The 72,089-nt window shown below is 33.7% G+C and overlaps 1 protein-coding gene and 1 pseudogene across 1 annotated transcript; both read left to right on the top strand.

Moving 5' to 3' along the window:
- The first annotated feature begins 3,094 nt into the window (after positions 1-3,094).
- LOC110712705 lies at positions 3,095-7,940 on the top strand. Its single transcript, XM_021891160.1, has 2 exons — positions 3,095-3,739; positions 6,672-7,940. Exons 1-2 carry the CDS (start codon positions 3,095-3,097, stop codon positions 7,938-7,940), a joined length of 1,914 nt encoding a protein of 637 aa, XP_021746852.1.
- Positions 7,941-37,827: 29,887 nt separating this feature from the next.
- LOC110712738 lies at positions 37,828-63,256 on the top strand (annotated as a pseudogene).
- Positions 63,257-72,089: the final 8,833 nt, after the last annotated feature.

Below are 72,089 nucleotides of genomic sequence, written 5' to 3'. Positions count from 1 at the left end.
CAGGAGGATATTCACTCGAATCGACGAACCATTGAGTGTGGTGTATGATCGTTTGAGCAAAAAGGGTATTCTTCGGGCAAAAATCTATGTGTATTCATTACCACCACATGGGACCGATATGAGACAATATTGCAGTTATTGTCATCTATATGGGCATAGAAAAGATACTTGTTACGACCTTAAATGTGCAATCCAGGATCTTATTGATCGTGGGATCATCACTCCGGCCCATCCTAAGTATAGCGCACCAAAGACAAGCCCGGCACAGCCACAGGCCTCTCAAGCTGATTTGTTCCTTCAACTACTCGAAGAAGGTCGTATCAAGCCACTACATCGTCGAGCAGGAGCTGATCCTGTTGGACCAAATCTCAACAAATATTGTCACTATCATCAGTTACATGGCCATGATACTAATGAATGTCACGCCCTCCGTTGGTGTATAAAGCGCACAACTGGAATTTCCTGCCTGAATAAGAAAGTGTCCATAAATGCCCTTTCCCTTTGGACACACGAAGAAGATCCCACTCATTTGATTGCTCGTCACTACTCGGACTACGAGAAAGACTGTTGAAAACCATGAAGCCTAAGAAATCTCTACATGGGAAAGGAAGCATCTACAATAACATGGTGACCTCTATCTTACCCTCCATCAAGAAGGATGAATGAAAGGGGTAGTATGAGCACTGTAAACAAAGAATTTTTTTCTTTCTCCTTATATTTTCTTTTAGTACAAAGAACTACGTACAGCTTGATCCCCCAAAGCCCTATTTCATGATCATACACAAAAATTGTACTTGCACGCACATTGTTATTGGGGTACGTAGGCAACTCTGATCGAGTGCAACTGTTTTAAAAAAATCTCCTTCTTCCGTTTTGAACTACAACGGGTCTGATTCTCCAAAAAAAAAAGAAGAAAAAATGTGAAAATACAAAAAATCTATCTGGAGATACGTAGGCAGCCTTATGGCGCGACCCAAAATAATTAAAAGAGTTTTTTTTTTTTGGGAATGAACACCCCACTAACTTATCTAACTTAAAAAACGTCTTTTAAATGTTTACTAAAATCTTTTTTCCGCATGCATTTTTGCATTTATCGTTTACTTTTTTTTTTAATTATTTTCAAAAAAAAGGAGTAAATCCTAATCTTTGGCATGTAATGTTTAGGTATCCTTTGCCAACCAATGACCAACCAAACTCGAAAATCTACTCTACCCCCGAATTCCATTCAAGAAATCCAAGATCCAATACCACAAACACTTACCAGAGGACTTCAATTGGAGCTGGCTTAGGATGGAACGGTGAAGGCATGAGGCACACAATCCCAATAATTGATAAGCGAAATCGTCAGGGTTTGGGTTTCGACGAGAAAATGGGTTCTAAATTTATGAAAAAGAAATCTCTCACATTGAATGGGCAATTTGTGTTGCAAAACAACACCGAGCCGTTTTATGAGTTTCCTGAACCTTGGTGTGACTTGGATAAAGAGAAAATTCACCCTGGGTTAGAGATTTTCTTTGCAGAAGCAAGGAATGAAGAATTTATTAAGAAATGGTTTGATAAGAAACCGGTATTTAAGAAAGATGTTGATTGGGCTGACTATCTAAAGCAAGGAGTTCTAAAAGGCTTGTTTTCATCAATTTCTGATTATGAAGCTAGATTCGATCCTATTACACTTATCACTCGAATAAGAACAGAAGTTGAAAACGATATCCGGCCAGAAACTCAAGAACAATTCCTTCTTTTCTCCGAACTATATCCCTTTCGATCCTCTACCTCAGACGGTTATGAAACCGATAGCTCATCATCTAGTCAATCATCTATTCATACACTTCCTGATATCTCATATCATGAAGATATCAATGAAGTTAATTGTAAACATATTTGTGTACAAGAAATTGATCTTGATCATGATGCATTTTCTAATAATGAATTTTTCAAGGAACCTAAATCATGCGTGACACCCATGGAAGAGTCTATAACTGTAAACATAGGTACTAATAATGATGTAAAAGAAGTCAAGATATGACCTTCCCTTTCCCTCGATGAACAAAATGAATTCATTATTTTACTTAAAGAATATGTTGATGTGTTTGCATGGTCTTATGCTGATATGCCTGGTGTCGATCGTAATATTTCTAAACATCGTATACCACTCTACCCTGATAGCAAGGCAAAGCAACAAAAGCTTCGTAGAATGAAACCAGAAGTTAGACTCAAAGTTAAAGGAGAAATTCAAAAGCAGCTTGATGCCAACTTCATCAAACTAATCAAGCATTCGGAATGGCTAGCGAATGTGGTGGTAGTGCCCAAAAAAGATGGAAGGGTCAGAGTATGCATTGATTTTAGGGATTTGAATTCAGCATCGTTGAAAGACTATTTTCCATTGCCCCACATTGATGTTTTGGTTGATAATACTGCTGGACATGCCTTGTTCTCATTCATGGACGGATTCTTGGCATATAATCAGATACTTATGTCAGAAGAGGACATGTCCAAAACTTCTTTTATTACCCCATGGGGAACCTTTTGTTATAGAGCAATGCCTTTCGGATTAAAGAATGCTGGGGAAACCTATCAACGGGTTGCAACGACGATTTTGCATGACCTCATCCACGATATTGTGGAAGTTTATGTTGATGACATGATTTTCAAAAGTCATGAACGTGAGACGCACCTTGATGCTTTAAAATCATTCTTCAATAGAATTAGGAAATACAATCTGAGATTGAATCCTCAGAAATGTGTATTTGGAGTAACTTCGGGAAAACTTCTAGGCTTCGTCGTAAGTCAAGAAGGAATTAAGGTCGATTCTGACAAGGTAAAGGCCATACAAGAGCTTCCTCCGCCAAGGACAGAAAAGGAGATTCGGGGATTTCTTGGTAGAATTCAATATATTAGTAGGTTCATATCGCAATTGACAACCTAGTGTGAACCTATATTCAAGTTACTTAAGAAAAATGTTCCTACAAAATGGAATGACGAATGTCAAGCCTCACTTGATTCAATGAAAGAATACCTCTCCAATCCTCCAATTTTAATGCCGCCAAAACCAGGGCAGCCCTTGATATTATATCTAACTATCACGGAAACGACCATGGGAGCTCTTTTGGCACAGTATCAAGAGGGTACAAGGAAGGAAATAGCTATCTACTACCTCAGTAAAAAGTTCCTTGACTATGAAACTAGATACACTCCTTTGGAAAGAGCTTGCATTGCCCTTATTTACGCAACAAAGAAGCTTCGACATTATTTGCAAGCACATACTACTTATCTGGTTTCGAAGTTAGATCCAATCAAGTACATTTTTGAGAAGCCAATCTTGACTGAAAGAATAGGATGGCATGCGATATTGTTAGAATTTGACATTCAGTGTGTGAATCAAAAGTCTGTCAAAGGGAGGGCTATATCTGAAGCTTTGGCTGATGAACCTATATCGGGTGGTGAATTTGATGATGATTTTCCAGATGAACATATTTTCTGTCTTAGTACATCACAATGGAAGATGTATTTTGATGGAGCCTTTAACAGGAGGGGCAATGGTGCAGGAGTATTATTGATCGATCCTTATAGAGTACATATTCCCTTCGCTATGAAGCTTAGTTTCCCAACGACAAATAACACGGCTGAATATGAAGCCTACATCTATGGTATCAAAGTAGCATTAGCAGCTGGTGCAAAAAATCTCACGGTGTACGGTGATTCTTATCTCATAATTTCCCAGACTATTGGAGCTTGGAAAGTTCGGGACGAAAGGTTGCAAATGTACACGGAATATCTTCAACAATTTATCCCATTCTTTGAAGAAATAGAGTTCAAACATCTCTGTAATCCCCCGTATTTTTAAATATTTTATAAATGAAAATTTATTTTATTTATAATATTTATTTTTTATTTTTCATAATTTAATTTCAAAAGTTTCAAATTATTAATATTGGTCAAAAATTATTTTAGCACAAACTATTTTATGAACCTATGTTCTACAATTCATGATCATACAAACAAAGCCTAGTCCATTTCATTTATCTAATTGGCCCAATAATTTTATGAGGCCCAATCTTCTTACTTACCCTACAACATTCTCTCCTATAAATACCCCATCAATCCCCAAAAATTTCCCACACAAAAAGGTTAGTCTTATTTTCTCTCTCCTTTGATTTACTAATTTGTATAATTATAATTATTGATTTATGGATTTTGATTTTATTGTTTGAAAGTAATTTAATTAGTATCAATTGTATTTTGATGACTAAACTTTATAATTTCAGATTTTATAAGTATCATAATTTTCAGATTTTGTAAATTTTATAACCTAGGGTTTTTAATTATTGAAAATCATGATTTTAGGGTTTTTATGAACAATTGATTTAGGGCTTTTATAGTAATGATGTTTTGAAATTTTGGTGATTATAACTACTGATTAGTTTAACTTAATTCCAGACTATTTTGAACACATAGATTCGTGTTTTAATTTTTAGATTTTCGTTCGTTAATATTAATCCCGTTTTAATCCCGATCAGATTCTGAACTCATCCGATATTGATGAAAAAGTAGTGTTTTCCATGTGGAAACAACGTTTTAAGAAAGACTCACTACCTTTGGTAATGAACACCACCTCTCGTGGCCAAATTCAGCTTCTAAATATGATTTTCGGGCAGTTTTTGATTTTAACGAAGTTTTTTTTATACTTAAAATATTATCCTTGAGTTTGATTAATAAAATTAATTATGTTTAAAGTTAATTAAGCATAAATATATGTTTTTATTGAAGTTTTAAGTGTTGGAAATAGTTTCTAAGTACTACTTTTGATGTTTTACAAAAAGGGTTTAATCACCCATTAAAAAGGGAGATTTTTAGGGGTTTTTATATAATTTTCAGATTTTTATTAGACTTTGAACTTGCTGTAATTTCATGTATAAGAGTGTATTTTAAGGTTTTTATGAAGAAAATTTAAAGAACTATATATAAACCTTTAATTTTAACTAAAGGGAAGGTTTTAAAGTGTTGTTTGATTTGGATTTTGAAGGTTTTAAAGTAAGTTAGTATTGCTGTAAATTTGATTGATCGGGTATTGATTGAGATGTTATTATTTGGCTTAGGAGAGGAGTTTATTGAAGGTGATTTATAGTTAGTAAAGTGGCATACCAATTCGTTTTCTCAAGGTACGTACAAGTTACGAAACCTTTCTTTTAGGTGCATGTTTAAGGACGACGGATCGAGAACTTAGTATCATGTATAGGGATGACTGAGTTAAATTGTTTGGTTATACATTGTGAATTTCGTATGACGTGCACTATTTTATATTGCAAGTATTATTTGTGCTCTAATTATGCAAGGTGCGCTTAGAGGCAAAGGTATATGATTGGTGTAATGATTAATTTATTACTCATTCATGATTATGCAAGCAGGATGAGTAAAGGAAGAATTTAAGTCTTCTAAGACGAGGTTAAGGTTTTGGGGTGCCTTATGCACTCAAGGTGTTTATACACCGAGGTAGTAAAGGAATAAATAATAAATGTAGCTTGCCACTAATAAATCAAGAATTGAAATTGAAAAGTTGTTTTACTTGATTGAATTGATATTGGATTGATTGTATTGTTATGCATATGAGTCATCACCAAGTCTAAACCTGTAAATCACGTAAAGTGCAAGATGGAAGAGCAATAAAACTCTGGATTGGTGCACTTCTGGAGTAATGACAATCAGGGGTTGGGGTACATGGGGTATTAGCCGTGTACTTTTCTCGAGGCCGTATGATCTACGAGTCTCTTATTTCAAATATTTTTCAAAACTAGGAGTTAGGTGAGATCTCATACTAACTACGGTCACAGAGTCGCGCCCGTGGTCGTTGGATGTTTATTGATGTTTCCAAAAGGAGGCATGGGGTTTTTCTTTTATTGATGTTCCAAATGGAGCATGGTAATCTAATGAATAAAAATAATGATTTACCTTTTATTAATTAATGGAGTCTTAGTAATATAAATAGTTGAGTCGTGTGTTGAGTCTATAATTTAATGATGCATGATGATTGATTATTAGTAGCATGTTATGGATTTCTTAATTTATTTTGCAGCTTGTATGTACTCAGCTTTGCTGATTGCGTGCTTTGTGTGTCTTTCTTTGGTCATGGCCTTCGCCTTTCAATGACCATGTGACGATCCAATTTTTACACTTGTAATATTGGGGAGCAGAATTACCACAGGTTCTTACACATGCAGCATTCATCAGGGTTGTGGGATCTTGAGTAGAGAGTTGGTTGTTTGCATTTTATTTCTTTTGCAAGTTTGAATTTATTTTAATTCGATTTTATTCGACACTATTTCTTTTGGGTTTGAATTTATTTGAACACTGAATTTAATCACTTACTACTTTTATTGGGGTTTTGAATAAGGGCCTTAATGGTTCCAAGTTGTATGACTTAATTTGGTTTCATTCGTTGGTTTTGAAACTTATTTATAGCTGATTTAGTTTTTCCGCTGCTATTTTCTGATAAAGTCTTAACGTTTGAACACGTGGCGGTAGCACGCCAGTAATTCTCTTGAATATTGTTCAGGGTCCTCACAGGTTTAAAGAGAGAATTATTGGGGTGTTACAATCTCCCTCGCAAACAAAACAGTTTCACCGATGCTTTGGCAAATCTGGCGGTAAATTTAACTTGGGACGATGATGTGTAGGTACAGTCAGTAACAATTGTAGAAAAAGAAATTCCAGTGGTTAATTTTGAACCAACAATTTCTGTATTAACCCAAGAAGATGATGAGGATGCTTGGTATACTGATGTTAAGAACTATTTAATTGATGGAGAATATCCTGAAGGAAGTCACAAGAAGGATCAATTGGCTTTTCGAAGGCTAGCTTCTCATTTCACAATATTGAAAGGTTTGTTGTATCATAAAAGTTTCGATGGAAATTTGCAATTATGCATCGATGGGGAGCAGACACAAAGGATCATGGAAGAGGTACATGGGGGAGAATGTGGGCCTCATATGAATGGACGAATGCTTGCTCGGAAGATTTTGCGAGCAGGGTATTATTGGACCATCTTGGAAAGTGATTGCATCCATTTCGTACGAACATGCAAGAAATGTCAGCTATTTGCAAACCTTAATCATATGCCGCCAGTTAGCCTGAATAATTTTACTTTGCCATGGCCTTTTTCCAGCTGGGGCATAGATATCATTGGGAAAATACATCCGAAAGCTTCGAACGGGCATCAATATATATTGGTTGTTGTTGATTATTTTTCGAAATGGGTGGAGGCATCATCATATTCGAAACTAGGAGCAAAACAAGTTTCAAAATTTGTAATCAATAACATTATATGTCGGTATGGGGTACCTTTTGAAATTATTTCAGACAATGGTTCACAATTTGAAGGCCATCTCAAAGAAACCCTTGAGAAGTACAAAATTAGACATCATCAATCATCACCATATCGTCCTCAAACCAATGGAGCTTTTAAAGCAGCTAACAAAACCATCAAGACGATAATCGCCAAGATGACAGATAGGGCTCGAGAATGGCCTGATAAGCTTCCCTATGCACTTTGGGGATACAGAATTTCCATTCGAACACCAACTGGGACTACTCCATATTCTTTGGTATATGGAATGGATCCACTTCTTCCAATCGAAACGGAGATTCAATCGCTTTGCGTAATGAATGAGAGCGAGATATCGGAAGAAAAATGGTTTAAAGAAACATACGATGAACTTTCTTTGGCAAGTGAACGAAGGTTACAAGTCCTTCACAACATGCAAATTTATCAAAGACGCATTCCTCGGTCTTTTATAAAAAGGTCAGGGAAAGGAATATCCAAGAAGGAGATTTGGTGCTTAAAGAAAATCAAGCACCGATTCATGATCCACGTGGAAAGTTCAAGCCAAACTGGTCTGGTCTTTTCCTGGTCAAACATCTTACACCAGCAGAAGCAGTTAAATTGATGGATCTTGATGAAAATGAATTTGTTCATTTCACCAACCTTGATCACTTAAAAAAGTATTATGCTTAATTGGTACAGTGTTGTATTTGTGGAATTCGCAAAAAAAAAAAAAAAAAAAAAAAAAAGAAAACATGAATCTCCTACTAGCTTTAGATAGTTATGTGTATCATGTTAAAGTTTAGATTTCATTCATGTTTGCATTGCATGCTTAATGGACATGTAGAAATATTCATTATTATTAAAAGATCATGATCAAGTCAATACTTAACAAAATATGATTACAACGAACAAACTTTTTTTTATTAACACAAACTCTCTTGCTTTTTAGTGAGATTACATCCACTTTTAACTATGAAAACAACGACCACATACACCATACCCTAAAGACCAATGCCTTCAGATACGATTTCTTCTTTTGGGAATTGAAAATACATGAACAAGGGAAACACAAGTACAAATTCTGAAGTACAAATAATGAAATCCCTTTAAGGATTTATTCAAGCATCGTCCTCGAGGTCCTCCAACAACCATGTTGTATAGGACGCGGTTGGAACATAATCTTCGAGGACTGAAAGTGCTAGAAGCATTCGTGCAAATTGCCATACACGAGATGACGCCCTAAGAGCTTCCACACTACCAATTTCATAAGTGGTACAAGGTACCACTGGGAGCTCATGGAGCTCTAGGAGTCGTTGGAGTTAGCCCGCTTGTCTCAAGCATCTCCAAGGAAGATAGAATGTGACGCGACACAATCCTAGAAGTTGAACACCTATGCGCCTGCTAGTGCTAATTGTTATGGAATTTATGTTGAGAAATGAAATGATCCGTTCCACATCAGTTGCGGCAAAGAAGTCTATCCATCCACCATGGTTGCAACATTGACGAAATATAGGAAAAAAGCCTCTCTCCCGGATATGTCGGGTTTGGTAAGGAGTTCGAAAAGGTGGTCTAGGCAGTTTGAATTTCTTGCATAACCAAAGTTAAAGCACAATTGGACACCCTTTAACAAAACCACCTGGATTTTGGTTCAGATGGTCAAGCCCCATCATAAGTTCCCCTAGGATAAGAGGCCCTAAACGGTTCCCTGACTCAATCTGTGACAACAAAGAAAGGCAACTAACATGACAGGAAAATAATGATTCCTTGAGTAAAACAACGCTGAGCAATAAAAGGATGCAAGCTCTTTCTTGGCCTTTTTGAAATCCTCATTGTTGGCAAATTCCCTAAGAGATAAAGAGAAGGGTTCAAGGAAGTTCTCTAAAATTAAAATGTCAAGCAGGCGATAATTGCTTTCCATATATTTAATGGTATACCTAGCAAATCCCTCATAACCGCATTAGTTGCCCTTGGGTCAGCAGGTGTAATCACACGGCCGTCTTTATAAAGACCAAGTAAACCCTCCATTTCTTCTAGAAGAGGAGTCATTTCTGTCTCTCCAAAGCGAAAAACATGGCGTTCTTCATCCCAAAATTCAACAGCAGCATGAATCATATCATACCGAGGTTGAATAACTAGGAGAGGGGTGATGGTTCTGGTGAAGACACTTGTATAAGGGGAAAGGCGAGGTGGAGAAATATTTTCTACCACCCCTTTTAGCTGGAGCTTTCTAGCTCCACTGATTTCATTGAATTCTTGAAACATGGCATTCATTTTTTCTTAGAAATTTGAGGAGAGAATAAATAAGACTTAAGAAGCTTGAAAGAAGAAGAAGGGAGTTGATTGGTGTAGAAAAGAATGAATGCCACCTTTTTTTATAGGGGTGGTGGTGGTAACGGAGCCAGGGATAAAAGGCCGAAGGAGTTTACTTTTCCGAAAACTCATTACAAACCACCTGCTGTTTCTGCATCCGAAATCCATAAACTGTGGTTTTTTTTTCAAGAATGATTGTTATTTTTCTTCAAGCTCGTGCAAATTGGAGTTTTAACCTTCTGCAAGGTTAAGCCAGTTTTTCAACTGCACCCAAGCCAATATTTGTGTTGCAACTGAGTGAGAATTTCACTCTATTTTTTTTAGCAAGTTTTTCAACTGTACCCAAGCCAACATTTGTGTTGCAACTGAGTGAGGATTTCACTCTGTTTTTTTAGCCAGTTTTTCAACTGCACCCAAGCAAACATTTGTGTAGCAACTGAGTGGGGATTTCACTCTATTTTTCAGCTAGTTTTTCAACTGCACTCAAGCCAACATTTGTGTTGCAATCGAGTGGGAATTTCACTCTATTTTTCAGCCAGTTTTTCAACTGCACTCAAGCCAATGTTTAAATGAAAATCAATTGGGGTTTTCCCTTTTTTTTTAGAAACATACATCAAAATTTTGTGTCTTTTCTCAAACATTGATTATCGTTTTATTTAAACTCAACCAATGTGGGGCAATTTGTAGACACCAAATTTTGATCCTTCCTTTTTAATTATCACTATTAATTATCTTTTATTACTATAATTACTGTTTTTTTTTTTGCAAATAATAATTATTATTTTGCTAATTATTTTTATAAACTTAATGACGCTTGTTTTATTATTTAAAACGAAAGAAACGAGTAATAATAATGATTTTTATTCGTAATTTCCAAAATACATGTTACAATTTGTACTTCTAAATTACTAAATTACAAATTATTGAAGTACAGCTAACACCACATGCATTTTTACCCTGCTCCACCGAAGTAATTTTTGGGTTTTTTACTTGTGGATTAACAAGTAAATTAATACAGCCATTAGGAGGACCACTAGCCCCACAATGTACATGAAATACACCCTTATTATCCTCATGTCTTCCTCAAATGTAAAGACAGGCTGATCTTCTTGGTTTTCTTGAAACATGGTGGTTGAGTTTAATAGTGGTTTTTGTTTAATTTTTTCGGGTAAGGAGGAAGATGGAAGAAGATGAGAATTAAGTGGTGAGTGGAGATTTTGGATAAGGGTAATTTCTTTTTATAGTAAAAAGTAAGTATTTTAGACCGTATTTTTGTACGTATATGTATAATAATCGTATAGTATAAAGAACAATATTTTTTGTCTCGCCAAGGGAATATGTCATTTTCCTTATAAACAAGTATCGTTTAACCCTTTAGAGTATAGTAAGGGCCTGTTCTGATTGACTGAACTCAGCTGAACTGAACTGAACTGAACTAAACTGAACTGAGCTGAACTGAACTGAACTGAACTGAACTAAACTAAACTGAACTTATTAGATAGTGATTTTTAACTACGGATTAGTGATCTTTGATTATTTATTGATTATTATTTACTATACATATGTGTATATATAAATGTACATATTAAAATATTTACGAAAAATGTACTATATAATTATAAATTTATGGAAAATATATTATAAACTTGAAACCTCTAAACATTTTAAACACATATACTATTTAATTTTAAAAAAAATAGTATTATGACAAAAGAACACAAAACACTTAAATGTATCTAACCCATTTAAACAAATTTAAAAAAATATATTTAAAAAAAAAAGAAAAAGAAAAAAAACACGAAAATCTAACAGAGGCAACGGCCCAACAGTCCAGCACCCTAACCCATTTTCTTTAATGTTTTAATTAATACATGTATCTAACTAGTATCTAACCCCAAATTATTATTATTATTATTATTATTATTGTTATTATTGTTATTGTTATTGTTATTATTATTATTATTATTATTTATTGATGATTATTATTATTATTATTTATTACTTATTGATTATTATTATTATTTTTTTATTATTATTGTTATTATTATTGTTAATATTATTATTATTATTATTATTATTTATATTATTATTATTATTATTATTATTATTATTATTATTATTATTATTATTATTATTATTAGTATTATTATTATTATCATTATCATTATCATTATTATTGTTGTTGTTGTTGTTGTTGTTGTTGTTGTTGTTGTTGTTGTTGTTGTTTTTGTTGTTATTGTTGTTGTTGTTGTTGTTGTTGTAATAAGAGCTTAAAAGAATGAAATTTGGCTTTATATCATTAGCAATATCATTAGCAATATCATTAGACATAAATTAAGAGCTGAACTGAACTGAACTGAATTTCAACGGAAGAGAACAGGCCCTAAGTATATTAATATGTTCACTTAGACTGTTAGAGTGCTTTTTTTATTTTATCTATTTTTTTTTTTTTTTGTGATTTGTGCACTCCCCTATTATATGACTAGTTTACCTATAAAGTCCATTACTCTAAAAGACGCATGCCCAACCAATATAGGGAAATGACAAACATTCCCACACCTAAATGGGTACTATATGTTGTAGTGCTAAAGGGACCTCCTTTTATGTACGTTTGTTATAATGTCCTTGTCTTTTTGTTTTGTAGTTAATACTTGATCCAATAGATATAAGTTCGGACCAAACCCATCGATATTTATCTAAGAATAATTGAGTATTGTATGGATGAGAGTAAAAGAGGGATACGTATGAGTGTAAATGTATAGTTGTACGTATAATTATTGTATGAATAGTAAAATCACCTAAAAAATAGGATCATGTCTTTGCTATTATGAAAATTTATCACTTTCTGACATTCATGTTACTTCCTTTTCTTTTCTTTTTTCTTTCACTTTTTTTTTGTTTTGTTCTTTATTATTTTTTTTCTCCGATTTGTTTACTCAGTCTAGTTTGTGTATTCCTTCTTCAATTTTGATAAGCAATTGTCAATAGTGAATTAACGTTACCTTTTTTTATTCCCCGCGGTTAATATTGTATCCAATAAATTTCAATTTGGACTAATTGTATCAATATTTATCCGACGCTAATTAAGACAGCTGGATTTCATACGCGTCATATATTGTATTTCACTATTCAAAACACTATGCAAACACTATTTGGCACTATTCGAAATAGTAATTTCTGTTATGATAATTCACTTTGCCGACGTGAATTTGGCTTCCGTTTTATTTGTTTTTCTGTTGTTTTGATCTAGTTTGTATCTTTTGTCTTTGTTTTTTACAACTATGATAAATATAAATTTGTGTTTTAGTAGAGTAAAGCAAGATAAGAGTTCATCTTTTTCTTAAGGTCATTCGGTCAAGGGAATATATTTTACTCATGACCACCTTAAATTTATGTTGTATGAATTAATATTGTATGATATATTTTCACGTTGACCATGTCAATCTTATGATTTTATATGATCTTCTTTTTTAGTAAGGGTTATTATTTGAAATGCTCGTATGTATAAGGTTTTGTGTTGTATGTTTAGATATTCTTGGGTAAATTTATATGTACCATCTAATGAGGGCAGGGGTTATTTCTCTTTTTACTTTTTTACTAACTCTTAGATATTTTGTCCAACCCTATTAGTATTGTAACCTGATGTCTTTGTGTATCTTTCATAACTAACCTCTCAGAGCTGATTTTTTTTTTATATTATTGTATAAGTGTTGTTTTAACATCTTAGTGAGTATAATAGTCACTAATTAAATTTAGGCACTCTTTTATTGTATACCATGTGAGTATTATTTTTTTGAGTTATGGCACGACTTGGACATATATTTTTTTTATATACATACCATGGCATTTTAGAACCTTTTTTTATTATGTGAATATTAGAGTTGATTTTATTACGGTTTTCTTTATTTTATCAGTTTAAGCGTTGCAAGACAGATTAGCAAGTTTCTTACATGTAAAAGAAGAGAATTCAATATCAAGATTCTCATTATTACCAAAATCTTGATATTTACCAAAATAATCCTTGAATTTTAATTTATTTACTTTCTTTTATTTACAAATTAACCCCTTTATTTTCCTATAAATACCCTCTAATTCTCAAGTTTTAAACACATCAAAAAAATCTTACAACTTCTCTCTCTAAAAATTCTCTCCAAAAATTTCTCCTCTAATCTTTGTTTTAGTTAAAATCTCTCTAATTTAGCTTTATTATTAAGTTATTAGCTTATTAAAAAAGCATCTTATAATTAAGTTGCTATTTTTATTTTTTTTATTTAAGTATTGTTATTATCTTTAATTCCTATATATAAAAAAATAAAAAATTAAAAAAACACACAAAAAATATTTCAAGTTCAATTATTGTTGTTATTATTATCTTTGTTAAAAATATTATTTAATTGCTTAAGTATTCCTATTCTATTTTAAAAACAAAAAAAAAGTTTATTTCTTAAGATTTAGTTTTATTTTTCAAGTTTATTTTCTATAATCAAATATAAAAAATAAAAAAAAGAAAAGAGTTCATTAGCTTTATTTTGCATTAATTTCTTTTAATATCTCAAAACTCCAAAAAAAATTACTTAGACTCTTTGATTTCATTTTAACTAAGGAATGATCATATTTTCATCCTTGATAAACCAAAGAGGTTATCAAAAAAATTGTTACATCTAGCTCAAGGTATTATCTTCAATCTTTTCTTAATTTCCTAATTATTATTATTATGCTAACTAATGTGTTTGTTTTCATGTGATGTTCCCAATAGGGGTAATGATGATATTAGGTGCTAAATTATCCCTAAATCTTTCATTACTCCACAATAGAAAGCCAAGCCTATTGGTAAGGTGATAGGTTATAAAAGAGGGGGGTAATTGCATTTTGCATTGCATCTCTTTCTAATGCATTTTTAAATATAGAAGGTTAATACGTTCATATGTCTGCCTAAAGTATATTTTTAGGAATAATCTATTTCTTAAAATGAGCTTAAAGACCTAATGAATTAAGAGTTTATGTAAAGGTTGTTCAACAGTAAGGAATTACTTACCACGTCCCAAAGATGGCCTATGAAAGAACCTTTACGACCAGAAGCAGTTTCTGTTATTTAGCTCAAGTGATAGAACTTTTCAAGAGCTTTTCAACCATATCTCACAATAATTTTTTCTATTTTTCTATGATTTTTAATGATTTTTTTATTCAAGTTATCAAAGAGGTGAAATATGCGCGTTTTTCTCTTAATTGCTTTTTAAAATGGTATTAATTTATTTTTAAGAAACTAATGGTGATATGAAACCTATTACACTATATTATATATATACTTTTAAACTTATGGAATTTTAAATAAAATGTTTTAATTTTATTTTTAAAGGTGATTTTAGAAATAAGAGTTTTAACAAGCTTTAATTCTAAGTATTATTTTGAGAAAATTTAATATTAACTTAAAGATGATTTCAGAAATAAGAGTCTTTAATTCTAAATGTCATTGTTGTAAAAATCTTTAATTTTATTTTAAGATGACTTTTGAAATAATTGATGTCCTAAGAACTTTAATTTTCTTTTAAAGATGACTTCAGAAATAAATGTTTTAACAAGCATTATTTTCTTTTATAATTTCGTGGACCTTTTTATTTCAAATCCTTTTGTGACACAAGAATGAGTCATAACTTTGATTGTTTGTTTTTAATAAGTAATGATAGTTAATATGAGGTTATGGCCTCATTTCCAAACATGAGGTTAAGATCAATTATTTAGTTGTATAAGGTTGTAACAATTATCCATCTCCATGAAAATAAACTTATATCCCATCATAATTACCCGATGGATTAATTGACAATCGGATATGATTAAATAGTTTATTGTTCCCTTTTATTTGGAAGTAAGGCCTTGACAGGTGTCGTGCTTTATTTGGCCAACTCCATTAAGCCTAAACACATAACCCTTAAAACCTTACAAAATTACCCTTGAGTGAATTTAAACCCAAAGTGAGATTATATAGTGAACCCTTAAAGTTTCACTCCAAAAAATACCTTGACCCACTTAAAAGTCGTCAATCGGGACGCATTTGTTGAATTGTCTTGTTCAAAAGACATTTTTGGTGATCACTAATCGAGGTGATTTTCCTCAACCAAGGTGGTTTATTTTACTTTTATGAGTGAATCCGTCAAAGATCACTAAAATCCCACTTACAAAAATGACGTTTATGTCAACAACCCAAATTAAAAACCCAACGGAATTGGTTATTTAAAACATGGCATTAGTTTGAACTACGAAGGTTTTGATCCGTGAGTGAATTCAAAATCTCACTATGATCGGCACGTAGTGCAACTTTGGTGCTTAAACCTACCTTGTATTAATTATTTTTTTTATGTGGTTAATATGTCTTAAAACTTGATTTTTGACAACGCAATAGTAAGAGCCCGTTCCATAGAACGAAAGAGAAGACGAGTTCCTGACGTTCGATTCTCTTAACCTAAACCCCGAACCCTGTGCCTTATTTCTTATTATGGAGTTAGCAGTTGATTTTTATTAAGTTTTAATTTCTTAAAATTGACATTTCTAAAATCCGTCCTTATTCGAATAAAAATAAGGTGGCGACTCTAAGTTTTGTTTATAAGTCTTATCAGACATTTAAGTGGAACCTTTTATAGACTAATTTCAGTCCACTAAAAACCAGGTACCACAAGTACCTCCACATATAAATACATATCCAGTTTGTGATCTAGCATTATGAGGATCAGACATATACCCTGCATCTGCAAAACCAATTAAACCTTCTTTGGATAGATTAGAGAAAAACAAATCCATATCTTTCGTACCTTGAAGGTAACGAAGTATATGCTTAACCCCATTCTAATGCCTTCGGGTAGGGCATGAGCTAAATCTTGCCAACAAATTTACTGAAAATGATATGTCAGGTCGTGTATGACTAGCAAGATACATTAATGACCCTATAGCACTTAAATATAGTACTTCAGGACCAAGAATTTCTTCGCCATTCTCTCGAGGTCGGAAGGGATCTTTTTCTACATCAAGTGCTCTAACAACCATAAGGCTACTCAATGGATATGATGTATCCATAGAAAATCTTGTAAGAATCTTTTCAATGTATGTTGACTGGTGCACAAGGATTCCATTATTTAGGTGTTCAATTTGTAACCCTAAGCAAAACTTAGTTTTTCCAAGATCTTTCATTTCAAATTCTTTCTTTAAGCACTCCACCGTTATTGAAATCTCTTCAGGAGTTCCAATAATATTCAAATCATCAACATATACTACAATTATGACATATCCTGATCCAAATCTCTTTATAAAAATGCATGGGCATATAGGGTCATTCTTATACCCTTCATTCAACAAATACTCACTTAGTCGATTATACCACATGCGCCCTGATTGTTTCAATACATATAGAGATCTATTCAATTTTATTGAGTATTGTTCTCGAGAACCCGAATTTTCTACTTCTGACCGTTTAAATCCTTCTGGGAGTTTCATGTAAATGTCATTATCCAGTGGGCCATATAAGTAAGCTGTGACTACATCCATCAAGCGTAAATCAAGTCCTTCTTTTATTGCTAGACTGATCAGAAATCTAAAAGTAGTTGCATCCACCACAGGAGAGTATGTCTCCTCATAATCAATGCCGGGTCTTTGTGAGAATCCTTGTGCATCTAATCGGGCCTTATATCTTACAATATCACCATTTTCATTTCTCGTTCGTACAAAGACCCATTAATACCCTGTTGGTATTACACCTTTAGGTGTACGAACTACAAGTCCGAATATATCTCTTTTTTTAGAGACTTCAATTCAGTTTCAATTGCTTCTTTCCATTTTGGCCAATAACTTCTTTGTCTACATTCATCAATGGCTTTAGGCTCATGATCCTCATCATCATTCATGACATCTAGTGCCATATTGCATGCAAAAACATCATCGGCGCTGATTTGGTTTCAGTTCCATGTAATTCTAGACATGATAAAATTTGTTGAAATTTCTTCATTGTCAGGTACCTGAATATTCTTTTCCATCATGTCTAAGGTCTCTTCTAGAGATCCTTCAAAATTAATAGCTTCCTCGGTCTAGCCATTGTCAATTGTTGCTCCTTTTCTTTTCCGAGGATTTTTATCTTTGGAACCGATGGGTCTACCACGCTTCAGGCGTGCTTTAAAATCATTTGCAACTTGGGCTTGTCCTTCTGGAACATCAATCTTAATCGGAGCATTTTCAGCTGGTATATGTGACTTTGTCACTTTCTTTGGGTCAGCAAATGAGTCTGGCAATTGATTTGCTAAGTTTTGCAAATGAATTATCTTTTGGACTTCCAATTCACATTGTTTAGTACGAAGATCTAGGTGACATAATGATAATTCATTCTAACTAATTTCCTTTTCCAGCTGTTTGTTTTCTCCCCTAATGTTAGAAAAACTGATTCATCAAAATGCCAATATGCATAACGAGCCATAAATAAATCTCCTATAGTTGGCTCTAATTACTTAATTATCGATGGAGATTCATATCCAACATATATCCCTAGTCTTCTTTGAGGGCCCATTTTAGTGCGTTGTGGTGGAGCAATTGGAACATATACTGCACATCCATTTATTCTCAAATGGGATACATTTGGTTCCTGACCAAAAATCAATTGTGATGGGGAGAACTTATGATGACTTGTCGGCCTGATGCGAATTAGTGCTGCTGCATGTAATATAGCATGCCCCCAAGAAGAAATTGGGAGCTTAGATTTCATAAGTAATGGTCTAGAAATCAATTGTAAACGTTTAATTAATTTCGCAAGACCATTTTGTGTGTGAACATGTGCTACAGGATGTTCAACACTAATCCCAATTGACATGCAATATTCATCAAAGGCCTGGGATGTGAATTCACCAGCGTTATCAAGACGAATAGCCTTAATAAGAAAATCTGGAAAATGTGCTCGTAATCTGATCAACTGAGCAAGTAGTCACGCAAATGCCAGGTTGCGAGTTGATAACAATGATACGTGTGACCATCTAGTTGATGCATCTATTAAAACCATGAAATATCTAAATGGCCCACATGGGGGATGAATTAGTCCACATATATCCCCTTGTATACATTCTAAGAAAGTAATTGATTCGGAATTTATTTTAGTTGGTGATGGCCGAAGTATTAACTTGCCTATTGAGCAAGCAGCTCATGAAAAACTATTATGAAGAATCTGTTGGCTCTTCAATGAGTGTCCACATGAATTTTCAATTATCTTTCACATCATTATTGAACCGGGATGGCCTAACCGGTCATGCCAAACTTTAAAGTTATCAGTAAACTTCTGGTTTGCTATAGCATGTGATTCAATTGTATAAATTTTTGTATAGTACAAACCAGTGGAGAATGTAGGTAATTTCTCCATAATAAGTTTACTGCCTTGAGTTACACTCGTGATTTGAAGGAATTCATTAATTCCTTCACTAATTGTCTCAATATGGTATCCATTTTGTCGAATATCTTTAAAACTTAAAAAATTTCTTTGAGACTTAGGGGAGTATAATGCATCAATAATTTCCAATTTTGTTCCCCTTGGCAATAAAACATTTTCTCTTCTAGAGCCTTCTATAATTTTTGTACTACCTGATATGGTACTCACATTAATTTCTTTCATCATCAATTGCAAAAAATAATTCTTATTCTTAAGTATGGTGTGAGTGGTAGCACTATCAACTAGACATAAATCTTCACCATTGGTTGATGATTGAGCTCCAAAGGAATTCATATTCTAATAGAATTAAAGGAACCAATGTAAGATTCACAATATCAAATAACTTAAGTTAATAAATGATAATAATGAAATATACAAAAACATAAAAATGCCCAAAAACATAAAATTGTCCAAAAACAAATGTCCCATAAAGCATAAAGTCATAGTACTACGATAAAATTTTAAAAACTAATAAATGCAAGCTAATTAATAGAGTTTATTCGCCAATGGATCAAAATTTATTCAATTGTTTTCTTTAGGATTAGGAAAGAAATCAGCTGCTTCTAGGTGAGTTGAATCACCGTGATCAAAATCACCTTCACCATCTTCGTAAACCAAATTTGTTTCCACTTTCTTTCCTTTCTGTTTGATTGATTGTTGATAAAGCTCTACTAGATGTTTTGGCGTGCGAAACACACGTGACCAAATGACCTTTTCCTCCACAACGGTAGCATATATTTTCATTTTTATCCTTCTCATTCTTACTTCCATCTTTATTGTCCCACTTCTGGTGAGAGTATGAGTTCCTAAAATGACCACCTCGACCACGACCATATCCACGTCCGCGGCCACGACCACGGCCTTGACCACGGCCTCGACCACGACTGCTGGCGTGATCTCTAGCCTTTTTCTCTTTCCCACTATGGGATGTCGTATTCACTTCAGGGAATGGAGTAGAGCCAGTTGGGCGTGATTCATGATTTTTCATTAATAGTTCATTATTTTGCTCAGCCACAAGGAGACAAGATATCAATTCAGAATATTTTGTAAAACCCTTTTCACGGTATTGTGTCTACATGACAACATTGTTTGCATAAAAGTAGAGTATGTTTTTTCTAACGTTTCTGCATCCGTGATTTTCTCTCCACATAATTTTAATTGTGACGTAATTCTAAACATGGCGGAGTTGTATTTGTAGGGTTATATAGGTACTACGTAGCGGAAAAAACATGAATTATATTCATACAGTACCTAATCCCAATATCTAATGCATAACACATAAAGAACATATAATCGTACCTTTGAAGCGTGATTCCACGTGCGATCGAGCAAGAACAATGGGAGATAAAGAACCTCAAGCGTGATTCCTCTACTTGGTACACAGGCATAGATTAAGACCTCCACTATTGCTAGTTAGTTGCAATTGAACCCTTCAATTGACCTTCTATGGAGAAGAGCGAGAAACGAACCACTATGAAACACCACGAACCACCACACGCGCCACCAAGGGTGGCCGGCCGTACGAACGAGGGGAGGAGAGAGATATCCGTGAGATAGAGAGAGGAATTAGGGTTTTGGGATTGGTTGCCTTGATGTCAAAATACACTATGTGTGAATTATGACTGCTTGCAAGCAACCCTAGGCATCAATCTTATTTATAGATCTCATCTCTAAATAAGATCCCATGTCAAAAGCCCAAAACCTAATTCTCATCTAACTATGCTAGCCCAATCCATTTCATGATTAGTTAATTGCTCATGAGGCCCATAAATGGGCCTCTAACTTGCTTAACCCAATACCTTTGTTGTGTGACCTCATAGGATCCATTCTAGTGGGCTTTGGAATATTTGACTAGCCCAAAGATCAATTATCATAGTCTAGCAACATATAATGACGACCCAAAAGAACGAACTTATTATCTCCATAATAGTGATCCTTAATATATCTAGTATTTGCAGTTATCGAAGACAGAATTCCTTCAATCTCCCACTTGTCTGAGACAAGTGCACAATATTGAAATTCCTTAAGTCAATGTGTGTCGATTTGATAATATGATTGCATCTCATGTCGTGATCATATTAATCTATAAATCTTTTCTTGAAAACTGAGTTAGAATTACAAAACAAATGATTACTATGTAATCCATTTGAGCACGGCCATGCATATTCTGAATTCTCCCTCTTCAAGGGGCCAAGACACATTCCTATTTAATAGGTAAACTCAATCCAATCTTGTGGCAACCAAGGCTCCCACTCAAATCATGAGGTAACCAGGAAACACCCTTTATAATCTCCAGTTACGGGAAGACGTTTGAATGTACACAGTTACATCAATCATTGAATGAAATCAATGTTCCACTCATGTCAAAGGAATCCACTTATATAACCCGAAGTTCTATACTTGAACTTCAAAGTAGGTCTATAGTTTGATCATGCATCATTCATGCATATCCATGTGATTGTCCGAGATTCACTACACTCCTATAGCCCAAGAAACAACGCTATCCAATCAATCTTACATGCTAGTCCATTTAAATAGATCATTTATGTCCACTTTATTGACTCTAGACTAGGAACTGGAATAATGTATGGATTTTGTTCACCTGTGGGGTTTCATTCACCAGGTTATTTAAATAAATTAACCTGATGAGCCCATCAATCCATAATTATTTTGGACACTTTATTTAATCTTGAAACCACGATTAAATAAGATTGAAACTTTGTTTCAATTGATAAACATAATTCTGCAAATAAATGTATTACATATGTAACTTGTTTTTCTCCAATAACAAATACAACTTCTAATTACCTCATTTGACTCAATCCCGTTTCATTTACATGTTTCTCATGCTTTGGAAATGGAAGGGATTTACTAAGTAGAGTTCATGAGACATTCTCATAAACATGAATTTTGCAATTTCTAAATCTTATAATCATTTTCATCTCCATACACTAAGAAAATTTCTTTCGCCCTTTCGCAAGGAACTTTGGAATTTCTAATTTGTATTCCAACATTATATTGGATTTCGATTGTAATATATTATCACTTGTTCTTTAAAACATGTGAATCAAATAGAAGAGTATAGTCCATGGCATGCACGATGCATCATTTGCGAATTGCATAAGGATCAGCACTCAAAACTTAGTTTCATCAACCTTTCTCAAAGTATTGAATCATTAAGAAATGTGCCATGTTACATGGGATTGAAACTCCTTTCAATATAATGTTGAACCTTATAAGAATCTTATCAATATAAGCTTCTTAACCAAACTCAAACATCTATCAAAACCTATCTCTATAGATTTTGAATCCCAAATGTACTCATCATTCTCTTCAAGGTTTTTCATACAAAATGCATCAGCCATTACTTGACCTTTCAAGCAATGAATAATTTATCTTTATACTAGACCAAGAAGACTTCATAGATCCAACTAAACATCTTGTATACACAAGACCTTTTCTTCATTTTACGAGAACATCAAACGATTTAACTCACAAAATTAAGAACATTAACTCCATGATGCTAACTTCAATCCATTAAGGATCTTTTATGCATCCATAGGATTATTGTTTCTTCAAAACCATTCTGATTGTATCGTATACAAATCTTCTTTCATGAACAATTTCAAGAAGGTGTTTTGAAATCCATCTACCAAATCTCATAAGGTAGTAATTGAGCGGGGGGAAATTATGTCGTTGACTAACCTCCTCACGGCCAAACAAAATTTATTATAATCCTAAACTAACCCCTAAACAAGTCTAGTGGTAAGTTCGGAGTCGAACCACAAGGAACGGTAATGTTGGATTGTTCTCAATCTAATGCTTAAGCTACGCCGAAGTCGGTTTATGGATAGTGGACACTACAACTACACTAACACACATATAAAGATCAAGATATTACAAAGTCTACTAGGGGCAAAGATCCATTTTGAACAATTAACAAGTTAATGGGAATCGATTTGATAATCAATCATGCAAAGAAAGAATTAAAATGGGAATTAATTACCATCAAGAGCAATCTCTCAAATTCCTAGCCTAGATCCCTCATTGACTAGGTGCATAGAAGAAATTTACCCAAAATGCAATCAAATATATAAGTTCTAATTCACAATCCCTTGTCAAACTAGAACTAACATGCAATTAAGTTTGCTATCTTGGGAGATCAATCCAATCTAAAACAAACAACATGCCATCATCAATTCAATCAATTTAATCACACAATTATCATCAAATTTATCTCAAATAACTCAATTAACCATAACAAAGCTTCACTCAACACCTAGTAGAAGGAAATCTACTCAAACATGATTAACAAAGCAATTAATAAAGCATAAAGAGAGAAGAGAGTAAGAAATGCTCATTGATATAAAATGGAGATCTTCAAATCATCAAATTCCTCCTTTGATTATCCAAAATCCATGAAAACCATTATTTCTCTCACTTTCTCTCTCCAAAATTTGAGAGTTTCTCTCTCTAAAAACCTAAAACTAACCTAAAACTACTGAAAATATGAATTCTCCCTCTAAAATGAGCAAGAAAAATCTATTTATAGCCCTTACTAAATTGCCTAGGAAGCTCCGCAAAAAGTCGAGCAGCGCGTAGAGGAGCGGGCGTGCAGAAGGTCGGAGCGCCCGCTCCAAATCTGGAGGAAACAATCTATTTTTTATTTTGGATTTCCTGTGAGGGGCGGGCGTGCAGATTTTGGAGCGCCCGCTCCAAGAACCGGAGCGCCCGCTCCTCTCGGACTGGGCAAACTGCTCAGCTTCAAATGAGCATATCTCCCACGTTTTACATCGGAATTGAGCATATAACCTATCGTTGGAAAGCTCTCGAGATAAGCTTTCATCTCCAATTAGAATCGCCCAAAAATGTTTTGTAGATAAAAAGATATAGGAGTTTGAAGTATGATCTTTGCAAATCAAGTGCACATTTCTTCATTACTTGTTCTTTTATGTTTTATATTTCTTTAATCTTGAAAAATGAACTTATCCAAGTGTTCCTAAACATAAGAGTAAACCAATAAAGTTTAATCTAATGTCATAAGCCACCAAAATATGCAAGAATACCAAAATTGAGTAATAAAGACATTTCACACACAAACATGACAAATGTAGTAAAACGCTATTAAAACCAAGTAAAAAGATAGAAAACTATGAAAAACTAACTACAAAACTCCTAAAAATAGCGACATAAATGACACTTATCAAATTCCCCCAAGCTGAACTTTTGCTCGCCCTCGAGCAAAACAAAAGAAACACAAGGGAATGTGATGCATTTTATACAAACAAAGAAAACTAGAAGGGAAAGAATATACACTAACTCACTTTCGTAGGAATCACGAATACATTTAGCGTATGCATCAAGCACTTTAAACCCTTAGATTGCTCTAGAGGACGAGTAAGCTCTCGTAAGGGTGTCCTAAGAGTTTAACCTATAACTCTTGACAAAAATCAAGGCAAAGCAATAAATAAATAAAATAAAATAAATCGAGTTAAGAGAAAAGTTACAAGCGTTCTAGAATGGACTTTTATGATGGAACAAACACTAATGAATGTCAATATTTCAAAAATAATAAAGGTATGCACGTTCTAAGATGTCCAAGGTTGATTGAAACATAACATATGCTAAGAATAGAGAACTAAAGGAAACACATTCCACCTTTTGTTCCAACCAATCAACCACGTTCTCTCTACTAGTTTCAAATCCACTTTCAAGTTAGCTTCTCATGATTCCACGAAGGAACCGGAAAATAAATAAGAAATTAAAAACATTGAGAAGGTTACCCGACATCTTGGTTATGCATACTCGCTCTATAGGCTTGATTCCTATTTTAATTCCCGCCATCATTGAATGACTTAACCCTCTAGGATCAAAAGGACTTTCAAGGTCGTAACATATAAGCTAGGAGAGTAAAGGTGTTGAGAACTCTTGAAATTGGCGGTAAACCTATGTGAAGCACGGGTGGAACTTCTTCCACAAGATCCAAACGATTCCAAACAAAAGTGCCAAGTATGCTTATTAAATAACTTTCCCCCAAGCTTATTTAACACAAAATAACCAAAACAGGGAAAACAACAATAACAAAACCTCTTTTTTTTGTGCTTTACATTCTTCTTTACTTTTTTTCGATATTTTCTTTTTCCAAGCTTTTGCTTTTGCTCTTTTTTTTTGGTTTTTTTTTTTAAAATGTCCTTGACTCTTTTAACTTTGGGCGGCTTTTTCTCAAAATGCATTTGGTTTTATGCAAAAAATTATATACAACACATACTTGCTTTGCAAATGAACTCATAATTCTAAACTTGCACCATAAACAATAAAACAAGCTCCAAAACAAAATTGCTTCACAAACTAAAGGTAGGAGTTAAAGTGAAACCAAGGCTGGAAGGCTTGTATTGTGGTTAAAGAAAAGAATGTATATGGCTCAAATGAGCTAGTAATAGGGGCAAATGCAAACTAAATCCAAAATTGAAAATTAATCCTATAAAAAGAGAAATGTCTTTGTTATCCCCTAAAGTGGCTCAGTCGCGATCTTGGGAGCTAAAAGTCAAGTTCTAGATATGAGAATGCAATAGCCAAGGATCCAAATATGCCGCTCAACAAAGTATGATGAAGGCTAGAACAATTATACCTCACTAGGGATAGAAATAACTAACTCTTGATTTCATATCCACTATAGAGAGCAACTCCATCTTACCACAAGCAAGTGAACTAGAGCTTCATGGTCCCAAAGTTCTTAGCCAACTACCTTAGCATACCATATCCTAGAGTCAACCTAACACATTCTCAAACCGTGCACACCTCTAAAATTTAGGAAGAAAGATATTCAAGAATACAAGTCCAAAAGTATTATATCCAAAGCAAGAACAAAAGAATATACAGTGCAAATTTGCCTTGATAGAAACAAAAATCTTTTTTGTGATTTTCAAGACATAGAAAATGGAAAAGCATATACAAATGTGCATGGAATATATATGAATCAAAATCTACCAAATATGATAGAATACCCTCCCCCAAGATTCAATGAGACAACATGCTCAAACATAAATCAAATAATCCATTGGAGGGGAAAACAAGGAGATCAATCCAACAACCCAACATATCTCCTATTTCAAAGCCACTTTAGGTATCAACCAATGGAGAAAGAGCAAGGAAAGATATTACCGGATTTTAGGTGGGTGTATATACCCGCAAATGACCCAATTAAACTTTTCAAAGCCACTCTTCTCAAGAATTGAATCTTGTTTTCCATATGCTAGCAATTGTGGTGCCAAACTTCCTTGATTCTTGATCCAAACCAATGCACCAAAGTATATCAAGTTATGTACCTAGAAAAAGGCACACAAACATTTCCATGAGAGAAAATCTATTCTAAAAAGAAAAGAAAATGAAAGAAATAAAACATGGGTTACTTCCCGAGAAAGGCTTGCTTAAGGTCCAAGCTTGACCGCTCTAGTAAATAATATTGCAACGATCGCAAGAGCTTGTAAAATGCACTACTACACATCTCATAAGATAACAAGTAAGCAAATGATATAAGAAGGGCATGCACCAAGATTAGTGCACGCAAAAGAAGGTGAAGAGGGAGTTTCCAAGAAGAAGAAGAATCAAAAGAAAATTCAAGAAAATAAGAAGAAGAATAGAAAGGCAAACTCTCTTCACAAAAATCTTTTTGGGTGGCAAAATCACCCTTTTCCTCAATTGAAGACGAATGAGGGACATAAAAATCTTCATAGGCAAGGGGGTCCCCAATAGGCTCATTAACAAAGGAAGGAAGGGATATAGGAGTGTAGGGGATATGGTTGAAATTCCTTGAAAAAGGGACATGAGAGAAGGGGATAGGAGAAATGGTCTCTTCTTCACCACCATTCCTCAAATCACCAATTTAAGCATGAAAATCAAACATAGAATCCTCAAAAGAAGAACACTCATGATCATGATCTCCCTCAAACATCCAACTTCCAAGAGGAACTACATAATCCCCTTCACTACAATCATGAACAACAACTCCCTCAACTTCCTTAAAGCCTAAAATCTCAAAGCCATGCATGAATGGATACAAATTCATTTCAAAATCATCTCTCTCCCATGAAGCATTCTTAATGAACTCACTCAAAAGGCTATGGGTTTTCATTTGACACTCAATAAACACATTAGACATAACCTCAAATGAATCCAAATACTCATGGATAAAAGGATCACAATCATGCACTTGAGACTCATCAAGATGGGAAAGAGGGTTAGGATTTTCAAAATCAACACTCTCTTCATTCTCAACTCCTTCACCATCACTCATATGCTCACCAATGGGATCCTCACACTCTCTTGGTTGCTCAAAATCATCATCATCATCCTCAACACACACATTAAATTGGGATTTTTCACAAACAAGCATCAAGGGTGACAATTGGCTTTCTAACTCTTCTTTTCTTCTCCTTCCCTCCTCAAGACGCTCCTCATTCTTTTTCATTATCTCTAATTGACCTCTCATAGAATTAAGAATCATTTCCTTACTAGGCCCAAGCTCATTATCAAGCTCAATGCACCTAATTTGAGATTCAAAAGTAGCAATAAGGGATTCAAAAGGTGTTGAAGGTTGAGGCTCAACAAGAGAAGAAGAAGTACAACCAAGATTGGAAAAATCAACATTAAGATCATGAGCATATACATCACATTGGGGAGTGGGGGCACAATCAAACACATGAGATTCATCATTAAGGGAACGAAGCACATCACAAGAAGGCATGGTAAATAATGAAGAATATTGAAACACACCATTAGCATCAACTTGAGCATGTACCTCATCATCATGAACAAAAGAGGAAATAGAGTTGAAATCATGTGTTTTAGGTTCACTTAAGGGATCATGTAACAAATCATGGGAATTCATGCTAATATTAGAAGTATCAACACATTGCATATCAATAATAGAATCATGATTACCCTTATGAGACATCCCAAGCAAACAAAACATAAAAATCCCAAGCATCATCAATTGATAATGCTCTAAATTCACCATTATGCATGCATTCAACTTCATCCCTAGTTTGCTCATTCAAACCAAAATAAAAAATCTCACAAGCCTCCCAAAGACTACAACAATCAAAATCCAAATATCCCTCAAGTCTATTGAAATATTCACAAAAAGGCTCATTGTCATATTGAGGAAACGAGTTACTTGCCATTTTTTTTTTACAAAAACAAGCAAAAATAAAAAAAAATAAAAAGAAAAGTATACACAAAGACCTAGACTCAAGCAATAAAAAACAATCAAGCATTGACACCGTTCCTCGGCAACGGCGTCATTTTGAGCGGGGGGAAATTATGTCGTTGACTAACCTCCTCACGGCCAAACAAAATTTATTATAATCCTAAACTAACCCCTAAACAAGTCTAGTGGTAAGTTCGGAGTCGAACCACAAGGAACGATAATGTTGGATTGTTCTCAATCTAATGCTTAAGCTACGCCGAAGTCGGTTTATGGATAGTGGACACTACAACTACACTAACACACATATAAAGATCAAGATATTACAAAGTCTACTAGGGGCAAAGATCCATTTTGAACAATTAACAAGTTAATGGGAATCGATTTGATAATCAATCATGCAAAGAAAGAATTAAAATGGGAATTAATTACCATCAAGAGCAATCTCTCAAATTCCTAGCCTAGATCCCTCATTGACTAGGTGCATAGAAGAAATTTACCCAAAATGCAATCAAATATATAAATTCTAATTCACAATCCCTTGTCAAACTAGAACTAACATGCAATTAAGTTTGCTATCTTGGGAGATCAATCCAATCTAAAACAAACAACATGCCATCATCAATTCAATCAATTTAATCACACAATTATCATCAAATTTATCTCAAATAACTCAATTAACCATAACAAAGCTTCACTCAACACCTAGTAGAAGGAAATCTACTCAAACATGATTAACAAAGCAATTAATAAAGCATAAAGAGAGAAGAGAGTAAGAAATGCTCATTGATATAAAATGGAGATCTTCAAATCATCAAATTCCTCCTTTGATTATCCAAAATCCATGAAAACCATTATTTCTCTCACTTTCTCTCTCCAAAATTTGAGAGTTTCTCTCTCTAAAAACCTAAAACTAACCTAAAACTACTGAAAATATGAATTCTCCCTCTAAAATGAGCAAAAGAAATCTATTTATAGACCTTACTAAATTGCCTAGGAAGCTCTGCAAAAAGTCGAGCAGCGCGTAGAGGAGCGTGCGTGCAGGAGGTGGAGCGCCCGCTTTAGGTACAGGAGCGGGCGTGCAGAAGGTCGGAGCGTCCGCTCCAAATCTGGAGGAAATAATCTGTTTTTTTTATTTTGGATTTCCTGTGAGGGGCGGGCGTGCAGATTTTGGAGCGCCCGCTCCAAGAACCGGAGCGCCCGCTCCTCTCGGACTAGGCAAACTGCTCAGCTTCAAATGAGCATATCTCCCACGTTTTACATCGGAATTGAGCATATAACCCATCGTTGGAAAGACCTTGAGATAAGCTTTCATCTCCAATTGGAATCGCCCCAAAATGTTTTGTAGATAAAAAGATATAGGCATTTGAAGTATGATCTTTGCAAATCAAGTGCACATTTCTTCATTACTTGTTCTTTTATGTTTTATATTTCTTTAATCTTGAGAAATGAACTTATCCAAGTGTTCCTAAAAATAAGAGTAAACCAATAAAGTTTAATCTAATGTCATAAGCCACCAAAATATGCAAGAATACCAAAATTGAGCAATAACGACATTTCACACACAAACATGACAAATGTAGTAAAACGCTATTAAAACCAAGTAAAAAGATAGAAAAACTATGAAAAACTAACTACAAAACTCCTAAAAATAGCGACATAAATGACACTTATCAGTAATCACTAAAATATCTTTAATAGATCTTTGCAACATGACTAATGTAATGGTTTCATCGTAGTCATAGTCATACTATGAATTAGTTGAATCCTCTAACAAGTCTTTGCTTTAGTTAGAAAACATTTTTTCTATCTTGTCTATTTTTCTTATAATGGGTCTCACCCAATTAAGCAAATTATTTAAGTGTCATACACTTGCTTACAGACTTAGAATCTATTTCAAATTTCCTGGTTTTTAAACCACTTGGAGTCATAACTTGTCAAATCATCTTTGTTACTTGCATAATCATCATGTTCCAAAATGAATATTTTAGAACTCTTAATCAATATGAAATCATATTTCTTTGACTAAGTTTTACATATGCTAGTCATCATTGTGGGTTGGATGCAATAATTGAAACTCATACAACAACTTTGTTTAGTTTTCAATGAGAAACGACAATTTGAGGATGTGCACTTGGAATGTACTACCTTCTACACATGGTTATTATTCCCATTACACTTAATGAGATCACGCGTTGTCATTTGTAACATGAGGTGGATCATGCTCATATTGTTGCTTCTATTCAAATACTTCTCGAATTTATTCAAGATTTTCAAATTAGCTTTTCTTGAACTCTTTCAAGGCTCTCGAACTCTTTGAGATTCTTATACTCTCACTTGCCTTTTTGAGGAGGCATATTTAGCATAGGGTGAACCAATCATGGTTTGAACCACGTTTGTTTGTTGCTTTTCTTGAACTCTTTTGAGATTTATACTACTCCCACTTGACCTTTTGGAACAATTTCCATAAGGGCACCTACTTGAGCAACAAACATTTTGTGCTAAGTATGATTTGTGTAGTAGTACCATGTGCTCTGTATAAGAATTGATCGTGCATTAAACAATTTAATACATCTATTATTCCTTGCTTTGTAGAAAGACTTTATAAGAACTTTTCTTATACATATCACATATGAAACCTTTGCTACATTTTGATTTGACCTTTGTAGTTTATTTAGTTTTGTAGCTTATCTTAAAAGTATATCCCTTGAACAATGGTTGGAAGATAGGTAATTTTCATCCATTATCAAAATATATCTTATATAGATTGATAGCTCCCTTCGTAAACACTTCACAAGATTTTCTTTCGGTGTTTGTCGTAAAACGATTTCACAACTCTTGGATGTTTATCAAGGTCTTGGCTTAATTCTCATTATTAAGATCATATTGCAATATTTTGAATGTGTTGCCAAGTATATGTCTTGACTTGAATTTTCACAATTACAATCATATTGTAATGTAATCATTATCTTGTCAAGTTGATACTGAACTTCCTACTGAACATTTTGAACTTTTCAAAATTTTCACTTCCATGCTTCAATTAAGCATAAATAGTGATCATATCACAAATGAAGTTTTATTGTGCGTCTCTAGTCTTTGAACCTTTGGTTTTCTTACATCGATATGTATTCAACCTTGAGTTCTCATCATCATTTCTCTAAATAGTGACTTAGTCAAAATTTCAAATTAGAATGATAATTACATATATCAATGGATTCATAATCTAATGATATTGAAAGTCCATCCCTTTGGATCTTTCACATGCAATGTTCATTTTTGTTCGAATTATTTGACATTTTAGAGACAATATATATATAGAAATGGTTCAATTATTTCTATCATATAGAACTTTGAACCTATTTAGCAACTCAAAACACATTATGACTCAATGAAGCATAGAATAACATTTATTCCACGTTTTTGAATCTTCAATGCTTAGTCATTACTAACATTGAATGGTGTTTTTGATGATGGAAAGAATGAATAACATTTATTTAATTCTAGCCAATAACAAGGTAAGGTGAAATATAGGTTCTACTTGTAAAGTTGCAACTTTTGCTTCCAGACTCGTAGATTCTATTTGTGAAGTAGTAACATTTTCTTCTAAACTTGTAGATTTATTTCTCCTTTAGCCATTCTTATTCATTTAGTTCAATCTCATTCTCAATGAGAGAGAACTAAACAAGACATCATATGTCCAAGAAGTAGCAATGTGCTAAATCAATTTCTATAATATACTTTTTAAATTGAAACATTTCCATTCTTTTACCTTCCAACTATATGAGGTAGTTTCTAATCAATTGTAATTGGTCCATTTAATTTTGAAACATTTGTTGTTCATAACAACTTTTAGCATGTAAGTAGTTCTAGTTTGAGAAGTAGCAACTTGTTTGCATTTCTTGGCCTATAACTTCTTAATGCAATCCTCATATATTCCTAAACCTTTCCTATGTGAGCCACTTAGAACACTTCTCTTTGGTTCAAAATGATACTTTGCTTAACTACTTTAAGCACTTTTCATGATTTTGCTAAGTCTATCTAGTCATCATTCATATTAGAGTTTAATCAACTATTTAACTCTTATATAAAATGGATGAAGAATAGCGTCATTTGATCAACTTTTGATCATAGAAATTTCCAATCACTTTCTTATATTTAATCATATTGAAAATAAGAGATTTTACTGGACTTCTATGCTTGTCTTTTAGAGGGTTTGTACCTCCCATCTCATTATATCCCTTGAAACACTTTTCAAAATGAAGATGTGTTGGCATTTTACTCAAACGTTTTGAATAAAACTAACCTTAGACATTTGACATGGGTTTTTAAAACTTGCCTTTTAGAACCATATTAGCAAAATTGGAATATAGGTTTATGAATTACCTTTTAACCTTTTGAGAACGTTTCTCAACTTTATTTTCAATAGAGGAGATTATATATAAAATTAAATTAGAACGACATGTTACTTATAAGTAAACGCAAAATTCAATTATGTTTAATAAAATTTAAAGTACTATAAGCGAATTAAATATTGGTAGCTTTAAAGCATTCATTCAATTTTAATTTGATCCCAATTGAATAAAATGATTTCAAGATCCTTTATTTGTGCAATAATTGACCGGGCTGAGGCCCTACCATCAAGCATTACATTTTCAAGGTGAGTAAACTCTTTACTGATTACAACTCTTTGTAACTCTTGGTTGAATAATTAATCATCACATGTTTAATTATTACCCTTTGCTTCTAAGGTTCTAAACTCTTTAGGTAACCTTGTTGAGTATAACCAATTAAAATTGTAAAATGTGATTTACCCCCACTCCCCTAAGATATAATATGACACCCTGCTGAGGCATGACCCATCATAAATATCGAAGGTTTCATCGGGTTTTTTTATTGGAAAAGCAACCTCAATATTACCGGGACCTAGATTTATTATGTTGTGATTGTTTAGTGAACTCTAGCGCATCATCACAAAACATCAATAAAATCTAACATGCAAATAAACTGAATGCATAAACATGACATAGCATGACCCCTAATCCTAATAAACTAATAAAGCAAAAAACTCCTACTTGAACCTTCATGGATCTCATCCACCTTTCTTCTTTGGGCCTTCACTTCATGGGTTTCTTGGATTAACTACAACCTATAATTTTACTCTATTCTATCTACTACTTAAATAAAATGAAATAAAATTACAAAAATACTTTATCGATACGTAGACCGTACTAAGATTACAAAAATACATCACAATGCGCATATCGTATTTAGTAATCTACCGGGCCATACTAGTCATTATTTAACAGTCAATAATGTCATATATTATAAAGTGCCACATAATAAATCACTCATCATGCTTTCCTAAACTACAAAATCGAATGATCATAATTAAGGAAACATGGCATCTAAATATCTCATATTTTAATTAATGCAATTAGATAATATCATATATTATTCATGATTATCCATAAAATATCGTATATTTTAAATTAATCATGAGATAAAATCAAATCTTATTTTAATCTTAAGAGATAAATCATATTTATCTGAAAAATTATCCTAACAAAGTTAGGAAATTCTATCCCAATTACTAGCCAATCACAAAAATTTTAAACCAATTATATCCAAAAATAATTATGGGATAATCACATTATTTAAATCAATTATTATCCTTTTGGAATATGCTCATAATATCCTAACAAATCTTATCCAAAATTAACCACTTTAATTATGGATAATTACCAATTTAACAGCTTTAAATATGGATAATATCAAATATAACAACTTTTGAAAGATTTGATTTTATCCCAAATAAAAGATTTTATCTAAATAAAATCGATTTTATCTTTCAAAATAAAAGATCATATTTTCAAAATATTTTATCTCATCCAAAATAAATCATATTTATCTTGAAATATTTTTAAAATAAATAATAATAATTTTAATTTTTTTAAAATCATGCACCAGCCACCGTGGTGTGGCCAGCCGAAGCCAGTCACGGTGGTCGTACACCGTGAGGTGTACGCTGCACTGCAGCGGTGCACAACAGCAGCAGCAGTGCCGCGCAACCGTAAATTAATAATTATTAATTATTAATTATTAATTATTAATTATTAATTATTAATTATTAATTATTAATTATTAATTATTAATTATTAATTATTAATTATTAATTATTAATTATTAATTATTAATTATTAATTATTAATTATTAATTATTAATTATTAATAAATTATTAATAATTAATAATTAATAATTAATAATTAATAATTAATTATTAATAATTAATAATTAATAATTAATAATTAATAATTACTAATTACTAATTACTAATTACTAATTACTAGTAATTATGTAATTAAGTAATTAGTAATTAGTAATTAATAATTAATTATTAATTATTAATTATTAATTATTAATAATTAATAATTAATTATTAATAATTAATAATTACTAATTACTAATTACTAATTACTTAATTACTTAATTACTAATTAATAATTACTAATTACTAATTACTAATTAATAATTACTAATTACTAATTACTAATTACTAATTACTAATTACTAATTACTAATTACTAATTACTAATTATTAATTACTAATTACTAATTATTAATTATTAATTATTAATTATTAATTATTAATTATTAATTATTAATTATTAATTATTAATTATTAATTATTAATTATTAATTATTAATTATTATTATTATTAATTATTAATTATTAATTATTAATTATTAATTATTATTATTATTATTATTAATTATTAATTATTAATTATTAATTATTAATTATTAATTATTAATTATTAATTATTAATTATTAATTATTAATTATTAATTATTAATTATTAATTATTAATTATTAATTATTAATTATTAATTATTAATTATTAATTATTAATTATTAATTATTAATTATTAATTATTAATTATTAATTATTAATTATTAATTATTAATTATTAATTATTAATTATTAATTATTAATTATTAATTATTAATTATTAATTATTAATTATTAATTATTAATTATTAATTATTAATTATTAATTATTAATTATTAATTATTAATTATTAATTATTAATTATTAATTATTAATTATTAATTATTAATTATTAATTATTAATTATTAATTATTAATTATTAATTATTAATTATTAATTATTAATTATTAATTATTAATTATTAATTATTAATTATTAATTATTAATTATTAATTATTAATTATTAATTATTAATTATTATTAATTATTAATTATTAATTATTAATTATTAATTATTAATTATTAATTATTAATTATTAATTATTAATTATTAATTATTAATTATTAATTATTAATTATTAATTATTAATTACTAATTATTAATTATTAATTATTAACTATTAACTATTAATTATCATATATTATGACTAATTATTATTAATCAAAAGTTAATTATGTCAACAAGCCAAAAGCCATTAGCCAAAAGCTGCTCCAACTAGCTTTTGGCTTAAAAGCTAGCTTTTCAGCTAGTTAAAAAAGCCACTAATCAAACATATTTTTTGGTTGTTTGACCAAATTGAACAAGCCAAAAGTCAAAAGTCAAAAGCCAAAAGCCAGTTGAAAAGTTGGTTTCCAAACACCCCCATAAACAACAGAGTCTGATAAAAATTGAAGGCGGTGATTATATATTCCTAAACAAAGTCATGCTTATACTTAATTTGTTAAAACGAAACTATGAAATGATGAATAATAGAATTAGTAGTGTGCACACAAGTCAATAAAGCAATGAAATTATATACTTTGCATAAGCCATTCTCGTAGTCAAACAATCCTAATTCCAAATTAAATGTATAAGCATAATAAATATTATTAAAGTATAAAAAGGTATAGCAGAACATACTAGCTTGGTAATAATTAAAACAAAGTTAATGAACAATTCAAAACAGATTCATATAAAAGATTATTTGCAAATCAGAATGCAAAAACTGCATAATATTGTTGCTATGACTAAAGCGAATAAATTATGTGGTAATTGTATAATAGTTACGTTATGTTAAACGTACCTGATTAACTGATTTCAGAGTAGGATAACTTAATTCAACTATGTAGAGCTTTGGTGCTGATAAAGTGTTAAATATGGAAGAGAAATAAAGAGAGATGAGAGAAATATTTTTTACTTTCTATATATTCCTCCATCCAGTACAAGATATATATACATGTATTATATCTAGAACTACATCAATGGATAAGATTAAATACCCAACTCTAGAGTATTCTAGATGGTACATAGGATAATAGTCATCCACATATAGATATTTTATAACATATTTTAATCTCTTTTAATTTTTATGAGGCATTATTTTAAAATTTTTACTGTTGTATAAACTAAAAATTAGTATTTTATTTTTTGTTTTATTTGTGCAATGAGTTAGTAAATGTATGAATTAGCTATTTACGGTACGGAGTATGAAATTAGTATAAATATTATTATTTTTTTATTAAAAAAAAATTAGTCTTTGCATTAAAAACATATTAGGATTAGTTGTGAAAATTTTAATATGATATTTTTTTTTGCATATATATTATGGCCACTAAGGTTTATGACCTAATGAATTGAATATTTAATTTGGCCCTCGAAAGAAATTTGTGAAGATCCGCCACTGGTCATGAGGAATTAGGTATATTTGTGTACATATATTCTGGCCCGAAGTTTGACTTGGCCTGAACTCACAACTCGGGGGCTTATTTTCTTACTTCGGTTTGAATTGATCACCTTTAGACCAGAGTTACAAATAACCTTGAAGTAGTACCCGGAGTGTTTATGCATTATGAGGAAAGTTAACTTTTGATCCAAAATTTGACTAAGGGGTTGTTTGTTTGACATAAAAAAACATGGGAAGTGAGACTTCCTAGGAATTGCAATTTTAGTGTGTTGTTTGGTTGACAATAATTTGGTGAAATGGGGAAAGTGGAACTTCCTAGGAATTTTGAGTTCCCACAAAATGTAGGAACTTACTTACCTAACCCCCCTAGGTAAGTGAAAATTCCCATGAAAGTTACTTCCCTCATTTTTAACCAAACAATTTTATAAAATTCCCATGATTTGATTGTAGAAATTTAATTCCCATAAATTTACAATTCATGGGTAGTTCTAATTCCCAAGTGAACCAAACAACACCTAAAAATAATTTAAAGTTGAAATCAATGCACGTGTAGTGTTTGTTTATTTGTCTGAACCAACTGGGGGACAAGAAAACCCTTTAGTAGCAATGAACAACTAATAAAAATTCAACTTCCATTGATCCCATCGCAAGTCCCAACTAGCATTTCCCAGAAATTTTAATACACAGTATCAATTTCACTATAATTAAGATAACATTAATTTTTTCTGGGTTAATACTAACATTCAAAGATATTTAAAAAAAAAAAAACTAATAAAACCCAGTTCTTTCCATATTTTCTGGATCTTATTTCACAATATAAGTATACCCACAAATTTCTAGAGATAATTTTGAAGTTCTATGAATTGAATTTGTGCAATAGATTGCTGTAAAAAATGTTAAGAGAAGGAAAATCTCTTGCAGAAACTCCAACATGGTCTGTTGCAACTGTTACTTCAATTATGATTTTTGTTTGTTTTCTTGTAGAAAGGTGCATTTACTGGTTTGGCAAGGTGAGAACTTTGAATACATTATTCTCACTTTAATTGATGAAAAATGTAACTGTTTTTTTTTTTCTTTTTTTTTTAAAAGTTTTTCTTTAGAAGTGAAATTTTGAGGTTTTTTATTTTTAATTTTAAATTTGCAGTGGTTGAAGAAAACTAGGAGGAAGGCTTTGTATGCTTCATTAGAGAAGATTAAAGAAGGTAATTTGACTTCAAAGCCTGTAATTAACTAAAATTTGTTGTAAATTCTAGTTAAGAATGTATAATAGTAAGATTAGTTGCTTCACTTGTTTAGTTTTAATTTTTTTGGGTATTATCTTGTGTATTTGCTACCTTATGTGATCTGTTATCTGGCTTTCTTATTTTTCTTATTGGTAGTCGAGTTGGTATCATAAGCATGCTTCAATTCTTAGGTTATACACTCGAGAACATGATGTACCGGCGATCAAGCTTGTAACTTTTAGAATTTGCTGTGTTTTCTGTTAGTGTGGTTTGGAGATGTGATAACTCAGTATATTTGACAATGATCTTTGGATTTGATGCTCATGTTTGTTCTTTGGTATACTTTTATTATAGCAACGACTAATGTGTAATGATATACAAGTCATTCATGAAGCTAGCAAATTCTTAGAAGTCGAAATATCATGGTTCTTGACAGTGAGTAGTTGCCCAATATGAGGTGTAACTTGTTTTCTCTTGCTTGTGCAGAGCTTATGCTGTTGGGCCTTATTTCTTTGTTGTTAGGACAATTTGCTAGATGGATTTCTGAGATATGTGTAGATTCGTCTCTTTTCAACAGTCGATTTTATGCTTGTTCCGAGGAAGATTACACTTCCCATGAGAAATTTTTTATTAGAGAATCATTTCCCTCTTCAAATGAGACTGATATACCTCCATAGGGACTGTTCAATTCCGTTTCTCATCGATGTCCTGAAGTACGTTGGTTCCCTTACACTCCAGTTCTTGTCAGGCACGCAGTTACCTTTTTCAAATTATAAATTTCTGATTGCTGCAGGGTCGCGAACCTTTTGTGTCTTATGAAGGTCTTGAGCAGCTTCACCGGTTCTTATTTGTGCTCGGTATTACCCATGTTCTATATAGTTGTGTTGCTGTTGGTTTGGCTGTGATAAAGGTATAGTTTCACATCCATTTACAAGCTTATTTGCTGATACTAATAATTCTTATTAATTCATGAACGGGACATGCTGGAAGCAAGTTATGCTAATGCCAATAGAATTATTTGAGATGTGAGGTTTTCATATGTATGTGTAATATACACTATGTTACATGGACTCCGGAACGGGTGCCGGACACGGACACGTGTCCAAGTATCCGATCCGGCAAGTTCCAATTTTAGGACACGGGCACTCTATCTGATATTTTGACACGGGTACGGGGATACGTCAATACGTCACTTTAATTTATATAAATAATTGTATATTACAAAAGATTAAAATTTTCATTAGTCTACCCTATTTTTTGTTTTTATTTTTGTTCTTTTCTCGGTAAATTCTGCTAATAAATGGGAATCTTCTTATCTACATCTTTTCTATATTAATGGTGGTTTTCAAACAAGATATATTTTTCTTTCATGTTTCTTCTCTTTTTTCCTCTCCTCTCTTAATGGAAATGTCCGAGTGCATAGTGAAGGATCGGACACGTGTCATGTGTCCGTGTCCGTGAAGTGTTGTGTCGACACGGACACTTCGCGATATTAGCCGTATCCGATTAACATAGAATATACATATATATTAACTAAGCAACCATTAAAAAATTACAAAAATTAAACAGGAGACTGGGTCTTTGATGCATGGGTTTTGTTGAGAGGCTGCTTAATAAATATACAAGCTAGAATATATGAAAGTTTTCGACTGCGAATTATAAGTAAGATTAGAAGCTAATTGAAAATCTTGAAAGTGGTGAAAATAGCGTGAAGGATTACCTTGGAATCCCATATGAATAGAAGTGCATATATCTGTTCAGATTATAGGTTATTTTATTTTTTTATTTTTTTATTTTTTACAATTTTTACTATTAAAGCATGCATCATTCATCTTCTTCTGATTGTATCTTGTAGATATACAGTTGGAGAAAATGGGAAGCCCAGGCAATTTTGCAAGGTAAATGAAGGAATGAATTGTTATGAAACAACTATTAAAATTGTTTTGATGTTCATTATATGGTGTGTACTTACACTACTGAATGCATCGCAATTTTGCCTATTTCTATTTTCGTTTTCATTATCTATCATTGGAGTAATTATCTGACATCTTTCCCATCCAGTTATTTATATTCTAGCAGCAAGAGCATTTTTGTCCATTATATGATATTTAATTCAAGTAATATATTGGGTCATTTGGTTGACAAGGGAAATAACTTCCCATCGGAATTGACTAATTATGGGAATTAACTTCCCACATTAGAAATCCCATGAATTGTTGAAAGTTGTTTGTTATTCATGGAGGAATTTGCAAATCATGGGAATTTCAAGTTACCAAGGGGGTACTTGGTAATTTAATTCCCATGTTTTGTGGGAATTGGAAATTCCCATATTTTTATGTTTTGTGGTCAACCAAACAAAACCTCAATATCTAAATTCCCATGAATGGGAAATGTTAGAGCTGTATGTTTCAAGTGCCTTTTTTCACTTAATATTGCTACTGTGCAGCAAAGAGGAACAAGGTGATGAGGCGACAAACCACCTTTGCTTTCCATCATGCATCACATCCTTGGAGCAGAAACCGGGTTCTAATTTGGATGGTAATTTGATGGTTTCTTTGTGTGACACGTTGTTTATTTAATGTTACCTTGCTCTCTGAATGACCTTGTTTGCTTCTTAAAATTGTGAGATTTTGAAAAGCCAGTATTTTGAAAAGCCAGTCTTGATCCATTTCGTGTTGAGCTTGAACATTTCTATATAATTTGTAACACAAGCAATCAAGATTATCTTCCATTTATTCTCGTTGCACCAGTGCACCTTTAAGTAATCTTAGCCTATTGTGCAAAGGCCATTCCTTGAAAATTCTTAGAAGATTGAAAAACAGAAAGAAAAACATACTGTAATATGTCTCTATTATATGAGAACTCATCAGTTAGGCTTCTTAGATCTTTATCACTTGATAATTTCTGGCAAGATTGAATGTACGACAGAGGGAGAATTTGTTTGGGTGGTGGTGGCTTGATGTGGGAAGATTATGGATAGAGATATAATATGGAGGATAGGAGGAAAGAGAAACATGCTTTCATTTTTTTTTGAGATGAATACACATTAACTAATTTACCTAACTTTTTCTTATAGCTCTTTTAATTTGATTTTCCTTTTAAATAGTTGTACAGAAGTAACTAACATTCATTTCAAGTACCCAAACTGCAACTGAATCCAAAATTGAGTACCCAAATAATTACTTAACTAGTAAACTAACTTAGATTACTAGGCCTTAGATTGTGTTAAGAGTATTATTTATATATTTATTTATTTATTCAACACAAGACTGGGGATGTATTACTTAATTAGAATTAGAGTATATGTTACAAACATGCTCCTTTTGAACAAATGAAAATCTGGATCATTGCAAAAAATAGTCCACCATTACCACTAATACATATAAAGTTTATACAAACAAAAGAACAGTTCTAGGCTGTACTACTTAGATTATAAACAGCAGCAGAAGGATAGCCACAGCAGCCTGCACTAAGCTGCACCAAAGCTCCTTTTGTCTTGATCATAGATGATCTTGACTCTATCGATCATAGATGATCTTGGATCAATCATAGTGACACAAGATAACAGAATAAAAACAAACTTTATGAGGAACATAAAGAAAAATATGACTTTTTTTTTTTTTTTGAAACAAGAAAAATAAGACTTAATTATTATGGTTCTTTGACTTCTTTCCCTTTTATTTCTTGTCATTTACTTCTATGAGAGGGGTTGTGGAGAAGAGTAGGCTGTACACCAAAAATTGGCAAGATCAGGATAAAATTGCGGTAACAGAAATACTGAAGCAAAAAAGAGCGATGCCTTTAGACATATAGCTTTTGTGGTCAATTGTCAAGTCCTATAAGGCTATAACAGCTCAAATCACCTTTTTTTTTTTTGGTTGGAGTCATTTTGGCTCTGTTGGTTGGAGTACTTGTTGAAACTTCATTTCATGTCAATAGTTGGTAGTCTTAAATTATGTTGAGTAACTTTCAGACATATGTTGTTATAGTGATAAATAAGTCTTGTATAAGGCGAACTTAAGTTAATTTTATTGTAAGACGGTCAATTTTAAGGTAACTTTAATCACTTTAAGTTTAACTTTTAATTTATGATGAATTTGATTGTATATATGTGTACTTTGTAATGGATACATGTTATGAAGGCTAATATAATTAATCTATTATATTATAAGTGTTTTTTAAAGGTAAAAATTTTGTAGGAAAACAATAACTTTTATAGTATATAAGGGTAACTTTAAATACTTTTTGTGTAACCTCAGACCGTCATACAATGACTTAAAGTCTACCTTAATCAAGAATTTGTGATACTGACAACCTTTTCTTTTCTGTAATAATTATTTTATATAGTTTATTTTAATCCGCTTGATAACCCTTTTTTGTCAGAGGGCATTTTCTATTTATTAATTATCAATCTATGTGTAGTGATTTATTAAAGATTGAAGGTAGCAAAGCCAACATCTTACTTTTTTTTTAATCTCAAAGTATTTCTCTTTGGGAAGTTGCAAATTAATTGCAGCATTTCTTTATTTGGCTAATGTTCTCTATCTTTTATCACATGGCTCTTTCTTTTTATCTCTCTCTATCTTTCTCCTCTCATGAAATACCATGCATCACCTCCACGTTGCAATTAAAAGGAACGGAGGAAGTATAAAAAGATGGACATATCTTGATGTACATTATTATGGCTACATAATTATCATCAGCTTATGTGGATTCCTTCTTAAGATCATACATTGTGTTGTCGTGTCATAGAGATTAAGCAATATATGACTCATTCAGTGTTACTTTTGTTCTCAAGCTGATCTATTCTTTATTCATGCAGCTATGCTTTCTTCGACAATTCAAGAGTTCTATACGGAAGTCAGATTATATGGCACTGCGTTTGGGTTTTATAACCGTAAGTGTCACTTTGACATCCCTGTCCTTGAAATAGTTCATTTTTATTTATATTTTGCTTATTTCTTTGAAGGTGAGTCAGCTTATCCTGGTTTCATAGCTGGATGGGCCTGAATGCTTAATGTTGTGAATTTTTTATATCTATGTGTCTGACAGTAAATTTTTGTCCTATGTATGATGTTAACTCTGGAAGAAGCACTTTGTGCTGTATTTGTTATTCTTGTGCTTGGAAGTCTTAGTACGGATGACTCTTTCTCATATAGTCATGTGTAATGCTGAGAAACAACTGCTGAAATTCTAATATATTTAACTCAGATTTCAGTATATATCTGTTTGAATGCAGTGCACCTCTGCTACACTCATTCTTCTACATCTTCTAACTCTTTCTTCATCTTTTCCTAGATTTCCTTTCTTTTATAAGAAGTGAAATACCCAGCCTTGATTACTATGACATCAGAGATTAACTGTAAAATTTCTGCGTTGAAAACATGTCCACGTCATCCAGAAAATTGAACTATTATGATCCATGACAATCTTATAGCCGGCTTTCTCTTCTAGTTTGGTTGATGTAATTTCAAATTACCTTGTATGATTGACACAGCCATCTTATAACAGCTGATTCTATAATATGTGATTTATAGCTGCTTTCTCTGTGTGGTTGAGGTTCAGATGAGATGTGTCAGGACAGCGACTGTTAACATATCTACATGTTGCAAAATTTCTCACATTGTATGAATTAACGGTTCCACTTTAAGTAGTTGACTTGATGATGTTTCGTTAAAACTTGTTTGCAGAATCACAGACTACCACAACTCTATGACTTTCACAAATACATGGTTAGGAGCATGGAAGATGAATTTCACACAATAGTGGGAATCAGGTATACAATTCTTTGTTGACTAGAGAGAATTTTTTATTCGTTTATTTTAACTCTATGTCCCATATTGCAGAAATTTTATAATTTACAGTCCCTTGTTATGGTGCTAATGTCAAATTTGATTTTAATACCTCACAAATACTTGTGCCTTTTGAGTTGATTAGCTTGGAAAGACATTACATATCTTTTTTAGGCATTTAGAACACAGAAAATGTACAAATTGTGTTAAGAAATATTTTCTTGGGCTAGCACTTCTTGACATCTATTTATTGGGTCCAGCATACCTCTCACAAAATAGTTTCTGTTGTATAACGATATTTACCTTTACGGGCTCATATTTGGTGGAAGTATGAAGTAGAATTTTGAAAAGTTTTGAGGCCTTGTCCTCTGATTTTAGGAGGAATGTCCGGTAATTTATTTTAGTTGGCCTCTAAATGATCTATCAATTATCAGTGATCATACATCTTGTGTTCGTACTCTAATTTGGTAGGTATTATTTTTTTTTAACTATCTTACTATGTGTGACCTAAATGTATTAATATCTTATTAATTCATGAGGTCATGTGTCACGGATCCAAATAATCCGAGCTCAATGCGGGTCAACATCCGATCAAGGTCTATGCACGGAGAAGGAAAGTCAATCAAGAGCAACCAAGGGCAGCAGCAGGGGATACTCCATGCTTTGTCAACTCCAATTAACAAGATGACAAAAGCAATTAAATATCAAGGAAGGAAAGGAAGGCAACTAGTTTCTTTGTGCTTTATCAATGTTTTTCTTAATTTAGCTTTAAGTATCACATGTATCCTTAAGGTCATCTTGACCATCTTAGTTTAAATATGATTGTATTGGCAAGAGAGAGATTATCCAGAAGTTGAGTGAAACACTTGGTGAGAGTGGTAGCCTCAAGCTACTTAGAGAGTGATAGCCTCAAGTTATCAATTGTAACCTTCCTTTATTATCAATTAATCAAGAATTAAGCCTTCCTTCTATATAATTATTACAGTTATTACTCGTTTTCCGGTGACCGGAAGTCAGTCCATAACATCATGATTCGTGTTTAAATCTGCTAACAGTTTCTCACTGTCTGTTCTCTACTACTAGATATTTGGAACTGATTTGATGATATATAAGTCATGTTTGAGTCAGGTTTAGCCGTTTAGCTTGACTTGAACTCACAAGTTGCATACTCAAGCTTGACATAGATTAAAAAAAAAAAAAAAAAAAAAAAAAAACTTGACATAGATTAAAAAAAAAAAAAAAAAAAAAGTCAAGCTCTAAATCCAGGTCCGACTTGAAAAAAAATTTCCTGCTGCATTTGTTTTATTTTCCAGTATTGGGGTGCATCATTGCATGTAATATGCTAGCATCGAGAGTTGGAAAACTAGTCATGTAAGGTCTAGCTTGTTTTCGTGTTGATAACAAATGAGTTCAAAGTTCCTGTAATGGTTCCTAAATTTTATTTTGAATAAATTGGTGATTGAGTGAGTCAAATGAATTAAGGTTGGTTATTTTTTGATTGGAATTTTCATTTCTCACCTAATCCATCTATTAGATAGGTCATTCATGCCAATCTGTTTGAATCAATCTGTTAATAAACCAAACCCAATCCAACATTTACGAGGTCAGGTTCTGGTTGTGTTGTGTCATGCTTGCTTTTGTCAACTCTAGCTATAGCAGTTTTGGACCCTAAATTACAGGATTATGTAGATTACATGTCACAAATTGTTTGCTCCATATGTAAATGAGGAGAACAATAAGTTAGAGATACCTCATATCTATAATCAACTTAATGGTGATTATGTCAAGTCGCATTCTTCTTCAACCGGGAAAGAAAGCTTGATGTAATTTTTTTTTTTAGTTTCTTCAATTGTTATGGAAGAAACATAGTACATGGTATACCAGCTTTGAGTTTGTAAATTTGATACGACTCATACAAGGTATGGAGTATCTCTAACTTGAACTTGATAGGACAAGTGGAAACTAAGAAATCTGAATCTCAATAAGGTAAGGATAGGACAAGATGATTTGATCTTCAAGGAGAACCTGCTAAATCTGATGCCCTGGTGGAAGGAAAATCCAGTGTATTTCCCATTTCTTTTTTTAAACTTGGCAGAAAAATTGATTGTTCCAATTATAGCGTATAAGGCAACCTTTAGTACTGGCGGTCATTATAGTGGATCGTTATAGATGCTTGTCTGGTTCAAAAGAATGTACAAACGTCGATATATGCATAGATGAAGGTGAATGGTGTAAATCCTTCCATGGAGTAAAAAGATATAAGGTGAGGATACTTCATTATTTTTTATTACATCCTTTTATTATTATTATTATTATTATTATTATTATTATTATTATTTTGAGGAGTCCTTTTATTATTATTATTATTATTATTATTATTATTATTATTGTTAGTTGTTGTTGACACCGAAATTTTGTTAATTATTAAGTGTCAGATATAAGTAAATAAGGAGATAAATATAAAAATATAAGATATTTATCTTCAGAATCTCATAGATTATTATCTTTTACTCTACGACTGTCTATATAAAGAGGGTTGAATCTAGGGTTTAAAGAGGCTCAGATGGAATAAGTCACAAAGACCCCATCTCCTCCCTACTACCAAATATTGTAGGTCCATAGTATGGAATAAGCCGACAAGGCCCCATACTACAAACAAATACAAAACCCTAACCCTTTGGAGAGAGGAATCAAGAGATCTACGAGAGTTGCAACACACAAACTATCAATAAAAATAATTGTTTCTGTATTTTTTCTACCTCTTTATTTAAATATTGCAGGTTCGAATTTTTATGGTTTACAAATTGGCACGCTCGGTGGGACAATTTTCGCTCTTCATCTCCAATCTTCAAGTCTCAAAATTCGTAGATTTAATGGGGGCATACCAAATTTGCTTTCAAATTCTACAAGAAAATTTCGAGACCAAGTTGCATCCGATATCAAATCTCCACAACAGGTCTCGAGGGGGCATTTATTGACACCGAAATTTTGTTAATTATTAGGTGTCAGATATATGTAAATAAGGAGATAATATAAAAAATTATAAGATATTTATCTTCAGAATCTCATAGATTATTATCTTTTACTCTACGACACTTTATATAAAGAGGGTCGTTTATAGGGTTTAATTAGGCTCAGATGGAATAAGTCACAAAGACCCCATCTCCTCCCAAATGTCGTTTGCTCAGATGGAACAAGTCACAAAGACCCCATCTCCTCCCTACTACCAAACATTGTAGGTACATAATATGGATTTAAGCCGACAAGGCCCCGTACTATAAACAAATATCAAACCCTAGCCCTTTGGAGAGAGGAATCAAGAAATCTACGAAAGTTGTAACCCACAAATTATCAATGAAATAATTTTTCCCGTCTATTTTTCAACCTCTTTAATTATGTATTGCAGGTTTGAATTTTTATGGTTTACAAATTTAGAGAGCAGAGATGAAATTTAGAGAGCGGAGATGAAGAGCGAAAATTGTCAATGTTTGGTAGTAGGGAGGAGATGGGGTCTTTGTGACTTGTTCCATCTGAGTCTCCTTAAACCTAGAAACGACGACTGGGAGGAGATGGGGTCTTTGTGACTTATTCCATCTGAGCCTAATTAAACCCTATAAATGACCCTCTTTATATAGAGTGTCGTAGAGTAAAAGATAATAATCTATGAGATTCTGAAGATAAATATCTTATAATTTTTTATATTATCTCCTTATTTACATATATCTGACATCTAATAATTAACAAAATTTCGGTGTCTAACAATTATTATTATTATTTTATTTATTTATTTATTATTTTATTTTATTTTATTTTTGTCTTCAACACTCTTTATACATTAGGTACTATATGTTATTTTCTTTAATAGAAATGTAACTACTTACATCCTGATATTTTGCCGGAAAAGGCAAAAAAAAAAAAAAAAAAAAAAGAAGAAGAAGATGAAAATCAACCTCAGGAAATCATTATTACAATATTTCCAAAGAATCGACAAAGTGACAGCTCAATTGGATTTAATCATGAAATAATTAAAGTTGAGTCTTAATATTGTTGGTTTACAATTAGTTAAAAAAAGCTGTTTTATTTATATATTTATTTACAAGGAGTGACATGGAACTTAATCCATAGTGTTCATTATCAAGACTTATTTTGTGTAAACTGGTAGTTTCCTTAAAACTGATGTGAATTTGAGTCACATTAATGTAATCTTGTATCCTGTATGTTTATGAGGAGATTTTTTAAGATTTTAATAGTTTCTTGTAAAAGGTGGATGATTGTTTTTTTTTAATCCTTTTCAACAACTTTTTTGTTTTTGTTTTTTTTTTTTAAGTTTTTTTTTTGTTCTTAATAAAATAATATGCAACATTTCATTTCACCTTTTGAGCCTAAATTGAGCCAAACTCATGCTGCCTCAGTCGATCAGGCTAAACTCTCAAGCTTGAGTCAAACTTCAAGTTTTTGAGCTTATAAGTTGAGTTGACCTTGGATATGAGCTTTGAGCATTCAAATCTAGCTGATAAAAATTGATCTTGATTTTTAACATAAGCATGTGTATGAGAGGAATAGGACTATAGGAATACAGTTGTAACAAGTTTAAGCAGAAAAACTTCTCTGAAGTTGTCATCCTTGGAACATTAACGGTGAGCTAAGGTTAAATGTATATCAATGCTTTATGGTTATGTCCAAGAGGAACGTCTAATACAATGAAGCTTAATAATTTCCCTTTTCTTGGAATGTTATTTTAAGATCTTAAGCTAGATATCTTTAATTTTGCAGTTGGCCATTATGGGGTTATGCAATACTATGCATCCTGCTCAATGTTCACGGTACTTTTTCTAATTGAAGAAGATAAGACTTTAGCCCAATTTCTTACATATTGTTATATTATAATTCTCTTTGAACTTTAATCTATGATGTAATATGCAGGGCTGAACATTTATTTTTGGCTTTCATTCATCCCTGTAATTGTAAGTTTTTTTTTTTTTTTTTTTGTCTCTATCTGCTTATTTTCCTAAGAAAATTATGAGCACCTTTTTGATGTTATTTAAATTGTGGATAATGGATATATGTATACTTTCATTCTTCCCTATAGCTTGTCATGCTGGTTGGTACAAAACTTGAGCATGTCGTCTCCCTTTTGGCACTAGAAATTGCAGCACCAACGTGTCCATCTACCAGGACTCAGGTGAAGCCACGTGATGAGCTATTTTGGTTTGGGAAGCCAGAAATGATATTATGGTTAATTCAGTTCATTTCATTTCATTCCAGGTAACTTGATCGCAGTATTATTCTCTAGCTATTTATATTATGTATTACTACATCCTTACAGCTTGTTTTCTTTGGTACATGCAGAATGCTTTTGAAATGGCAACTTTTCTCTGGTCCTTGGTGAGTTTTCTTCCCAACTCCCCACTTCTTGTCACACACGCAATATATGTTTGTACACGTATGCTTTTATTATAATTTGTTTTAGTGTTTGGGGTGATTCAGAGGAATAAGAGGGAAATTGCGATTAAACAATATTGAGGCATGTGAGAACACCTTCACCACAGATACTAGATCTGCCTCTAACCAGTGCAAAGAGAACGTCATATATGTTTCTGGGATAAAATTTATCTTATGGTGTTGCTCTTGCAATGCTCAACGAGTAGACACTAAAAGATCAAGTACGAGATAGAACAAAAATGAAGGATTCTTCTCTAATCGCGGAAGACTATCACAATACCCTAGACTTTGATTCATGCACTCCACAATTATTGGGCAGTTGCGTTGACTTTTCAATTCATAGAAGCTGTCTAAATACATTTGGCCAATGAACAAAATCATATAAGGACATAAGGTAGTTAATCATATCAAACTATTGAGATTTAGGTACTCAGACTGTGACACTTTGGGTGTCTTATAGCCAGATCTTATGTTCTCTTGGCGCATGGAAGAATTTACACTTGTAAAAATTAAAGTGAATGTTTGGTTTATTCTGAAAAATTCATTGTTGCTGTTACTAAATACTGCAAGTCGTATATTCTTATTATCTACCTTTACAATCTTAACTGCAGAGTTCTTATTCAAATCTGGTGCAGCTACAGTACTGTCCCTCTTAGTGTTATTATAACACAGGTGAGCACGTTGCAATTTGTAGAAGGATTTTCATTTCCCCTATGTTGAGGACATTTTACATCTTTTATATTGAATTCATCTATAAAAGGAACTAATAACAATTCAAAATTAAAAATTGAAATAAGAAAAATGAGGATGAGGAAGATCGAATGGGTGGAGATTGAGCGTGTGGTTTCTCTCTAAGGCGCGTGCGACCTTGGCAGCCTTGGCAGTGGGTACTCGTACTCAATCTTCCTCGGAAATTGGACACAACAAACAGAAATACTCACAAAAACTTAAAAACAGTAAGAAGAATAAAGAAAAGCATGGAACTAAAGAGATTGAAGATGGTGGAAACGGAAACCCAGAATTGAGAAGTTCATGGAAGAGCAAATTCTTTCACCTCGAGCTTCACTGGAGGATCTGGAGAAGGGAAAGGGTGAGACAAACATTTTCAGACTTGGTTAGTGCAGTTAAGGGGAGTACAAAGATCTCGTCGCAATTGCAAGGTAACCCAGATACTCGAACCCCTGTTTTGCATGCGATTTCGGCTTCTAAAAATCTACTGCAAAAAATTCGATGATAAATTGGGCATTGTTGATAATAATGAAATTGGACTTAATTCTGATGATTCTAGTTGCATTAAAATTGATTTGGATGATATTCAAGAAGAAATTGATTTCTGGTTCTTTGCTATGTTTGTGTTGCTAACCCACCTTTAGCTGTAATGGAGGGTTTCATGGAGGGTTTCTGTAGGAGGGTTTGGAGGAATATGGGGGTAGATAAGGTGTCTTTGAAAGATAAGGGAATTTTTTTAGTTCGATTCACTACCATGGAAAACAGAGACAAGGTATTGAATGGACATAAATTGTTCTTCGATAATAAACCAGTATTTCTGAAACCTTGGTCTGCTGATTTGGTTATAACTCAGGAAGAATTAAAGGTGATTCCTATCTAGGTTCAACTCATTAACCTGGATTTGAAGTATTGGGGTGAAAAATTGATGAAAAAAAAAGTTGGAAAACTAGGGAATTGGGTGAAAATGGATAATGCAACTGTAGGGAGGGAGAAGTTGCAATATGCTAGTCATGATTAAGGTAGTGAAGTATGAATGGAGACCAGTTGTGTATTTCACTTGCAAGAAGCTTGGGCATAACGTTGAGAAGTGTAGGGGGAAGAAGCAAAATTGATCCCAAAAACTGTCCATCATGAGAAGGTGACAGTGGCTAGTACTGCAATAGTTCTTGTTAGCTAGGAAGAAGTCAATGAGGTTGAATCAAACTAGAATGAGGTCTTCCAGAAACTTGTTAGCTAGGAAGAGCCCACATAAGGTGGAAAAGGTGGCAACTAAGAATGCTTTTGCTATCTTGGATGGCATAGGTCAAGAAGAAGTTGAACATGTTCATGCTGCAGAGGGAGGAATACCCTTTGACAGTCATGGATAGTGTCCTTTCTTTGAATGTTAGGGGAGCCAACTTAGCCAGCAAGCAAAAGATAAAGCAATTCATTGTTGCTAATAAATGTGGCTTAGTTGGGCTCCTAGAAACTACGGTAAAGTCTCACAATATGGGGAAGCTTTATCTTGTGGTTGAAGGGTGGAGTTTTACTTGCAACAATAGTAAGCATCCTAGGGGAAGAATTGTTGTTTGATGTAAATATCTTGCTATGCAGGATTTTTTACGAAAGTAAGCCTTATTAGTAAACTATTTACCAATCTAGACGCGTGGCCAAACTATTTACGAAACTGAGCTTCTGACATAAAACGCTGCCTCGGTCAGCGTTTTACTTTTGGTTATTATTTTTTTTTATAAAATTTCGTATTATGTGAAATACAAATTTTTTAAAAAAAATTGGAAATACAGTAAAACGCTACTCAGTCAGCGTTTTTTTTGTATACATAACAGAGAAAAACGCTGACTGAGTCAGCGTTTTACACCTAAGCATAAAACGCTGCCTCAGTCAGCGTTTTATCTGCTGGCTGAAGTCAGCAACAGCAGGCCCCTAACAGCAGCCAGTGCACATCCACCAACACCATCACCCTCCTCCTCCACATCCTCCACCACCCTCCTCCTCCACATCCACCACCACCCTCCTCCTCCACATCCACCACCCTCCTCCTCCAAATCCACCACATCCACCACCCTCCTCCTCCACATCCACCACCACCACCACCCTCCTCCTCCACATCCACCACCACCATCACCCTCCTCCTCCACATCCACCACCACCACCACCACCCTCCTCCTCCACATCCACATCCACCACCACCATCACCCTCCTCCTCCACATCCACCACCCTCCTCCTCCAAATCCACCACCCTCCTCCTCCAAATCCACCACATCCACCACCCTCCTCCTCCACATCCACCACCACCACAACCACCACCCTCCTCCTCCACACCACCACCACCATCACCCTCCTCCTCCACATCCACCACCACCACCCTCCTCCTCCACATCCACCACCCACCTCCTCCACATCCACCACCACCACCACCCTCCTCCTCCACATCCTCCAACACCTCCACCACCCTCCTCCTCCACATCCTCCACCACCTCCACCATCCATCCTCCTCCACATCCACAATTTATTTTGAACGAAATGAGTCAAACGTGGACAAATAAGGAATTTGAAATTCAAACAAGACATAAATTTATTCAAATAATTATTAAAATAATAATGTAATGTAAGTGTTATGTACAACAAACTAGAGAAGGTCATTACAGCAAATAAATCAGATAATTCTTTCCTATTCTGACTCATCAATTTGGTGTAACGGCTCTCTATCATGTATGTCCACTCTCGGCCTTTGACGACGGTTGTAGTGACGGACCGTGGTAAATGGGTTCGGGCGTACTGACGGAGTCAGCTGGCTGGAAGATGGGTCATCAGGATGACGTAGGGGCGCGGAACTGCGAATGTCGTACTCCTCTGCGCCCGTGAATGACGAAGGATCACCCCCACAGCTACTCTGGCCAGCCTCGAACTGTGAGTGACTAGAGTGGCCGCCATGATCGTCCCGGGGGTGGACGAGATAGGCGTGACCATATCTCTGCAAGGTAGCCATGCCCATATCTCGCACCCGCTCGACCTGTGCTCTGGGCGGCTCAGGTATGCCTGGAAGGACGTCCGACAGTGCGTCAACCATCGCCGTCATATCCAACGCCTGCAGTAAGTAAGGATGAGTTAGTTGAATGATATACAAATTTAAAATTGATAAAAATAAGTTAATCAAATACACTTACATATCCTCTGATCACGTCAAAGGATGGATGGTAATGTGCGGATGGCGGTGTGTAGCTGGGGTTGATGAAACGCCGTGTAATCCGCATGTACCACTCCATGTATGGATCGTATGGATCCATAAAGCCGTAGATGGGGTCACCAGTGACGACGAACTCCAACCGTCGATGCCACAAGTCAATGTACTGGGCATGCTCCGTCCGCCAGTTCCTGTCGCTCTTTCCCCGACGGTCAATGCGGTGCAGCCGGGCACTAGTGTCACACTGCTGGGGGACAGTCTGTCGTAGTCCAAACTGTCGCATGACTCGATCTGGTAGGTGACCCTCGACGACCTCAAAACAGATCAGGGGGACCCTAGAACGCCACTGCGCCTGATGATCTAGCAGATGTGGAGGCATGGCAGCAACTAAATCAGCTTCATACGGGTCCCATGTCATCTGCGATAACACATAAAAAGTAACATAATAAACAGGTTAGTGCATATTAAATATGTTAAGAGTATACATAATACATAACAATTTCATAAACAAATTAAAGATTTCACCTGATCCTCGGTCAGTCGATCAAGGGCGTCTCGGTAGAACGGCAGGCCCCTCGCCGCATGCGCATATGTCAGCTTGGGGACCGCCCATCTGCAAGCGTACGCCTCGTCAGCGGAAGGCCGTGGTGGAGGAATGTACCGCTCATACTGCTGGTCCTGATCCTGCTGCCCCTGACGATGTATAGCAGGCCTACCTGGCCTGCCTACATGGATGTTCTCCCAAGACCAATACTGGACATCAAACACACAAAACTAGGTTAATTGTAAACTAAGTAAGAACTTTCCGAATTAAATTGTTAACAGATAGGTAGGTTACCTGAAGCAAAAATAACGGTCCACTAATCTCACGAGAACCCTGGAAGGATGCTCTACACAGATGGCGATACAACATCGCCAGACAAGCACTGCCCCAGTTGTAGCCACGAATATGCTCCCAGTCGTGGTCTACCAGCTGCAGGTAGATGATCTGTAAATGGTTGCCACTCTTGCCACCGAACAACACACCCGAGATGAGCAGAAAAAGGTACGCTCGAGACATAGCACCATCAGGCAACACACGAAAAGTGTCGCGTATCTAACCGGTCCTCAATCCGCCGCCCCTGATATCGTCCGGTCCTGGCTGAACCCCGAGAACCTGAGCTACATAACCAGGGGGATCGGCCAACGCAGATCCAGACACCGGACTCCCATGAATGGGAAGCCGTGTGAGTATCGCCACGTCTCGCAACGTCACGGTCGCCTCCCCAACAGGTAGATGGAAGGAGTGCGTCTCATGCCTCCATCTCTCCACAAGCGCAGTAACAAGCGCTGGGTCGACCTCTCTGAACGCCATCCGATGTATACCCATGAAGCCAGCGTACTCCACGAAAGGCGGAATGCGGGGATCGATAACCCAATCGCCAAGGAACGCAACAGTGTAGTGCCTGCATGTCAGTATGCCCGCCGGATCAACCGACTGACTCCAAATGTCAACGCTACGATGTGTGTCATGTAGTGTAAGGACAGAAGGGTCGGTGGGTCCGGGTGTCCTATCTCGGGTGTCCATGCTATTTGTTCATAAACAGTTATAATCCAACAATTATAAAGTAAAAATTACATATAAGCGATAACAAAATACAGAATTTCAAATCTCATACTTCAATCTAAAAATCCAACTGTTACAATCATTTGAAATGTAGAAATACAATCACCGTACTATTCTACTACATCACTCTAGATAACAGAAAAAAAAAAATTAGTGCCCGGTCGATCTAGAGGGACACGATCTCTTGTTGTGACCCTGCTGGTGACAGAGGCCGCATTTGCTCGCGGGACGGTTGGTCTCATCCATTTCATTGCGTATGCGTCTTGACTTAGGGCGACCTTGTCCTCGTACCATGCTGTTGTCGGGAATGAGTTTAGGCCCTCCATTCTCTCTCCATGTCGTCTCACAAGGGATAGGCCAGAATTGGGGAGCGTATGTGTTTGCGTAGGCCTCTTATTGCAGTACCCGGTCCACCCATGGCCGCTCTGATATCGAATACTTCACACAAACTGCTAGAACATGAGAACATGGGAGGTGGAAGATCCGTGGTTTATTGCATGTGCACGTTCTTAACTGAAAGTTAACAGTATGTCTATGGCCTCCTTTTCTACCAATTTTATCTCCCCTCTTTGTTTCAACTTGATATATATGCAGTCGACGGTTATACGCTTCCACTTTGTGATATCTAACCTTTGCAATGTTTTTCTCCATAATGGATGTGACTTTGGGGGAGTATGCAAGTCCCTGTTCAGATCTAGTCTGAGATAATTCCCTTCTATCAGTGAAATACTTATTGACTCTGTGGAATGTTAATTCCACAAGGGACATGATAGGTAGAAATCGAGCACCCTTCAACACACAAGGGACTGTTTGAGTGCTTCCATGAAGTGCGGAAGTCGGCCATAAGAACTCTCCCAATCTCCAAATACTTCAGCTATGGCTTTGTCCCTAGCATACCATGCTCTTCGATAAGTAACGTCGAACTGAAAATGCTTGGATATGAGTTCCTGTATAAATTCAACTTTCAAGCATGGATCTTTCTCCACAAAAGACTTCACAAAATCGGAAATTAAGGATGAATCCAAGTGTGCATGATCTGTAGATAACACTTCAGTGACACAGGTGTCCCGGTGCGGCCCTTTGTATGTGACTATGGTAAAGGTATCTGAGTGCTCACTTTTTTTGGTGCCTCGTAGCGACCAACCACAATTCTTCTTGCACCGCAGATGAAGGACCTTCTCATTCGAGGTCACTGTGGTGTAGAATTGGTTCCTTTATATAGAATACTTCTTCACCATTTCCTGAAGCAGTTTCTTAGATTCAAAGAACATACCCTTCTCAAACTCCCCCCCGATCACAAATGTTGTATGACTACCTGATTCGGCCCAATATTGATCAACCTCATAATTCTCATTTACTTGACTTAACCAAGGAATAGGAGTTCTAATCATGGCCTCCCCACCTTCCATGTCTGTAGAATTAACATCCATGTTATCCAGAATTGGTTCCTCCTCTTCGCTCTCAGCCTCATCATTTGTTTCCCGGAGCGCATCATACAGAGACAACTCGTTATTCACCATATATTGTAGATTTTCAAGATGATTCACCAATGGTTGAGACGGTGATGTATGATCATCATGCTGCGTAGGTGAATAACTTTGGAGTTGCATGGGAGAAGATATAACTGTGTTCGATGTCGAAGGCCCAGATTGGCCAAACATTGTCGTGGATGTTCCACCATATACAGGTGAAGCTATATGTGAACTCAACGGCATCTGGAACCGATCGTCATGAAGCAGTCTGCTGAAGGACCCCATCCCATATTTAGTTGATGGAATGTCTTGTGAGGGCATTCAGAAGGACTCTGTGTAACCGGAAAAATAGGTAGCTTGTTGATCTGGTCGAGTACTTTGTTGCGTACACATAGACACTATTTCTACATATATCTCATGTGGATAACCCCTCATTAAAACAGCGCTCCTCAAAGCTTTCAAATGTCTATCGTTAGAACAAGGTAACACTTGAACCGCATTATTAGTCTCAAACCTCATTTAAATGTTAAGTTGTACATTCATTCGGTTTAAGCCAATAATGCTATGAACCTCGTTCATCAGATCGTTGAAAGTCATGTCTGGTCCAAGTGACAATGGTTCCATATTTCCACCACTATACTGGACATTCGGTCCATCAGACACAAATTTACCCCCCCCATCGGCATAACAAAGCTGCGTTTTGTGCAGCCATATTCTATACAACAACCAAAAACACATCTTAATTGCATGCAATCTCCACCAATTCGCACAATAACAACCAAGAAATTCACACTACAAACATAATTAACCATATTCACATAACAACCAAAACAAAGTACACAACGAACATATTCACACTAACAACCAACGTATTCTACATAACATAATTTTCGTAATTAAACGACAATGTAGCCTATTTTATCAAATTAAAACAACAATTTCATCAACAATAGCAACAATTTCATCAACATTTTCAACATTTTTACCAAACATTCCCATAATTTCATCATAAACTTTCTTACTAAACTAACATCAATTTAGGGCTTTTATACTAAACTATTATCAAATTACAACAAACTAACTTAGAATTATCAACATAATTATCAATTTACATCAAACTAACTTAGAATAATCAACAACATTATCAAATTAAAACAATGTACTATATAATTATCAAACTAACCTAGGTTTTAAAATTTTAAAAACAAATAAGTGAGAAGTACCAAAAATGTGATTATAAAGAAGAGGAGAGGCGCGGCGGCAGCAGGCAGTAGGCGGCGGCGACGGTGGCAGGCAGCAGGCGGCGGCGGCAGCGGCGGCAACGGCAGAGCTTTGAGGAAGAGAGAGTTTGAGTTTTTAGTTTTGAGGAAGAGTGAATGCGTTGCGTCTGCCTGGAAGAATATACCAGGCAAAACCGTTGACTGAGGCAGCGTGTTTCTAGTATTAATGAAACGCTGCCTGAGTCAGCGTTTTAAGGCCTGTTATAGCCTAACACAAAAACGATGACTGAGGCAGCGTTTTTGTGTATTTCAGTTTTTTTTTTATTTTTTATTTTGTATTTCACAAAATACATAATTCAAAACAAATTAAATAAATAAAAATAAGGAAAAACGCTGACCGAGGCTGCGTTTTACCTCAGAAGCTCAGTTTTGTAAATAGTTTGGCCACGCGTCTATATTCGTAAATAGTTTACTAATAACGCTTAGTTTCGTAAAAAATCCTGCTATGCACTAGCTATGTTACATGGACTCGGGTGCGTGTGTCGGACACGTGTCCGTGTCCGAGTGTCCAATTCGTCAATTTCTACGGGTGCGGGGACACGACACTTACATTTTTTGCAAAAAAATTATAGTTTTATATGTTTTTATCAACAGTGAACAAAAAATAAAATAATTTGTAGTGTAATCAGACACAAGGAATACAAGTATTACAATGAGTGAATGAGGGAGTACATTAAAAATAAAAAACTGAATTGAGATAGTGGAGTGTGGATCCACACGGTAAAGAAAAAAAAGAAAGAAAGTTATTTGGGGTCTAGTGTCGGTCAAACATTTAATTTCAACCATAAATTTCTGATTTCTCTCTCCTCTCTCCTATCTCTTCTCTAAAATGGAGTAAATTTGAACGGTCTTTTTGCTCAAGCTTGCTGCCATTTTTGAAGCTTCAAGACACATGAAGCTCAAGTTGTCAACTGAAGCTTTCTTGAGCTTGCATACTAAGTGAAGATTCCTAGGAGAAGAGAAGCCTGGAGTTGGAGGAGGCGTATTAAAAAAAATTTGCGTCTAAAAAAACGAAAGGATTTTTTGATTGATTTAAACCGGACGAACAGCCTGTTCAGCTGACCTCAGAGGCTTCCAGTCATCCGGAAACTGCCATGTTTGAGTGCAATCAGGTGAGTCGGACCCGAATTTCGCACCCGTGTTCGTCTCGTGTCGTGTCGACACGGGTACGTGATGATTTTTGTCGAGTCCATGTAATAGAGTGCACTAGTCAATTGGTTTATTGCTATGTCAATGTTAAAAGCAGGAATGAGAGTTTTCATTGCTTTTTCATTTATGCTTTTAACACTAATTCTGAACGGATGACTCTTTGGAATGATCTTAGGACTCTCAGTATTTCAATTTATAGTCCTTGGATTGTCTTTAGGGATTTCAATTATGTTTTGGAAGCAGAAGAAAGAATAGAAGCTCTTGTCTGTTGGAATGAAATGGCTAATTTTAGAGCTTGTATTGATGATTGTGACTTGGCTGACATGAAGTATAGTGGTAACTTTTACACTTGGAATAACAAGCAGATTGGGAAAGCCAGAGTATTCTCTAAGTTAGATAGGGGCTTAGTGAACTATAAATGGTGCAATTTGTTCCTCTTGGATGTATTTCAGTAATGAAGGGGATTTTGATCGTGTGTATCCTTCATGTGTATCCTGAGCAACAAATGGGGAAGAAACCTTTTAGGTATTTCAAATGGGGAAGAAACCTTTTAGGTATTTCAATATGTGGAGTAAGAAACCTTTTAGTTCAGCGATCTGGTGCTTGAAGCTTGGCAATATGAAGTGGAAGGGACCTATGTATATAGTTGTGAGAATATTGAAGATTGTGAAGAAAAGCTTGATTGAGCTAAATAAATTTGGATGTAAAATGTTGAAATCCAATACAATCTAGCTAACCAAAAGCTAGATTCTTGCCAGAGTGCTCTTCATAGTAACCCACTAACCCCGGAGATTTAGCAAGTAGAGAAGCTGAACAGAATGCTAGAGAATTATTCTCTCAAGCTCAGGAAGTTTATTGTTCCTTTATGAGACAAAATGCAATGTCTGATCGGATTGCTGATGGTGATCAAAATACAGCATTATTTCATAGAGCTCCCAGGAAAAGGAATATGCAGAACAAGGTTTACACTATAAAGAACCTTAGGGCCTGTTCTCATACGTTGAAATTCAATTCAGTTCAGGTTCAGCTCAGCTCCTAATTTCCTTCTCTTATAAAATATTCATTTCAGTTCGGTTCGGTTCGGTTCGGTTCAGTTCAGTTCAGCTGAATTCAGTAAAAGAGAACAGGCCCTTAATGGGGACAAGGTTGATATGAGTGAAGTCCCCGTAATATCTTGCTGGGAACAAGTGGTGATAATAAGATCCCTGCAAATGCTGCTGTTATTCAGACTGGTGTGATTTATGGGGCTGGGTTCCCTTCTGACTACTCCTTTTACTCAGGATGAAGTTAAAAGAGCAATGTTTGCAATGAATGAAAATAAAGCTCCTGGTCTAGATGGATTTGGAAGCAATTTCTATAAGGTTACCTCGGATATAATTGGCAATGAAGTATGTGGAGCAGTCCTTAATTTTCTTTAGACTGGGAAAATGCAAAGAAATTAACAACATTGCCATTACTTTGGTTCCAAAGGTGAATTGCCCTGTAAATGTGACAAAGTTCATACCAATGGCATGCTGTAATGTTATTTACAAATGCATTTCAAAGGTTCTGTGTGGCAGATTGAAGATGGTGCTTCCTGAGATTATTGCAGAGAACCAGAGTGCCTTTGTACACAGCAGACACATTGTGCATAACATCATGGTCTGTCAAGACTTTGTAAGACAGTATGGGAGAGATTCTGCAGCACCTAGTTGTCTTATCAAGCTGGATTTGAATAAAGCATATGACACAGTTGAATGGGATTTCCTTGAAGAAATGATGAATGCTTCGTGCTTCTTTAAGCATTTTATTCTGCTGGTCATGACCGTGTGAGAACTCCTAAATTTTCACTGAAAATTAATGGATCTATGCATGGTTTTTTCAATGCAAAAAGAGGGCTTAGGCAAGGAGATCCCCTTTCTCCTTTGTTGTTTATTCATGCATTGAATACTTGTCTAGGATTCTGAAAGTGATAAGCACTAAGTCCAATTTCAAGTTTCACCCAAGGTGCAAGGCTGTTGGTCTTACTCGCCTTTGTTTTGCGGATGATCTGATTCTATGCTGTAGAGGTGAGCTAAAATCAGTGAAGTTAATGATGAGAGGGTTTAATGCTTTCTCAAGAGATACTGCTTTACCCTTAGAAAACACTGTTTATCGTGCTGGAATGACTGAGAATGTCTTGCAAGAAGTCCTGAGCATGACAGGGTTTAGTAAAGGCAGCCTTCCTTTTAGATACTTGGGTGTTGCCATTTGTTCTAAAAGGTTACTATTGTTGAGTGTGAGCACCTGGTAGATAAAATGTGTGCAAGAATTAGAATTTGGGGTTCTAAACATATTTCTTTTGCTGCCAGAGCAGTTTTAGTGAATTCAGTGTTAATGGATATTGCCTAAAGCTGTGTGTGAGAAGATCAATGGAGTTTGTAGAAACTTTCTCTGGCATGGGAGTTTGTAGAAACTTTCTCTGGCATGGGAGCTTGCATCATAATCCTGGCTATGTTGCTTCGGATAAAGTCTGTAGAAAGAAAGCATAGGGAGGTTTAGGTCTGTAGGATGCTGAGACCTGGAATATCAGCCTTGGGGAAGCATGTCTGGGCAATAGCTCAAGGAAAAGAGAACCGTTGGGTAAAATGGATAAGTGTGGTGGATTTAAAAGAGCAGAACTGGTATAATTATCAGCCTGGTATGGATTCTAGTTGGTATTGGAGGAAGATTTGTAGTGTGAAAGATAAACTCAAGAGTGTATATTCTGGCAGTTCCTTTGGGCAAGGCAGATTTCAGACAGCAGGGTATATAGGGAACTGATGTAGGATGCTGAAAGATGCAGATGGGATAAGCTAATTTGGGAAAGATTGACTATCCCAAAGCATCTTTTCATAGCATGGCCGGCTATTCAGGGCAGATTATTGACTAGGGACAGGTTGCAGCAGTTTGGTGTAACTGCCTCTACTAAGTGTTTACTATTGTGGCTCAAAATGAGTCTCATGCTCATTTATTTTTTGAATGCCTGTATAGTAGAAGGATCTGGGATGAGATTAGTAACTGGATTAATGTTAGGATATAGTCTGTAGAATGCTGTGAGAAGAACAAGATGCTGTAAGCCTGGGTTTCAGCAATGCCTGCTGAGAGTTTGTACTTTAGCAGCTGTCTATTGGATATGGAAGGCTAGGAATACTGCACATTGGGAGTCCAAGGTGTTGTGCATACATGCAGTTGTAAAGTTTGTAAAAATAGAAATTAGAGATAGATTGTTAAGTGTAAAGTCGAAAAGAATCAATAGTGTAGATAGGGATTGGTTACAGGAGCAATTTGTATAGGCTTGCTCCGAGTTTTTCTAGGCAGTTTGTTCTGCTCCCTTTTTAGGGACTGGTTTATAAAATAGTTTTGGAGCAATAAAACTACTTACCCTAAAAAAAAAATAATAAATAAATAAAAATAAATAAATAAATAAATTCAAAATTATTTGAATATAGAACTTTTTGGAAAAGGTTTTCATGAGTGATGCAGTGAGTTCGAGTTCTATTACAACCAAGGCTATTGCTTTAATGTGATTGTAATTGCCTACATTTCATGTTATTCAACAATCGATTTAGCTGTACAACATGCAATTTGTTCCAAAATTTTCTGCTGCTACAGCACATTGAACAGACTCCGAACCCCATTATGATAGAACTAGCCATACTCTCTCGACTTCACTAACATGGTTTCTGAAACTACAATATAACTTGTTCACTGCCACTTAACTAATATAAATGGTAGAATAATAGTCTAATTCTTTTGTTGACCTTTGACGATGCTAGATGGGATCTAAGTGCAAGAAAGCCTTGGTTGCAGAAAGTGTGAGAGATTCCTTGCACAACTGGTGTAAGAGAGTTAAGGAGAAGTCAAGACGTTCACTTGCAGCAAGGTCAGTTTGCTCCCTTGACGACATTGATGAAGTAACGACAGTTGCATCCCTCACGCTATCACGAAGCTCTTCTGTTGCTTCTTTAAATGAGGTCAAAATTACAGAGGTAGAGCATCCAAATGAAGCAGGACCGCAAGATTCAGTTGTCCCTGACGAGCTTTCATTCCGTATGTCAGAGTATATTTCTCAGTCAGCTGAAAATACGTTTCTAAATACACCTGATCACGAGCCCTTAAGTAATGATAATGAAGGAAAGGCTGAGACTCTTGCAGATTTGCTACAAAAAACCTGAATGTAGAGGTTGTGGTTCTTCTAATGCTTGTTACATTTCGTTTTGTAATTCTTTTCATTGTTAGAGTAGCACATAATTTATACTACGTATAATCTAGCTCAAATGTATTAACCACCAGGTTGAAAATTTATAACTTTTTTTTTAATATATTTTTTTTTTCATTTTTTGAAATAATATTGATACAACTACCAACGAAGTTTAGTTGCATTCAGAGAATTGCAAAATAAGTTGTTGAATTAGTGATATGTTAAAACTCTCATCTTTCATTAATTCTTATATTGTGTCCAATCTTTTAATTGAATTCTTTTATAACAAAGAAGGTAACACATTAATATATAATTCCACCGTCAATAGCAAATCCAGGAATTTTAGCTAAGGGCAGCGTTGAGCCATTGAATAATAAGAGGAAAAAAAGGGTAAGAATGAGTTATATTCTAAACATTTATTTTGGTTGATCAAATTTTAAAGTACTTGCATGTTCAAAAAGTACCTTTCTATGTAATCCGCATCTAACATTCACAAGTTTTTTTTTTATTTATTTTTTTATTATTATTATTTTTTTTTACAAGATAAAAAATACAAAAATAAAATAAAAGTTCTAAAATCTAGTACTAGTACTTTGTATATGGTAATTTGTACAAGTATATATTATAAATTTTCTTTATTGTTTTACTCATATATATAAAACTAAATAGTAAATAAAGTACTTAAAATACATGTATTGAAATGAAGTATGTGCAATAAAATCTTTATAATTTATATCATTAAATTATGAGTATATATTTATTTTACAACTTAAAAATTATAAAAATTTCATAAATAATTAATGAGAGACTTTTAAAAAAAATTGAATGCATGATTAATATATTTATACACTCATACAGTAGAAGCAAAAGGGAAGCAGGAAAAAAAAAAGACCCTAAGAGGGCCGTTCTGGTCAAAGTAGGGGGAAAAAAACAAGAGACTTGTTACATACACAACAGATCTCTTCTAGTTGAAGTAGGAAAAAAAAAGCACCGGCAGTTGGTGTGGAGTACAATCAATTCGCTACGGCTGAATCAAAGAGACCCTTGTGCCTTCTTAGGTTCACCTCTATCCGCCGTTTTTTTTTTATATATATATATGAACCATTTTATGAATAAGAAATTTTCAAATTAGGTGCATTACTTTTCTTTTAATCCATACTACATGGGTCCTCCCACGATCTCTATCTCTCAAATTTCCAAACACTGTGTAAAATTTTATATTTTTACAAATGATACATCTAAAAAACGAATGAAATATGTACACCATCCGTATTTTATAACTTGTTCCATTTCTCCATACACGGAACATATAATGTACCAAAAAAAACCAAAAATATGAATTATATCATATAAAACTTTTTTATCTACTAGGGCAGCCAACGCGTGCGATGCACGTGGAGTGACTTGCCCTTTCTTGATGTTTATATTGAGTTGTGTTTAAACTCTTTTACGACCTTGGTTTTTTAGGGAAAATAGTTTGATATATTAATGGAATGTGTATATTGGGTTGTGTTTAAACTTTTCGTTTTTTACTGCACAACTTTTCTGCATGAAACATCTATGCAATTATTCAACAGTGCAATATTGCAAAAACATCCACAAACTTAATTAGGAATAGATTAAATATTATTCCAAAAATCATTAGAGCACATATTATATACTAACAAAAGTAATTTAACATTGCATATGCATATAATAATGGAAAAGTTTTCAGGAGCATTTACTATTTGCAACTGTAATTACATATACATACATACATACATATATATACATACATACATACATACATACATACATACATATATATACATACATATATATATATATATATATATATATATATATATATATATATATATATATATATATATATCCTAACTTGCATAAACATTAATATTCAGGCAATCAAAGAAAATATCAGCTTGCATTGATTGACAACTTTCTTCCAAAAACGTGGATTTGGTTATGCAAAAGAAAAAACTTTATGAAGCCTGTAGACACCCATATGTGTCTCCCCAAAACCAAACCCAGTGATGAATACCTTTCATGTCATTTGATTATCGAACAAAGCGAAAGTGTGAAAAGTCTAGTGATGAGGATGTTTTTATGAAAATATCTCTTCTTTCTGTTTTTGAAAATATTTTTTTCTTACCCTATTTATGAAAAACATGCATTCCAGTTTAGTTTGTTCCATGATATAGGTCCAATAATAGTGTAGTTGGATGGGGCTTGAAAAGACCTTTCCAACGATATATTATAAGCCCAATTCCGATGAATAATGAGGTACAAATTTTCCCCTAGACTCTAGTTTAGTGAACTTTTCCTACACCCCCAATGAAACTACGTCGTTTTTGATCTTCTTCATTTTTGTACCTTTTTTATTACATTTTCGTTAACTTTGTATTCAAGCAACTATATAATGAATTTCCTAACCTAATTTCCTCTTTTTTCATTCTTATATTTCTGATTTCATTTTCTCTCTCCTACATTTTTTATTTTTCCCCAATTTTCTCTCTCTGCTTCCATGGATTTTTCTAGCTCAATTGCGTTCGATCGTGAGTGTGACTCAAGCTCAATTGCGTTTGATCGTGAGTGTGATTCTATTTTTCCTCCTGGAGTTGGTTTACTCGAATCGTTTACGAATGAATGTGAGTAATTTGTCAATCAATTAATGGATTTGATTATCCTCTGTTTTTCTTGTGTAATTGTTCAATTTTAATGGTTGATTTCATAGTTTTGCTTATTGTTTGAACTTTATCTTATATTATGCTCGATTATAATTTTGGATCTGATAGTTTTGGTGATTGTTATTGCTAATTGTATGCATTATAACTTATATAATGCTTGATTATAATTTGTGATCTCATTGTTATTTATGTAATTTTTTTAATTTATAGTTTTGGTTGTATTGTTTTGATTTTATTGTTTTTAATTGTAATGTTGTTATTTTATTGATGTTTTTTTTCCAGTTTTAATGAATATGTATAGCTTATAAAATTTTCTATTCAATTGATTTCATTATTGTTTCGCGTCGTATAAAAGTAATGTTCATTTATGTTTATATGTGTAGTAAATGTAATTTATAATTATGTATGTAATTATAAATGTTCATTTGTATGTTTCATTATCATTTAAAAATATGTTCATTTATGTAAAGATACATAATCATTAACATTTTACATGTGTTTATTGTTTTGTTATTTATAATATTCTTTAATGTAATTGAACATTATTGCTATTGTATATGTTCATTTGGTATATTTTTTATTATTGCAGTGGAAAAAAATGATGCTATTATTTTTCAAGAAGCAACTACTTCTAAATTTTTTAGGAAGCAATTTCCTTCTGAAGATGTGGCTTATGAATTATTTAATGAATATGCTTTTAGAAAGGGCTTTGGAATTAGAATTGGAAAAGGTAAGAGGCGAAGAGATGATTTGTTTGTACTAATGAGGGTTTTAAAGATGATAAGTGTAGGAATAAAAGATCCTATGAGAGAATTGATATAAGGACTGGTTGCTTAGCTTTTATTCAATTTAGTATTGATCGGTTAGGTGTATATACATGTACAAGACATGAAATGGTCCATAATCATGAAATGATTCCTGTTGGCAAGAGACATTTAATAAGGTCTCACAGGGATATTTCTAAGGAACACATTAATTTCATTTCTACACTTAGATTGAGTGGAGTTAAAGTTTCTGATTCTTTGAGAGCTTTGAAGAAGGAGGTTGGAGGGTCTCCAAACCTTTGTTTTACAGCTCCTGATGCTATTTCGACTGAAAAGAGAGCTAAATTTGAGGGAGGGGACATCAATCAACTAATCAAATTTTTTGCAAAAAGACAAATTGATGAAGCAGACTTTGAACAAGATGAAAATGGTGCATTGGTTAGTTTTTTTTGGAGAGATGGAAGGATGATGAGAGATTATCATTATTTTGGTGATTTGTTAGTCTTTTATACTACTTATAGGACTAACAAATATGGGATGATTTGTGCTCCATTTGTTGGTACGAATCATCATGCAAATAATGTTATGTTTGACATGGGATTTGTACTTAATGAAAGAACAAAATCATTTGAGTGGTTATTTGATACTTTTTTAACTTCTATGGGAAGGAAATGTCCTATTACGATAATGACTGATCAAGCTCAAGCAATTGCAGCTGGTATAAGAAATATTTTTCCTTCAAGTGTTCATCATAGATTATGTGTTTGGCATATTGAACAAAATTCCAAGAAACACATTGGGGCATTGAGAGCTTTGGATGGTTTCACTGATTTATTTGGTTATTTGCTGAAGTACTGTGAAACTCCAGCTGAATTTGAGCATTATTGGAAAAGGTACTTCATTATGCTATTTTATAATCTTTATATTTGTTTATAGGATATGATCATTTAGTGGTTTATACATGTTTATTTGTAATGATCATTATTGATATTCTTAATGATCATGTCTTGTATACAGAATGTTGATGAAATATGATTGTGCAAAGTTTGATTGGTTAAGTGATTTGTATAAGGTTAAAGAGATGTGGTGCCCAAATTTTTCAAAGCAACATTGGTCTGGAGGTGTTCTCTCTTCTCAACGTAGTGAGACAACTAATAAATCAGTTTCTCAAAGGCTTAACAAGACACAAGGTTTATGTGATTTCTATCAAGTGTTTCTTGATGTGGTTCAATAGTGGAGAAGTAAGGAAAAAGGGAGAAATTATAATACAATCAGAGGTAATCGTCATTTGGCCTTTGCATACATTGGGATCCTTATTCATGCTAGATCATTGTATACAATTCAAGCTTATGTGCTTTTTGAGGAAGAGTTCATTAAGGGTACTGCTTGTGATCATAAGGATGTTGATTTGAATTTTCCTGAATATAGTTATCATTTGTGGAGACCTGGGAAAGACATAATCAAGCACGAGGTTGTTTTTAATAAAGAAACACATGCAATATGTTGTACATGCATGTTATTTAGTGAGATGGGTTTGCTTTGTTCTCATGCTCTTCGGATATATCACATGAATTGTGTTCCTAAGATTCCAGATGAGTATATATGTAAGAGGTGGATTAAGGCTGCTATGTGTAGTCATGGTCTTGATGAACCAACGCTGAAGTTTAATGTAGTATCCACAAGTGTTTGGAGGTCACAAACACTAAGGAAAGTTGTTAAGTTGGTTATAAGTTGTCAACATTCTTTGAATGCTAAAGCTGAGGTTGAATGTTTTTTTGAATCTTTTAAAAGAAAAGATTGAGAGTGTTATAGGGGTTATTGATTTTGGTGAACCGGTTGAAGGTATTGAAATTGTTGATCACAAATTTAAGAATCCGCCAAAATCAAGGCCTACTGGTGAGAGGAATTATAGGCCTAAGAGTAATTTAGAGAAGGCTTACAACAAAGCAAGGGGTCAGTGGATGAAGAAAAAGTCTACACTCCTTATAAAAGATTTAAAGGTCAAGCAGTTGTTCAGGTAATAATGAATATTAGTGTTTTTGTTATTGATTATTTATGTTCAAGAATTGAGATTTTTTGTTTTACCTCATGAATTGGATGAGAATGGGTGTCCTATCTCCTATGCTAATTCTTTTACAGATCCGAATGAGTTAATTTTGATTAAAAATCCACCTGGTCAGGCACATTTTAATTTAATTTTTATTTTTGTTTTTATTTATTTTTACTAATTTTAATTAAGTTTTTTTTTATTTTATTTTCAAGGCTGGTAATAAAAAATCAGTTATTGTAGAATATATCCTTTCTTCTTCAGATGATAGTGTATCAAATGACTTTGAACAGGTATTATATAAATGATTATTTATTTACTCGTAGTTGTACATTTTAGTTATTTTAATTTGTGCTTATAATATTTTCAGGAATATGGAGAAAATTCTATGCAATCAAATTTTACTGGTGATCCAGACATATCCTCTATTGTGAAGGTGAAATATTATTTATCTACCTTTTATTTTTGTATAAGTTTATTAAGTTTCTTGTATGTGTTCATTAAGTGTTTTGATTTTGATCGTCAGGGTAAAAATATTGATGTTCGTGAAGGAGTTGCAATTGCTCAAGATGTTGAAAATGTTCCAAATAATGCTCAATTTCCAGCAAAGAAACCAAGAAATGTACATTTTGCCACGGTTGTGCATGCTCAGACCAAAGCCCAAGCTCCTTCTAAAATTTCTAGAGTTGTTCAAAATCCTCCAAAAGCTTCAAGAAATGTTCAAGTTCCTCCTATTGTTTCAAGGAATTCTCAGGCTGCTCCTAATGTTCCAAGAAGTATTCAAGGAGATTTTCGGAATGTTCAAGCTGCTTCTAATGTTTCAAGAAATGTCCATGATATTCCTAATGTTCCAATAAGTGTTCAAGGCAGTTCTTGGAATGTTCAAGTTTCTCCTAGTGTTTCAAGAAATGTTCATGATGCTCCTACTGTTCGAAGAAGTACTTAAGGCGGTTCTCCACAAATTTCAACTAAATATGATAGGTTATTAGCTTTTCTTGATACAAGTGTGGCTAAGAGATTGGCTACAAATGGGAAATAGGAGAGAAAATCAGTATACAATTTTTAATATTTTTAATTGTCTCAACTTTAAAGAGATTCAAGTTGCTTGTTGCTTCAAGTTGTTTTTATTTTTGATTTAAATTGCTATTTGAACCTTTTTCTTTAAAACTATTTTTAGCTTTCTAATTGTGATTATTTAGTATGTGTAAGTGATCATTTAATTTCGTAAATAGTCATTAATTTTATCATTTTTATTTAAAAATGATCATTTTATTTGATAATCATCAAGTTTGATTATTACAGTATTTGATAATGATCATTTATAGAAAATTTGCAATTTTAAGGTGGAATGTTGGATTAATTATGTAAAACTTGAATATCATGAAACATGTATTAAGCACAAATTAAAAACTTCAAAATTAAAAACTTAATAAATTTTGTTTATACATGAACAATCTTTACTAAAAATAAAAAAATAATAATTATGTCTATTAAAATCATCAAACATGTATGAACATATAATTTTCTATATGTGAACATTTTGCATTAACCTGTTGCAAATCTTCTTGCTACTCTTCTATTATTCTGAGTCTGCTTGTGTAGACACCCATTTGTGTCTCCCCAAAACCAAACCCAGTGATGAGTACCTTTCGCGTCGAATCATAATCGAATGAAGCGAAAGTGTGGAAAGTCTAGTGTTGCGGAAAGTTTTAATTTCTTTTCTCTTCTCTCTGTTTTTGAAAACTTATTTTAAGAAAACAACCAATCCAGTTTGGTTGGTATGGGTCTAATAGTAGTTTAGTTGGATGGGGCTTGACAAGAGCTTTCCAACGATATATTATAAGCCCAATTCCGATGAATATTGAGGAAGTTATGGCCAATTTACTAAACTGGGCCCGGTTTGAGCTTTATATATGGCCCAATGATCTAGGGGAGGGCCTAATATGATTTATCATTCCTAATGCAATTAGGAATGGTTTTAGTCTTCTAGATTCTTCTAAAAGGTTCTTTTCATTCCTAATTCAATTAGCATTGATAAATTGACTTTTGTTGACTTTTCAGAGTTTTAATTAAAGTCAAATAGCATTTTTCGAGGAAATTATATGATTTAATCCTCCAGTACGGCAAACTTATCTGATTTTCGAAAACGCGTTAAAACCAGGCTTGGCGCCTGACTCCAGGCATTGGCGCCTGGAACCAGGCCTGGCGCTAGCCATTGGCGCCTGACGCTAGTGTTGGTGCCTGGCGCCAGTTAGCCAGGGTTTGCGCCAGCTCTTTTTTTTGTGCGTCAGACTCTGTTTTGTTTATTTTATCTTTTTGGCTGATTTTCTCTATATATAACGTATTAAAAACTCCGTTTTCATTCACCAATTCTCACGATTATTCACCGATTATCATCATCATTCTTTCATCTCTTTCATCTCTCTTCTCAAACCTTGTTTCACATACAAAATTCCGCATTCGCAAGACTTAGATACACCTAGCCATATTCGAAGTTACCTTCGCCCTAGACGTGAAAGGTTTAATTTCTGAGGGTTTGGTCCCAAATCTCTCTTTCAATTATTTAATTTAATTGTTTTGATTATTGTTTTCCTTGAAGTTACTAACGTGTGTATTTTGTTATTAGAAAGAGGTACGAGGCATCAAAGTAAGTACTTTAATTGATTTTATTGATATTATGATGTAGAAATCATGTTTATACTGTTATTATGATATTCCTAGTATCATGTCTAGGGTAATTTTAATATTAAATATGATTGTTATGATGCTTCCTATGTTCTTCCTAATATTTGTGATTGCTAGTATCATGTTAGGGTTAAAGATTTGATTTTTATTGCTTAGTGACATGCTAGGGTTTGTTATTAATCTTGTTAGTATCATGCCTATGATCTTGCTATTTTTATTATGCTTTAATATTAACATGAACATGATTATGATTATAATGATTATAATTTATGATGATTATGAATAATATGATTATTATTATTTTGATGATGATTATAATTTTATTGTCATGATTATTATGTTGCTTGATATTATGTTGCTTGATATTATTTACTTTTTATTGTTTGATCACACCTTTTATGCATGTTTAAAGGGAATTGGTACTTGTAATCACGCTTAATAAGATAATTAATAATCTTCTTTAGGGTTAATTTTGATTATGATTTTAAGTGATCGCCAATAATAGATTTATTGTGCATTAAATTCAACCAACATAGATAAACAGGTTTAGGTTTAAACCTATTGATTGCATGTTAATTAAAAAGCGCACATGAATACGATCAGAATAAAGTAGAGGCCTATTATTAGAGTAGGTTCAATCTCTTTTAGGTTGGATTTGTACCTTCATCCCCGAACCCTTATTTGGTTCTAGACCTTATGGAGTTGATGATCTCTTGGATCGTTAAGGGGTGTAACCTTCACCCTGTGAACGGTTTACAAGTTCCTAAAACTTGTTGGCGACTTTTTTGCTCTATCTTCTTCCCTTTTGGACGCCACCGTACTTTAGTGTATGATCATAGTGGGGTTCAAGCTAGTGGGATGAAAGCTTGAAATTATTCCCTACATTGATC

This window comes from Chenopodium quinoa, unplaced genomic scaffold (genome assembly GCF_001683475.1).
Source record: "Chenopodium quinoa cultivar QQ74 unplaced genomic scaffold, ASM168347v1, whole genome shotgun sequence".
Taxonomy (NCBI): domain Eukaryota; kingdom Viridiplantae; phylum Streptophyta; class Magnoliopsida; order Caryophyllales; family Amaranthaceae; genus Chenopodium; species Chenopodium quinoa.
This window is presented reverse-complemented; position numbering and strand designations above follow the sequence as displayed.

Bases quoted from the DNA above. Each gene is read 5' to 3' on its own strand.
- LOC110712705 (XM_021891160.1), top strand. From the start codon at position 3,095: ATGGGAGCTCTTTTGGCACAGTATCAAGAGGGTACAAGGAAGGAAATA. The intron at 3,740-6,671 runs GTTCGGGACGAA...GATGATGTGTAG, and splicing joins AGACTATTGGAGCTTGGAAA to GTACAGTCAGTAACAATTGT.